At 50.7% G+C, this 71074-nt stretch overlaps 1 protein-coding gene and 1 long non-coding RNA gene across 2 annotated transcripts; both read left to right on the top strand.

Annotated features, from left to right (window-relative positions):
- Window positions 1–51314: 51314 nt before the first annotated feature.
- Window positions 51315–51989, top strand: LOC139828676 (glutamine-rich protein 2-like). The gene is made up of 3 exons (XM_071812821.1): window positions 51315–51485; window positions 51770–51929; window positions 51985–51989. Exons 1-3 carry the CDS (start codon window positions 51315–51317, stop codon window positions 51987–51989), a joined length of 336 nt encoding a protein of 111 aa, XP_071668922.1.
- A 133-nt stretch (window positions 51990–52122) lies between these two features.
- Window positions 52123–52748, top strand: LOC136104963 (uncharacterized). The gene is made up of 3 exons (XR_010651827.2): window positions 52123–52206; window positions 52529–52594; window positions 52686–52748. It is a non-coding gene; the product is annotated as an uncharacterized lncRNA (long non-coding RNA).
- The last annotated feature ends 18326 nt before the right edge of the window (window positions 52749–71074 follow it).

Below are 71074 nucleotides of genomic sequence, written 5' to 3'. Positions count from 1 at the left end.
AAAACACCCACCTGATGACATCATTTCAAGAGCAACACCAGCGATTTGCAGAATACAGCTTCTTTGGGGAACTGAGAAATTGCTGAGCTGACACCAAGTCCTGCTGTGTCCCTGTCACCCGCAGAGTGCCCGCAGCCTCACCACGGTAGCGGGCATTGTGACAAAGGTTCTATGTCAGCTGGGTGTAGCAGCCGAGCGCCCCCTAGGGGAGGAAGAGCTTGTCAGCCCCGGGCCTGTCACTGCCTGCTGTCCCCCCTGTCAGCAGCGAGGCCTCTGAAAAGTTTCCAAAACATCCCCAGACTTGGGTCCAGCGTGGCCAAAAGTCTCCAAGAGACAAGTCGGAAAGAAGGATATGGAACAAAGGGAGAAAGCGAAGGGAGCAAGCCAAAGGGAGGGAAGAGGAAAATCTAGTGCTGGGTTGCAGGACTGAAATGGAGGAATGGAAAGACAAAAGCCAGGAAGCAGGAGAGTTTGAGAAAAGGAGAGAGGAAAGAAGAGACATGCAGCCAGACGAGGGCTTAGTGAGAGAGGCTGGGACAGAGAACAGGATGAGAAGGAAATAAGGCAAGGCAAGGCTAGGCCAAAGGACGTTTCCTTGCTTTATATTTTCTACCACATTCATCTGGAGACGAGGAGGAAAGCCATCAGACCTGATGGATTAGGCCCAATCAAAAACCCCGGCTACCTGAGACACTTAGACTAAGCCTAAAAGGCAAAGATCTCTCCAAAAGGATGGTTTTTATACTCTACTTCCACAATCTGCTGGCAGTAAAAAAGAATAAGATGCAGATCTACTTAGGCTGAGTCACGGTGCTTTGTTCCTAAGACCATGCATATCACAGGAATATTTCAGCATTTCTGCTCTGGTTTTCAGTGTATTACACCAAAACACCCACCTGATGACATCATTTCAAGAGCAACACCAGCGATTTGCAGAATTCAGCTTCTTTGGGGAACTGAGAAATTGCTGAGCTGACACCAAGTCCTGCTGTGTCCCTGTCACCCGCAGAGTGCCCCCATCCTCACCACGGTAGCGGGCATTGTGACAAAGGTTCTATGTCAGCTGGGTGTGGCAGCTGAGCACCCCCTAGGGGAGGGGGAGCCTGTCAGCCCCGGGCCTGTCACTGCCTGCTGTCCCCCCTGTCAGCAGCGAGGCCTCTGAAAAGTTTCCAAAACGTCCCCAGACTTGGGTCCAGCGTGGCCAAAAGTCTCCAAGAGACAAGTCGGAAAGAAGGATATGGAACAAAGGGAGAAAGCGAAGGGAGCAAGCCAAAGGTAGAGAAGAGGAAAATCTAGTGCCGGGCTGCAGGACTGAAATGGAGGAATGGAAAGACAAAAGCCAGGAAGCAGGAGAGTTTGAAAAAAGGAGAGAGGAAAGAAGAGACATGCAGCCAGACGAGGGCTTAGTGAGAGAGGCTGGGACAGAGAACAGGATGAGAAGGAAATAAGGCAAGGCAAGGCTAGGCCAAAGGACGTTTCCTTGCTTTATATTTTCTACCACATTCATCTGGAGACGAGGAGGAAAGCCATCAGACCTGATGGATTAGGCCCAATCAAAAACCCCGGCTACCTGAGACACTTAGACTAAGCCTAAAAGGCAAAGATCTCTCCAAAAGGATGGTTTTTATACTCTACTTCCACAATCTGCTGGCAGTAAAAAAGAATAAGATGCAGATCTACTTAGGCTGAGTCACGGTGCTTTGCTCCTAAGACCATGCATATCACGGGAATATTTCAGCATTTCTGCTCTGGTTTTCAGTGTATTACACCAAAACACCCACCTGATGACATCATTTCAAGAGCAACACCAGCGATTTGCAGAATTCAGCTTCTTTGGGGAACTGAGAAATTGCTGAGCTGACACCAAGTCCTGCTGTGTCCCTGTCACCCGCAGAGTGCCCCCATCCTCACCACGGTAGCGGGCATTGTGACAAAGGTTCTATGTCAGCTGGGTGTGGCAGCTGAGCACCCCCTAGGGGAGGGGGAGCCTGTCAGCCCCGGGCCTGTCACTGCCTGCTGTCCCCCCTGTCAGCAGCGAGGCCTCTGAAAAGTTTCCAAAACGTCCCCAGACTTGGGTCCAGCGTGGCCAAAAGTCTCCAAGAGACAAGTCGGAAAGAAGGATATGGAACAAAGGGAGAAAGCGAAGGGAGCAAGCCAAAGGTAGAGAAGAGGAAAATCTAGTGCCGGGCTGCAGGACTGAAATGGAGGAATGGAAAGACAAAAGCCAGGAAGCAGGAGAGTTTGAAAAAAGGAGAGAGGAAAGAAGAGACATGCAGCCAGACGAGGGCTTAGTGAGAGAGGCTGGCACAGAGAACAGGATGAGAAGGAAATAAGGCAAGGCAAGGCTAGGCCAAAGGACGTTTCCTTCCTTTATATTTTCTACCACATTCATCTGGAGACGAGGAGGAACGCCATCAGACCTGATGGATTAGGCCCAATCAAAAACCCCGGCTACTTGAGACACTTAGACTAAGCCTAAAAGGCAAAGATCTCTCCATAAGGATGGTTTTGATACTCTACTTCCACAATCTGCTGGCAGTACAAAAGAATAAGCGGCAGATCTACTTAGGCTGAGTCACGGTGCTTTCCTCCTAAGACCATGCATAGCACGGGAATATTTCAGCATTTCTGCTCTGGTTTTCAGTGTATTACACCAAAACACCCACCTGATGACATCATTTCAAGAGCAACAGCAGCAATTTGCAGAATTCAGCTTCTTTGGGGAACTGAGAAATTGCTGAGCTGACACCAAGTCCTGCTGTGTCCCTGTCACCCGCAGAGTGCCCGCATCCTCACCACGGTATCGGGCATTGTGACAAAGGTTCTATGTCAGCTGGGTGTGGCAGCCGAGGGCCCCCTAGGAAAGGGGGAGTCTGTCAGCCCCGGGCCTGTCACTACCTGCTGTCCCCCCTGTCAGCAGCGAGGCCTCTGAAAAGTTTCCAAAACATCCCCAGACTTGGGTCGAGCGTGGCCAAAAGTCTCCAAGAGACAAGTCGGAAAGAAGGATATGGAACAAAGGGAGAAAGCGAAGGGAGCAAGCCAAAGGGAGGGAAGAGGAAAATCTAGTGCCGGGTTGCAGGACTGACATGGAGGAATGGAAAGACAAAAGCCAGGAAGCAGGAGAGTTTGAGAAAAGGAGAGAGGAAAGAAGAGACATGCAGCCAGACGAGGGGTTAGTGAGAGAGGCTGGGACAGAGAACAGGATGAGAAGGAAATAAGGCAAGGCAAGGCTAGGCCAAAGGACGTTTCCTTGCTTTATATTTTCTACCACATTCATCTGGAGACGAGGAGGAACGCCATCAGACCTGATGGATTAGGCCCAATCAAAAACCCCGGCTACTTGAGACACTTAGACTAATCCTAAAATGCAAAGATCTCTCCATCAGGACGGTTTTTATACTCTACTTCCACAATCTGCTGGCAGTACAAAACAATAAGATGCAGATCTACTTAGGCTGAGTCACGGTGCTTTGCTCCTAAGACCATGCATATCACGGGAATATTTCAGCATTTCTGCTCTGGTTTTCAGTGTATTACACCAAAACACCCACCTGATGATATCATTGCAACAGCAACAGCAGCAATTTGCAGAATTCAGCTTCTTTGGGGAACTGAGAAATTGCTGAGCTGACACCAAGTCCTGCAGTGTCCCTGTCACCCGCAGAGTGCCCGCATCCTCACCACGGTAGCAGGCATTGTGACAGAGGTTCTATGTCAGCTGGGTGTGGCAGCCGAGCGCCCCCTAGGGGAGGGGGAGCCTGTCAGCCCCAGGCCTGTCTCTGCCTGCTGTCCACACTGTCAGCAGCGAGGCCTCTGAAAAGTTTCCAAAACGTCCCCAGACTTGGGTCCAGCGTGGCCAAAAGTCTCCAAGAGACAAGTTGGAAAGAAGGATATGGAACAAAGGGAGAAAGCGACGGGAGCAAGCCAAAGGGAGGGAAGAGGAAAATCTAGTGCCGGGTTGCAGGACTGACATGGAGGAATGGAAAGACAAAAGCCAGGAAGCAGGAGAGTTTGAGAAAAGGAGAGAGGAATAAAGAGACATGCAGCCAGACGAGGGCTTAGTGAGAGAGGCTGGGACAGAGAACAGGATGAGAAGGAAATAAGGCAAGGCAAGGCTAGGCCAAAGGACGTTTCCTTGCTTTATATTTTCTACCACATTCATCTGGAGACGAGGAGGAACGCCATCAGACCTGATGGATTAGGCCCAATCAAAAACCCCGGCTACTTGAGACACTTAGACTAAGCCTAAAATGCAAAGATCTCTCCATCAGGACGGTTTTTATACTCTACTTCCACAATCTGCTGGCAGTACAAAAGAATAAGCGGCAGATCTACTTAGGCTGAGTCACGGTGCTTTGCTCCTAAGACCATGCATACCATGGGAATATTTCAGCATTTCTGCTCTGGTTTTCAGTGTATTACACGAAAACACCCACCTGATGACATCATTTCAAGAGCAACAGCAGCAATTTGCAGAATTCAGCTTCTCTGGGAAACTGAGAACTTGCTGAGCTGACACCAAGTCCTGCTGTGTCTCTGTCACCCGCAGAGTGCCCGCATCCTCACCACGGTAGCGGGCATTGTGAACAAAAGTTCTATGTCAGCTGGGTGTGGCAGCCGAGCGCCCCCTAGGGGAGGGGGAGCCTGTCAGGCCCGGGGCTGTCACTGCCTGCTGTCCCCTCTGTCAGCAGCGAGGCCTCTGAAAAGTTTCCAATACATCCCCAGACTTGGGTCCAGAGTGGCCAAAAGTCTCCAAGAGACAAGTCGGAAATAAGGATATGGAACAAAGGGAGCAAGCCAAAGGGAGGGAAGAGGAAAATCTAGTGCCGGGCTGCAGGACTGAAATGGAGGAATGGAAAGACAAAAGCCAGGAAGCAGGAGAGTTTGAGAAAAGGAGAGAGGAAAGAAGAGACATGCAGCCAGACGAGGGCTTAGTGAGAGAGACTGGGACAGAGAACAGGATGAGAAGGAAATAAGGCAAGGCAAGGCTAGGCCAAAGGACGTTTCCTTCCTTTATATTTTCTACCACATTCATCTGGAGAAGAGGAGGAAAGCCATCAGACCTGATGGATTAGGCCCAAGCAAAAACCCCGGCTACTTGACACACTTAGACTAAGCCTAAAAGGCAAATATCTCTCCATAAGGATGGTTTTGATACTCTACTTCCACAATCTGCTGGCAGTACAAAAGAATAAGCGGCAGATCTACTTAGGCTGAGTCACGGTGCTTTGCTCCTAAGACCATGCATACCATGGGAATATTTCAGCATTTCTGCTCTGGTTTTCAGTGTATTACACCTGAACACCCACCTGATGACATCATTTCAAGAGCAACAGCAGCAATTTGCAGAATTCAGCTTCTTTGGGGAACTGAGAACTTGCTGAGCTGACACCAAGTCCTGCTGTGTCTCTGTCACCCGCAGAGTGCCCGCATCCTCACCACGGTAGCGGGCATTGTGACAAAAGTTCTATGTCAGCTGGGTGTGGCAGCCGAGCGCCCCCTAGGGGAGGAAGAGCCTGTCAGGCCCGGGGCTGTCACTGCCTGCTGTCCCCCCTGTCAGCAGCGAGGCCTCTGAAAAGTTTCCAAAACGTCCCCAGACTTGGGTCCAGCGTGGCCAAAAGTCTCCAAGAGACAAGTCGGAAAGAAGCATATGGAACAAAGGGAGAAAGCGAAGGGAGCAAGCCAAAGGGAGGGAAAAGGAAAATCTAGTGCCGGGCTGCAGGACTGAAATGGAGGAATGGAAAGACAAAAGCCAGGAAGCAGGAGAGTTTGAGAAAAGGAGAGAGGAAAGAAGAGACATGCAGCCAGACGAGGGCTTAGTGAGAGAGGCTGGGACAGAGAACAGGATGAGAAGGAAAATTAGGCAAGGCAAGGCTAGGCCAAAGGACGTTTCCTTGCTTTATATTTTCTACCACATTCATCTGGAGAAGAGGAGGAAAGCCATCAGACCGGATGGATTAGGCCCAAGCAAAAACCCCGGCTACTTGAGACACTTAGACTAAGCCTAAAAGGCAAAGATCTCTCCATAAGGATGGTTTTTATACTCTACTTCCACAATCTGCTGGCAGTACAAAAGAATAAGCGGCAGATCTACTTAGGCTGAGTCACGGTGCTTTGCTCCTAAGACCATGCATACCATGGGAATATTTCAGCATTTCTGCTCTTGTTTTCAGTATATTACACTAAAACACACAGTATCACAGTATCACAGTATCGCAGTATGTTTGGGATTGGAAAGGACCTCAAAAGATCATCTAGTCCAATCCCCCTGCTGGATCAGGAACGCCTAGGTGAGGTCGCACAGGAATGTGTCCAGGCGGGCTTTGAATGTCTCCAGGGAAGAAGACTCCACAACCTCCCTGGGTAGCCTGTTCCAGTGCTGTGTTACCCTCACTGAGAAGAAGTTCTTTGTCAAATTTAAGTGGAACCTCTTGTGTTCCAGCTTGATCCCATTGCCCCTTGTCCTATCATTGTTTGCCACTGAGAGGAGCCTGACTCCGTCCTCGTGGCACTCACCCTTTATATATTTATAAACATTAATAAGGTCACCCCTCAGTCTCCTCTTCTCCAAACTAAAGACCCCCAGCTCCCTCAGCCTTTCTTCATAAGGGAGATGCTCCACTCCCTTAATCATCTTTGTTGCCCTACGCTGGACCCTCTCCAGCAGTTCCCTGTCCTTCTTGAACTGAGGGGCCCAGAACTGGACACAATATTCCAGATGGGGTCTCACCAGGGCGGAGTAGAGGGGAAGGAGGACCTCTCTCGATCTACTGACCACCCCCCTTGTAATACCCCCAAGGATGCCATTGGCCTTCCTGGCCACAAGGGCACAGTGCTGGCTCATGGTCATCCTGTTGTCCACCAGGACCCCCAGGTCTCTTTCCCCTACACTGCTCTCTAATAGGTCATGCCCCAACCTATACTGGAAATTGGGATTGTTCCTGCCCAGATGCAGGACTCTACACTTTCCCTTGTTAAATTCCATCAGGTTATCCCCCGCCCAACTCTCCAGCCTGTCCAGGTCCCGCTGGATGGCGGCACAGCCTTCTGGCGTGTCAGCCACTCCTCCCAGCTTAGTGTCATCAGCAAACTTGCCAATAGTACACTCAATTCCCTCGTCTAAATCATTAATGAATATATTGAATAATGTTGGCCCCAGTACTGACCCCTGAGGCACTCCACTAGATACTGGCCTCCAACTGGACTCCGCACCATTGACCACCACTCTCTGGCTTCTCTCTTTAAGCCAGTTTGCAACCCACCTCACTACTCTATTGTCGAGACCACACCTCCTCAATTTAGCTGTGAGGATGCTGTGAGGGACTGTGTCAAAGGCTTTACTGAAGTCAAGGTAGACCACATCCACCGCTCTGCCATCATCCATCCACCTTGTTACATTCTCATAAAAGGCTATGAGGTTGGTCAAGCATGACTTACCCTTGGTAAAGCCATGCTGACTGCCCCTAATGACCCTCTTATCCCTGATGTGCCTTGAGATGGCACCAAGGATAAGCTGTTCCATTACTTTCCCAGGGACAGAGGTGAGGCTGACCGGTCTATAATTACCCGGGTCCTCCTTCTTGCCCTTTTTAAAGACTGGAGTGACATTTGCTTTCTTCCAATCCTCGGGCACCTCTCCCGTTTCCCAAGACTTGGCAAAAATGATGGATAGCGGTCTAGCAATGACTTCAGCCAGCTCCCTCAGCACCCGCGGATGCATTCCATCTGGACCCATGGATTTATGGACGTCCAGACTACTTAATTGTTCCCTAACCCAGTCCTCATCGACTAAAGCAAACTCCTCCATTAACCTGGCTTCATCCGGGGTCTCAGGGGTACAGGGTTCCCCAGGACAGCCTCCAGCGGAGTAGACAGAGACAAAGGCGGCATTCAGCAATTCTGCCTTCTCTGTGTCTTCTGCCACCAGGGCACCCACCTCATTCATCAGTGGGCCTACATTGCCTCTGGTATTAGTTTTATCTGCTATGTATTTGAAAAAGTTCTTCTTGCTGTCCTTGACCCCTCTCACCAGCTGTAATTCTAAGGAGGCCTTGGCTACCCTAGCTGCCTTCTTGCATCCTCTAACAGCAGCCTTATATTCCTCCCAAGTGGCCAGTCCCTGCTTCCATGACCTGTAAACTCGCCTCTTCTGCTTGAGCTTACCCAACAGATCCCTATTCAACCACGCAGGCCTTCTGGCTCCCTTCCTTGACTTCCTGCGTGTGGGGATGCTCTGATCCTGAGCATGGAAGAAGCAATCTCTGAATGCAATCCAGCTCTCTTGGGCCCCTTTTCCTTCAAGCAGTCTTGCCCATGGGATTTCCCCCAGCAATTGCTTGAAAAGGCCGAAATTAGCCCTGCCAAAGTCCAGGGTTGCAATTCTACTTGCTATTCTGTTCCTGCCACACGAGATGCTGAACTCCACCATCTCGTGGTCACTGCAACCCAGGCAGCCCTCGACCTTTACTGCTTCGACCAGACCCTCTTTGTTAGTGAGGATGAGATCCAGCAGTGTACCTCTCCTGGTGGGCTCCTCCACCATCTGCATGAGGAAGTTATCATCAATGCACTGGAGGAACCTCCTGGACTGTGGCTGACTGGCTGAATGGTCCTTCCAGCAAACATCAGGGAAGTTAAAATCACCCACAACAACCAGGGCCTGTGACTGTGAGGCCACTCTCAGCTGCGCATAGAAGGCCTCATCAACTTCCTCAGTCTGATCTGGTGGCCTGTAATAGACACCTACAACAGTATCACCCCTGCCAGCCTGTCCCTTGATCCTGACCCATACACTCTCAACTCGTTCCTCATCCGCTCCTGGGCAGAATTTAGTACATTGCAGTTGCTCTCTCACATAGAGAACAACTCCACCACCACGCCTGGCTGGCCTGTCTTTCCTGAAAAGGGCGTAGCCATCCATGACCACATTCCAGTCATGTGAACTGTCCCACCATGTTTCTGTAATTGCCACCAGATCATAATCTCCCGACCGAACATAGGATTCTAACTCCTCCTGCTTATTCCCCATGCTGCGCGCATTGGTGTACAGGAATTTCAGGGAGGGAGCAGAGCACACCAATTTCTCCCTAGGGGCACAGGAGGCCACAAGGTCCTCATCTGTTTTAGAATGCTGCCCCACTGGGGCAAGCCCAACTACAACCCCATCTCCCTTCGAGCCAAGTTTAAAGCTCTCCAAATGAGCCCAGCTAATTCCTGCCCCAGCATCCTTTTGCCTCTGCGAGATAAGCCTTTCCCGCGTAACACTGTCCGGACTGGAGTCTTATAAAACCACCCACCTGATGACATAATTTCAAGAGCAACAGCAGCAATTTGCAGAATTCAGCTTCTTTGGGGAACTGAGAAATTGCTGAGCTGACACCAAGTCCTGCTGGGTCCCTGTCACCCGCAGAGTGCCCGCATCCTCACCACGGTAGCGGGCATTGTGACAAAGGTTCTATGTCAGCTGGGTGTGGCAGCCGAGCGCCCCCTAGGGGAGGGGGAGCCTGTCAGCCCCGGGCCTGTCACTGCCTGCTGTCCCCCCTGTCAGCAGCGAGGCCTCTGAAAAGTTTCCAAAACATCCCCAGACTTGGGTCCAGCGTGGCCAAAAGTCTCCAAGAGACAAGTCGGAAAGAAGGATATGGAACAAAGGGAGAAAGCGAAGGGAGCAAGCCAAAGGGAGGGAATAGGAAAATCTAGTGCCGGGCTGCAGGACTGAAATGGAGGAATGGAAAGACAAAAGCCAGGAAGCAGGAGAGCTTGAGAAAAGGAGAGAGGAAAGAAGAGACATGCAGCCAGACGAGGGCTTAGTGAGAGAGGCTGGGACAGAGAACAGGATGAGAAGGAAATAAGGCAAGGCAAGGCTAGGCCAAAGGACATTTCCTTGCTTTATATTTTCTACCACATTCATCTGGAGACGAGGAGGAACGCCATCAGACCTGATGGATTAGGCCCAATCAAAAACCCCGGCTACTTGAGACACTTAGACTAAGCCTAAAATGCAAAGATCTCTCCATAAGGATGGTTTTTATACTCTACTTCCACAATCTGCTGGCAGTACAAAAGAATAAGCGGCAGATCTACTGAGGCCGAGTCACGGTGCTTTGCTCCTAAGACCATGCATATCACGGGAATATTTCAGCATTTCTGCTCTGTTTTTCAGTGTATTACACCAAAACACCCACCTGATGACATCATTTCAAGAGCAACACCAGCGATTTGCAGAATACAGCTTCTTTGGGGAACTGAGAAATTGCTGAGCTGACACCAAGTCCTGCTGTGTCCCTGTCACCCGCAGAGTGCCCGCAGCCTCACCACGGTAGCGGGCATTGTGACAAAGGTTCTATGTCAGCTGGGTGTGGCAGCCGAGCGCCCCCTAGGGGAGGAAGAGCCTGTCAGGCCCGGGCCTGTCACTGCCTGCTGTCCCCCCTGTCAGCAGCGAGGCCTCTGAAAAGTTTCCAAAACATCTCCAGACTTGGGTCCAGTGTGGCCAAAAGTCTCCAAGAGACAAGTCGGAAAGAAGGATATGGAACAAAGGGAGAAAGCGAAGGGAGCAAGCCAAAGGGAGGGAAGAGGAAAATCTAGTGCCGGGCTGCAGGACTGAAATGGAGGAACGGAAAGACAAAAGCCAGGAAGCAGGAGAGCTTGAGAAAAGGAGAGAGGAAAGAAGAGACATGCAGCCAGACGAGGGCTTAGTGAGAGAGGCTGGGAGAGAGAACAGGATGAGAAGGAAATAAGGCAAGGCAAGGCTAGGCCAAAGGACATTTCCTTGCTTTATATTTTCTACCACATTCATCTGGAGACGAGGAGGAACGCCATCAGACCTGATGGATTAGGCCCAATCAAAAACCCCGGCTACTTGAGACACTTAGACTAAGCCTAAAAGGCAAAGATCTCTCCATAAGGATGGTTTTTATACTCTACTTCCACAATCTGCTGGCAGTACAAAAGAATAAGCGGCAGATCTACTTAGGCTGAGTCACGGTGCTTTGCTCCTAAGACCATGCATATCACGGGAATATTTCAGCATTTCTGCTCTGGTTTTCAGTGTATTACACCAAAACACCCACCTGATGACATCATTTCAAGAGCAACACCAGCGATTTGCAGAATTCAGCTTCTTTGGGGAACTGAGAAATTGCTGAGCTGACACCAAGTCCTGCTGTGTCCCTGTCACCCGCAGAGTGCCCGCATCCTCACCACGGTAGCGGGCATTGTGACAAAGGTTCTATGTCAGCTGGGTGTGGCAGCCGAGCGCCCCCCAAGAAAGGGGGAGCCTGTCAGCCCCGGGCCTGTCACTGCCTGCTGTCCCCCCTGTCAGCAGCGAGGCCTCTGAAAAGTTTCCAAAACATCCCCAGACTTGGGTCCAGCGTGGCCAAAAGTCTCCAAGAGACAAGTCGGAAAGAAGGATATGGAACAAAGGGAGAAAGCGAAGGGAGCAAGCCAAAGGGAGGGAAGAGGAAAATCTAGTGCCGGGCTGCAGGACTGAAATGGAGGAACGGAAAGACAAAAGCCAGGAAGCAGGAGAGCTTGAGAAAAGGAGAGAGGAAAGAAGAGACATGCAGCCAGACGAGGGCTTAGTGAGAGAGGCTGGGACAGAGAACAGGATGAGAAGGAAATAAGGCAAGGCAAGGCTAGGCCAAAGGACATTTCCTTGCTTTATATTTTCTACCACATTCATCTGGAGACGAGGAGGAACGCCATCAGACCTGATGGATTAGGCCCAATCAAAAACCCCGGCTACTTGAGACACTTAGACTAAGCCTAAAAGGCAAAGATCTCTCCATAAGGATGGTTTTTATACTCTACTTCCACAATCTGCTGGCAGTACAAAAGAATAAGCGGCAGATCTACTTAGGCTGAGTCACGGTGCTTTGCTCCTAAGACCATGCATACCATGGGAATATTTCAGCATTTCTGCTCTGGTTTTCAGTGTATTACACCAAAACACCCACCTGATGACATCATTTCAAGAGCAACACCAGCGATTTGCAGAATTCAGCTTCTTTGGGGAACTGAGAAATTGCTGAGCTGACACCAAGTCCTGCTGTGTCCCTGTCACCCGCAGAGTGCCCGCATCCTCACCACGGTAGCGGGCATTGTGACAAAGGTTCTATGTCAGCTGGGTGTGGCAGCCGAGCGCCCCCTAGGGGAGGGGGAGCCTGTCAGCCCCGGGCCTGTCACTGCCTGCTGTCCCCCCTGTCAGCAGCGAGGCCTCTGAAAAGTTTCCAAAACATCCCCAGACTTGGGTCCAGCGTGGCCAAAAGTCTCCAAGAGACAAGTCGGAAAGAAGGATATGGAACAAAGGGAGAAAGCGAAGGGAGCAAGCCAAAGGGAGGGAAGAGGAAAATCTAGTGCCGGGCTGCAGGACTGAAATGGAGGAATGGAAAGACAAAAGCCAGGAAGCAGGAGAGCTTGAGAAAAGGAGAGAGGAAAGAAGAGACATGCAGCCAGACGAGGGCTTAGTGAGAGAGGCTGGGACAGAGAACAGGATGAGAAGGAAATAAGGCAAGGCAAGGCTAGGCCAAAGGACATTTCCTTGCTTTATATTTTCTACCACATTCATCTGGAGACGAGGAGGAACGCCATCACACCTGATGGATTAGGCCCAATCAAAAACCCCGGCTACTTGAGACACTTAGACTAAGCCTAAAATGCAAAGATCTCTCCATAAGGATGGTTTTTATACTCTACTTCCACAATCTGCTGGCAGTACAAAAGAATAAGCGGCAGATCTACTGAGGCCGAGTCACGGTGCTTTGCTCCTAAGACCATGCATATCACGGGAATATTTCAGCATTTCTGCTCTGGTTTTCAGTGTATTACACCAAAACACCCACCTGATGACATCATTTCAAGAGCAACACCAGCGATTTGCAGAATTCAGCTTCTTTGGGGAACTGAGAAATTGCTGAGCTGACACCAAGTCCTGCTGTGTCCCTGTCACCCGCAGAGTGCCCGCATCCTCACCACGGTAGCGGGCATTGTGACAAAGGTTCTATGTCAGCTGGGTGTGGCAGCCGAGCGCCCCCTAGGGGAGGGGGAGCCTGTCAGCCCCGGGCCTGTCACTGCCTGCTGTCCCCCCTGTCAGCAGCGAGGCCTCTGAAAAGTTTCCAAAACATCCCCAGACTTGGGTCCAGCGTGGCCAAAAGTCTCCAAGAGACAAGTCGGAAAGAAGGATATGGAACAAAGGGAGAAAGCGAAGGGAGCAAGCCAAAGGGAGGGAAGAGGAAAATCTAGTGCCGGGCTGCAGGACTGAAATGGAGGAATGGAAAGACAAAAGCCAGGAAGCAGGAGAGCTTGAGAAAAGGAGAGAGGAAAGAAGAGACATGCAGCCAGACGAGGGCTTAGTGAGAGAGGCTGGGACAGAGAACAGGATGAGAAGGAAATAAGGCAAGGCAAGGCTAGGCCAAAGGACATTTCCTTGCTTTATATTTTCTACCACATTCATCTGGAGACGAGGAGGAACGCCATCAGACCTGATGGATTAGGCCCAATCAAAAACCCCGGCTACTTGAGACACTTAGACTAAGCCTAAAATGCAAAGATCTCTCCATAAGGATGGTTTTTATACTCTACTTCCACAATCTGCTGGCAGTACAAAAGAATAAGCGGCAGATCTACTGAGGCCGAGTCACGGTGCTTTGCTCCTAAGACCATGCATATCACGGGAATATTTCAGCATTTCTGCTCTGGTTTTCAGTGTATTACACCAAAACACCCACCCGATGACATCATTTCAAGAGCAACACCAGCGATTTGCAGAATACAGCTTCTTTGGGGAACTGAGAAATTGCTGAGCTGACACCAAGTCCTGCTGTGTCCCTGTCACCCGCAGAGTGCCCGCAGCCTCACCACGGTAGCGGGCATTGTGACAAAGGTTCTATGTCAGCTGGGTGTGGCAGCCGAGCGCCCCCTAGGGGAGGGGGAGCCTGTCAGCCCCGGGCCTGTCACTGCCTGCTGTCCCCCCTGTCAGCAGCGAGGCCTCTGAAAAGTTTCCAAAACATCCCCAGACTTGGGTCCAGCGTGGCCAAAAGTCTCCAAGAGACAAGTCGGAAAGAAGGATATGGAACAAAGGGAGAAAGCGAAGGGAGCAAGCCAAAGGGAGGGAAGAGGAAAATCTAGTGCCGGGCTGCAGGACTGAAATGGAGGAACGGAAAGACAAAAGCCAGGAAGCAGGAGAGCTTGAGAAAAGGAGAGAGGAAAGAAGAGACATGCAGCCAGACGAGGGGTTAGTGAGAGAGGCTGGGAGAGAGAACAGGATGAGAAGGAAATAAGGCAAGGCAAGGCTAGGCCAAAGGACATTTCCTTGCTTTATATTTTCTACCACATTCATCTGGAGACGAGGAGGAACGCCATCAGACCTGATGGATTAGGCCCAATCAAAAACGCCGGCTAATTGAGACACTTAGACTAAGCCTAAAAGGCAAAGATCTCTCCATAAGGATGGGTTTTATACTCTACTTCCACAATCTGCTGGCAGTACAAAAGAATAAGCGGCAGATCTACTTAGGCTGAGTCACGGTGCTTTGCTCCTAAGACCATGCATACCATGGGAATATTTCAGCATTTCTGCTCTGGTTTTCAGTGTATTACACCAAAACACCCACCTGATGACATCATTTCAAGAGCAACACCAGCGATTTGCAGAATTCAGCTTCTTTGGGGAACTGAGAAATTGCTGAGCTGACACCAAGTCCTGCTGTGTCCCTGTCACCCGCAGAGTGCCCGCATCCTCACCACGGTAGCGGGCATTGTGACAAAGGTTCTATGTCAGCTGGGTGTGGCAGCCGAGCGCCCCCTAGGGGAGGGGGAGCCTGTCAGCCCCGGGCCTGTCACTGCCTGCTGTCCCCCCTGTCAGCAGCGAGGCCTCTGAAAAGTTTCCAAAACATCCCCAGACTTGGGTCCAGCGTGGCCAAAAGTCTCCAAGAGACAAGTCGGAAAGAAGGATATGGAACAAAGGGAGAAAGCGAAGGGAGCAAGCCAAAGGGAGGGAAGAGGAAAATCTAGTGCCGGGCTGCAGGACTGAAATGGAGGAACGGAAAGACAAAAGCCAGGAAGCAGGAGAGCTTGAGAAAAGGAGAGAGGAAAGAAGAGACATGCAGCCAGACGAGGGCTTAGTGAGAGAGGCTGGGACAGAGAACAGGATGAGAAGGAAATAAGGCAAGGCAAGGCTAGGCCAAAGGACATTTCCTTGCTTTATATTTTCTACCACATTCATCTGGAGACGAGGAGGAACGCCATCAGACCTGATGGATTAGGCCCAATGAAAAACGCCGGCTAATTGAGACACTTAGACTAAGCCTAAAAGGCAAAGATCTCTCCATAAGGATGGGTTTTATACTCTACTTCCACAATCTGCTGGCAGTACAAAAGAATAAGCGGCAGATCTACTTAGGCTGAGTCACGGTGCTTTGCTCCTAAGACCATGCATACCATGGGAATATTTCAGCATTTCTGCTCTGGTTTTCAGTGTATTACACCAAAACACCCACCTGATGACATCATTTCAAGAGCAACACCAGCGATTTGCAGAATACAGCTTCTTTGGGGAACTGAGAAATTGCTGAGCTGACACCAAGTCCTGCTGTGTCCCTGTCACCCGCAGAGTGCCCGCAGCCTCACCACGGTAGCGGGCATTGTGACAAAGGTTCTATGTCAGCTGGGTGTGGCAGCCGAGCGCCCCCTAGGGGAGGAAGAGCCTGTCAGCCCCGGGCCTGTCACTGCCTGCTGTCCCCCCTGTCAGCAGCGAGGCTTCTGAAAAGTTTCCAAAACATCCCCAGACTTGGGTCCAGCGTGGCCAAAAGTCTCCAAGAGACAAGTCGGAAAGAAGGATATGGAACAAAGGGAGAAAGCGAAGGGAGCAAGCCAAAGGGAGGGAAGAGGAAAATCTAGTGCCGGGCTGCAGGACTGAAATGGAGGAACGGAAAGACAAAAGCCAGGAAGCAGGAGAGCTTGAGAAAAGGAGAGAGGAAAGAAGAGACATGCAGCCAGACGAGGGGTTAGTGAGAGAGGCTGGGACAGAGAACAGGATGAGAAGGAAATAAGGCAAGGCAAGGCTAGGCCAAAGGACATTTCCTTGCTTTATATTTTCTACCACATTCATCTGGAGACGAGGAGGAACGCCATCAGACCTGATGGATTAGGCCCAATCAAAAACCCCGGCTACTTGAGACACTTAGACTAAGCCTAAAAGGCAAAGATCTCTCCATAAGGATGGTTTTTATACTCTACTTCCACAATCTGCTGGCAGTACAAAAGAATAAGCGGCAGATCTACTTAGGCTGAGTCACGGTGCTTTGCTCCTAAGACCATGCATACCATGGGAATATTTCAGCATTTCTGCTCTGGTTTTCAGTGTATTACACCAAAACACCCACCTGATGACATCATTTCAAGAGCAACAGCAGCGATTTGCAGAATTCAGCTTCTTTGGGGAACTGAGAAATTGCTGAGCTGACACCAAGTCCTGCTGTGTCCCTGTCACCCGCAGAGTGCCCGCATCCTCACCACGGTAGCGGGCATTGTGACAAAGGTTCTATGTCAGCTGGGTGTGGCAGCCGAGCGCCCCCTAGGGGAGGGGGAGCCTGTCAGCCCTGGGCCTGTCACTGCCTGCTGTCCCCCCTGTCAGCAGCGAGGCCTCTGAAAAGTTTCCAAAACATCCCCAGACTTGGGTCCAGCGTGGCCAAAAGTCTCCAAGAGACAAGTCGGAAAGAAGGATATGGAACAAAGGGAGAAAGCGAAGGGAGCAAGCCAAAGGGAGGGAAGAGGAAAATCTAGTGCCGGGCTGCAGGACTGAAATGGAGGAACGGAAAGACAAAAGCCAGGAAGCAGGAGAGCTTGAGAAAAGGAGAGAGGAAAGAAGAGACATGCAGCCAGACGAGGGGTTAGTGAGAGAGGCTGGCACAGAGAACAGGATGAGAAGGAAATAAGGCAAGGCAAGGCTAGGCCAAAGGACATTTCCTTGCTTTATATTTTCTACCACATTCATCTGGAGACGAGGAGGAACGCCATCAGACCTGATGGATTAGGCCCAATCAAAAACCCCGGCTACTTGAGACACTTAGACTAAGCCTAAAAGGCAAAGATCTCTCCATAAGGATGGTTTTTATACTCTACTTCCACAATCTGCTGGCAGTACAAAAGAATAAGCGGCAGATCTACTTAGGCTGAGTCACGGTACTTTGCTCCTAAGACCATGCATACCATGGGAATATTTCAGCATTTCTGCTCTGGTTTTCAGTGTATTACACCAAAACACCCACCTGATGACATCATTTCAAGAGCAACACCAGCGATTTGCAGAATTCAGCTTCTTTGGGGAACTGAGAAATTGCTGAGCTGACACCAAGTCCTGCTGTGTCCCTGTCACCCGCAGAGTGCCCGCATCCTCACCACGGTAGCGGGCATTGTGACAAAGGTTCTATGTCAGCTGGGTGTGGCAGCCGAGCGCCCCCTAGGGGAGGGGGAGCCTGTCAGCCCCGGGCCTGTCACTGCCTGCTGTCCCCCCTGTCAGCAGCGAGGCCTCTGAAAAGTTTCCAAAACATCCCCAGACTTGGGTCCAGCGTGGCCAAAAGTCTCCAAGAGACAAGTCGGAAAGAAGGATATGGAACAAAGGGAGAAAGCGAAGGGAGCAAGCCAAAGGGAGGGAAGAGGAAAATCTAGTGCCGGGCTGCAGGACTGAAATGGAGGAACGGAAAGACAAAAGCCAGAAAGCAGGAGAGCTTGAGAAAAGGAGAGAGGAAAGAAGAGACATGCAGCCAGACGAGGGGTTAGTGAGAGAGGCTGGGACAGAGAACAGGATGAGAAGGAAATAAGGCAAGGCAAGGCTAGGCCAAAGGACATTTCCTTGCTTTATATTTTCTACCACATTCATCTGGAGACGAGGAGGAACGCCATCAGACCTGATGGATTAGGCCCAATCAAAAACCCCGGCTACTTGAGACACTTAGACTAAGCCTAAAAGGCAAAGATCTCTCCATAAGGATGGTTTTTATACTCTACTTCCACAATCTGCTGGCAGTACAAAAGAATAAGCGGCAGATCTACTTAGGCTGAGTCACGGTGCTTTGCTCCTAAGACCATGCATACCATGGGAATATTTCAGCATTTCTGCTCTGGTTTTCAGTGTATTACACCAAAACACCCACCTGATGACATCATTTCAAGAGCAACACCAGCGATTTGCAGAATTCAGCTTCTTTGGGGAACTGAGAAATTGCTGAGCTGACACCAAGTCCTGCTGTGTCCCTGTCACCCGCAGAGTGCCCGCCGCCTCACCACGGTAGCGGGCATTGTGACAAAGGTTCTATGTCAGCTGGGTGTGGCAGCCGAGCGCCCCCTAGAGGAGGGGGAGCCTGTCAGACCCGGGCCTGTCGCTGCCTGCTGTCCCCCTGTCAGCAGCGAGGCCTCTGAAAAGTTTCCAAAACATCCCCAGACTTGGGTCCAGCGTGGCCAAAAGTCTCCAAGAGACAAGTCGGAAAGAAGGATATGGAACAAAGGGAGAAAGCGAAGGGAGCAAGCCAAAGGGAGGGAAGAGGAAAATCTAGTGCCGGGCTGCAGGAGTGAAATGGAGGAATGGAAAGACAAAAGCCAGGAAGCAGGAGAGCTTGAGAAAAGGAGAGAGGAAAGAAGAGACATGCAGCCAGACGAGGGGTTAGTGAGAGAGGCTGGGACAGAGAACAGGATGAGAAGGAAATAAGGCAAGGCAAGGCTAGGCCAAAGGACATTTCCTTGCTTTATATTTTCTACCACATTCATCTGCAGACGAGGAGGAACGCCATCAGACCTGATGGATTAGGCCCAATCAAAAACCCCGGCTACTTGAGACACTTAGACTAAGCCTAAAATGCAAAGATCTCTCCATAAGCATGGTTTTTATACTCTACTTCCACAATCTGCTGGCAGTACAAAAGAATAAGCGGCAGATCTACTTAGGCTGAGTCACGGTGCTTTGCTCCTAAGACCATGCATACCATGGGAATATTTCAGCATTTCTGCTCTGGTTTTCAGTGTATTACACCAAAACACCCAGCTGATGACATCATTTCAAGAGCAACACCAGCGATTTGCAGAATTCAGCTTCTTTGGGGAACTGAGAAATTGCTGAGCTGACACCAAGTCCTGCTGTGTCCCTGTCACCCGCAGAGTGCCCGCAGCCTCACCACGGTAGCGGGCATTGTGACAAAGGTTCTATGTCAGCTGGGTGTGGCAGCCGAGCGCCCCCTAGGGGAGGGGGAGCCTGTCAGCCCCGGGCCTGTCACTGCCTGCTGTCCCCCCTGTCAGCAGCGAGGCCTCTGAAAAGTTTCCAAAACATCCCCAGACTTGGGTCCAGCGTGGCCAAAAGTCTCCAAGAGACAATTCGGAAAGAAGGATATGGAACAAAGGGAGAAAGCGAAGGGAGCAAGCCAAAGGGAGGGAAGAGGAAAATCTAGTGCCGGGCTGCAGGACTGAAATGGAGAATGGAAAGACAAAAGCCAGGAAGCAGGAGAGTTTGAGAAAAGGAGAGAGGAAAGAAGAGACATGCAGCCAGACGAGGGGTTAGTGAGAGAGGCTGGGAGAGAGAACAGGATGAGAAGGAAATAAGGCAAGGCAAGGCTAGGCCAAAGGACATTTCCTTGCTTTATATTTTCTACCACATTCATCTGCAGACGAGGAGGAACGCCATCAGACCTGATGGATTAGGCCCAATCAAAAACGCCGGCTAATTGAGACACTTAGACTAAGCCTAAAAGGCAAAGATCTCTCCATAAGGATGGGTTTTATACTCTACTTCCACAATCTGCTGGCAGTACAAAAGAATAAGCGGCAGATCTACTTAGGCTGAGTCACGGTGCTTTGCTCCTAAGACCATGCATACCATGGGAATATTTCAGCATTTCTGCTCTGGTTTTCAGTGTATTACACCAAAACACCCACCTGATGACATCATTTCAAGAGCAACACCAGCGATTTGCAGAATTCAGCTTCTTTGGGGAACTGAGAAATTGCTGAGCTGACACCAAGTCCTGCTGTGTCCCTGTCACCCGCAGAGTGCCCGCATCCTCACCACGGTAGCGGGCATTGTGACAAAGGTTCTATGTCAGCTGGGTGTGGCAGCCGAGCGCCCCCTAGGGGAGGGGGAGCCTGTCAGCCCCGGGCCTGTCACTGCCTGCTGTCCCCCCTGTCAGCAGCGAGGCCTCTGAAAAGTTTCCAAAACATCCCCAGACTTGGGTCCAGCGTGGCCAAAAGTCTCCAAGAGACAAGTCGGAAAGAAGGATATGGAACAAAGGGAGAAAGCGAAGGGAGCAAGCCAAAGGGAGGGAAGAGGAAAATCTAGTGCCGGGCTGCAGGACTGAAATGGAGGAACGGAAAGACAAAAGCCAGGAAGCAGGAGAGCTTGAGAAAAGGAGAGAGGAAAGAAGAGACATGCAGCCAGACGAGGGCTTAGTGAGAGAGGCTGGGACAGAGAACAGGATGAGAAGGAAATAAGGCAAGGCAAGGCTAGGCCAAAGGACATTTCCTTGCTTTATATTTTCTACCACATTCATCTGGAGACGAGGAGGAACGCCATCAGACCTGATGGATTAGGCCCAATGAAAAACGCCGGCTAATTGAGACACTTAGACTAAGCCTAAAAGGCAAAGATCTCTCCATAAGGATGGGTTTTATACTCTACTTCCACAATCTGCTGGCAGTACAAAAGAATAAGCGGCAGATCTACTTAGGCTGAGTCACGGTGCTTTGCTCCTAAGACCATGCATACCATGGGAATATTTCAGCATTTCTGCTCTGGTTTTCAGTGTATTACACCAAAACACCCACCTGATGACATCATTTCAAGAGCAACACCAGCGATTTGCAGAATTCAGCTTCTTTGGGGAACTGAGAAATTGCTGAGCTGACACCAAGACCTGCTGTGTCCCTGTCACCCGCAGAGTGCCCGCATCCTCACCACGGTAGCGGGCATTGTGACAAAGGTTCTATGTCAGCTGGGTGTGGCAGCCGAGCGCCCCCTAGGGGAGGGGGAGCCTGTCAGCCCCGGGCCTGTCACTGCCTGCTGTCCCCCCTGTCAGCAGCGAAGCCTCTGAAAAGTTTCCAAAACATCCCCAGACTTGGGTCCAGCGTGGCCAAAAGTCTCCAAGAGACAAGTCGGAAAGAAGGATATGGAACAAAGGGAGAAAGCGAAGGGAGCAAGCCAAAGGGAGGGAAGAGGAAAATCTAGTGCCGGGCTGCAGGACTGAAATGGAGGAATGGAAAGACAAAAGCCAGGAAGCAGGAGAGCTTGAGAAAAGGAGAGAGGAAAGAAGAGACATGCAGCCAGACGAGGGGTTAGTGAGAGAGGCTGGGACAGAGAACAGGATGAGAAGGAAATAAGGCAAGGCAAGGCTAGGCCAAAGGACATTTCCTTGCTTTATATTTTCTACCACATTCATCTGGAGACGAGGAGGAACGCCATCAGACCTGATGGATTAGGCCCAATGAAAAACGCCGGCTACTTGAGACACTTAGACTAAGCCTAAAATGCAAAGATCTCTCCATAAGGATGGTTTTTATACTCTACTTCCACAATCTGCTGGCAGTACAAAAGAATAAGCGGCAGATCTACTGAGGCCGAGTCACGGTGCTTTGCTCCTAAGACCATGCATATCATGGGAATATTTCAGCATTTCTGCTCTGGTTTTCAGTGTATTACACCAAAACACCCACCTGATGACATCATTTCAAGAGCAACACCAGCGATTTGCAGAATACAGCTTCTTTGGGGAACTGAGAAATTGCTGAGCTGACACCAAGTCCTGCTGTGTCCCTGTCACCCGCAGAGTGCCCGCAGCCTCACCACGGTAGCGGGCATTGTGACAAAGGTTCTATGTCAGCTGGGTGTGGCAGCCGAGCGCCCCCTAGGGGAGGAAGAGCCTGTCAGCCCCGGGCCTGTCACTGCCTGCTGTCCCCCCTGTCAGCAGCGAGGCTTCTGAAAAGTTTCCAAAACATCCCCAGACTTGGGTCCAGCGTGGCCAAAAGTCTCCAAGAGACAAGTCGGAAAGAAGGATATGGAACAAAGGGAGAAAGCGAAGGGAGCAAGCCAAAGGGAGGGAAGAGGAAAATCTAGTGCCGGGCTGCAGGACTGAAATGGAGGAACGGAAAGACAAAAGCCAGGAAGCAGGAGAGCTTGAGAAAAGGAGAGAGGAAAGAAGAGACATGCAGCCAGACGAGGGGTTAGTGAGAGAGGCTGGCACAGAGAACAGGATGAGAAGGAAATAAGGCAAGGCAAGGCTAGGCCAAAGGACATTTCCTTGCTTTATATTTTCTACCACATTCATCTGGAGACGAGGAGGAAAGCCATCAGACCTGATGGATTAGGCCCAATCAAAAACCCCGGCTACTTGAGACACTTAGACTAAGCCTAAAAGGCAAAGATCTCTCCATAAGGATGGTTTTTATACTCTACTTCCACAATCTGCTGGCAATACAAAAGAATAAGCGGCAGATCTACTTAGGCTGAGTCACGGTGCTTTGCTCCTAAGACCATGCATACCATGGGAATATTTCAGCATTTCTGCTCTGGTTTTCAGTGTATTACACCAAAACACCCACCTGATGACATCATTTCAAGAGCAACAGCAGCAATTTGCAGAATTCAGCTTCTTTGGGGAACTGAGAAATTGCTGAGCTGACACCAAGTCCTGCTGTGTCCCTGTCACCCGCAGAGTGCCCGCATCCTCACCACGGTAGCGGGCATTGTGACAAAGGTTCTATGTCAGCTGGGTGTGGCAGCCGAGCGCCCCCTAGGGGAGGAAGAGCCTGTCAGCCCCGGGCCTGTCACTGCCTGCTGTCCCCCCTGTCAGCAGCGAGGCCTCTGAAAAGTTTCCAAAACATCCCCAGACTTGGGTCCAGCGTGGCCAAAAGTCTCCAAGAGACAAGTCGGAAAGAAGGATATGGAACAAAGGGAGAAAGCGAAGGGAGCAAGCCAAAGGGAGGGAAGAGGAAAATCTAGTGCCGGGCTGCAGGACTGAAATGGAGGAAAGGAAAGACAAAAGCCAGGAAGCAGGAGAGCTTGAGAAAAGGAGAGAGGAAAGAAGAGACATGCAGCCAGACGAGGGGTTAGTGAGAGAGGCTGGGACAGAGAACAGGATGAGAAGGAAATAAGGCAAGGCAAGGCTAGGCCAAAGGACATTTCCTTGCTTTATATTTTCTACCACATTCATCTGGAGACGAGGAGGAACGCCATCAGACCTGATGGATTAGGCCCAATCAAAAACCCCGGCTACTTGAGACACTTAGACTAAGCCTAAAAGGCAAAGATCTCTCCATAAGGATGGTTTTTATACTCTACTTCCACAATCTGCTGGCAGTACAAAAGAATAAGCGGCAGATCTACTTAGGCTGAGTCACGGTGCTTTGCTCCTAAGACCATGCATACCATGGGAATATTTCAGCATTTCTGCTCTGGTTTTCAGTGTATTACACCAAAACACCCACCTGATGACATCATTTCAAGAGCAACAGCAGCGATTTGCAGAATTCAGCTTCTTTGGGGAACTGAGAAATTGCTGAGCTGACACCAAGTCCTGCTGTGTCCCTGTCACCCGCAGAGTGCCCGCATCCTCACCACGGTAGCGGGCATTGTGACAAAGGTTCTATGTCAGCTGGGTGTGGCAGCCGAGCGCCCCCTAGGGGAGGGGGAGCCTGTCAGCCCTGGGCCTGTCACTGCCTGCTGTCCCCCCTGTCAGCAGCGAGGCCTCTGAAAAGTTTCCAAAACATCCCCAGACTTGGGTCCAGCGTGGCCAAAAGTCTCCAAGAGACAAGTCGGAAAGAAGGATATGGAACAAAGGGAGAAAGCGAAGGGAGCAAGCCAAAGGGAGGGAAGAGGAAAATCTAGTGCCGGGCTGCAGGACTGAAATGGAGGAACGGAAAGACAAAAGCCAGGAAGCAGGAGAGCTTGAGAAAAGGAGAGAGGAAAGAAGAGACATGCAGCCAGACGAGGGGTTAGTGAGAGAGGCTGGCACAGAGAACAGGATGAGAAGGAAATAAGGCAAGGCAAGGCTAGGCCAAAGGACATTTCCTTGCTTTATATTTTCTACCACATTCATCTGGAGACGAGGAGGAACGCCATCAGACCTGATGGATTAGGCCCAATCAAAAACCCCGGCTACTTGAGACACTTAGACTAAGCCTAAAAGGCAAAGATCTCTCCATAAGGATGGTTTTTATACTCTACTTCCACAATCTGCTGGCAGTACAAAAGAATAAGCGGCAGATCTACTTAGGCTGAGTCACGGTACTTTGCTCCTAAGACCATGCATACCATGGGAATATTTCAGCATTTCTGCTCTGGTTTTCAGTGTATTACACCAAAACACCCACCTGATGACATCATTTCAAGAGCAACACCAGCGATTTGCAGAATTCAGCTTCTTTGGGGAACTGAGAAATTGCTGAGCTGACACCAAGTCCTGCTGTGTCCCTGTCACCCGCAGAGTGCCCGCATCCTCACCACGGTAGCGGGCATTGTGACAAAGGTTCTATGTCAGCTGGGTGTGGCAGCCGAGCGCCCCCTAGGGGAGGGGGAGCCTGTCAGCCCCGGGCCTGTCACTGCCTGCTGTCCCCCCTGTCAGCAGCGAGGCCTCTGAAAAGTTTCCAAAACATCCCCAGACTTGGGTCCAGCGTGGCCAAAAGTCTCCAAGAGACAAGTCGGAAAGAAGGATATGGAACAAAGGGAGAAAGCGAAGGGAGCAAGCCAAAGGGAGGGAAGAGGAAAATCTAGTGCCGGGCTGCAGGAGTGAAATGGAGGAATGGAAAGACAAAAGCCAGGAAGCAGGAGAGCTTGAGAAAAGGAGAGAGGAAAGAAGAGACATGCAGCCAGACGAGGGGTTAGTGAGAGAGGCTGGGACAGAGAACAGGATGAGAAGGAAATAAGGCAAGGCAAGGCTAGGCCAAAGGACATTTCCTTGCTTTATATTTTCTACCACATTCATCTGCAGACGAGGAGGAACGCCATCAGACCTGATGGATTAGGCCCAATCAAAAACCCCGGCTACTTGAGACACTTAGACTAAGCCTAAAATGCAAAGATCTCTCCATAAGCATGGTTTTTATACTCTACTTCCACAATCTGCTGGCAGTACAAAAGAATAAGCGGCAGATCTACTTAGGCTGAGTCACGGTGCTTTGCTCCTAAGACCATGCATACCATGGGAATATTTCAGCATTTCTGCTCTGGTTTTCAGTGTATTACACCAAAACACCCAGCTGATGACATCATTTCAAGAGCAACACCAGCGATTTGCAGAATTCAGCTTCTTTGGGGAACTGAGAAATTGCTGAGCTGACACCAAGTCCTGCTGTGTCCCTGTCACCCGCAGAGTGCCCGCAGCCTCACCACGGTAGCGGGCATTGTGACAAAGGTTCTATGTCAGCTGGGTGTGGCAGCCGAGCGCCCCCTAGGGGAGGGGGAGCCTGTCAGCCCCGGGCCTGTCACTGCCTGCTGTCCCCCCTGTCAGCAGCGAGGCCTCTGAAAAGTTTCCAAAACATCCCCAGACTTGGGTCCAGCGTGGCCAAAAGTCTCCAAGAGACAATTCGGAAAGAAGGATATGGAACAAAGGGAGAAAGCGAAGGGAGCAAGCCAAAGGGAGGGAAGAGGAAAATCTAGTGCCGGGCTGCAGGACTGAAATGGAGAATGGAAAGACAAAAGCCAGGAAGCAGGAGAGTTTGAGAAAAGGAGAGAGGAAAGAAGAGACATGCAGCCAGACGAGGGGTTAGTGAGAGAGGCTGGGACAGAGAACAGGATGAGAAGGAAATAAGGCAAGGCAAGGCTAGGCCAAAGGACATTTCCTTGCTTTATATTTTCTACCACATTCATCTGCAGACGAGGAGGAACGCCATCAGACCTGATGGATTAGGCCCAATCAAAAACCCCGGCTACTTGAGACACTTAGACTAAGCCTAAAATGCAAAGATCTCTCCATAAGGATGGTTTTTATACTCTACTTCCACAATCTGCTGGCAGTACAAAAGAATAAGCGGCAGATCTACTTAGGCTGAGTCACGGTGCTTTGCTCCTAAGACCATGCATACCATGGGAATATTTCAGCATTTCTGCTCTGGTTTTCAGTGTATTACACCAAAACACCCACCTGATGACATCATTTCAAGAGCAACAGCAGCAATTTGCAGAATTCAGCTTCTTTGGGGAACTGAGAAATTGCTGAGCTGACACCAAGTCCTGCTGTGTCCCTGTCACCCGCAGAGTGCCCGCATCCTCACCACGGTAGCGGGCATTGTGACAAAGGTTCTATGTCAGCTGGGTGTGGCAGCCGAGCGCCCCCTAGGGGAGGGGGAGCCTGTCAGCCCCGGGCTTGTCACTGCCTGCTGTCCCCCCTGTCAGGAGCGAAGCCTCTGAAAAGTTTCCAAAACATCCCCAGACTTGGGTCCAGCGTGGCCAAAAGTCTCCAAGAGACAAGTCGGAAAGAAGGATATGGAACAAAGGGAGAAAGCAAAGGGAGCAAGCCAAAGGGAGGGAAGAGGAAAATCTAGTGCCGGGCTGCAGGACTGAAATGGAGGAATGGAAAGACAAAAGCCAGGAAGCAGGAGAGCTTGAGAAAAGGAGAGAGGAAAGAAGAGACATGCAGCCAGACGAGGGCTTAGTGAGAGAGGCTGGGACAGAGAACAGGATGAGAAGGAAATAAGGCAAGGCAAGGCTAGGCCAAAGGACATTTCCTTGCTTTATATTTTCTACCACATTCATCTGGAGACGAGGAGGAACGCCATCAGACCTGATGGATTAGGCCCAATCAAAAACCCCGGCTACTTGAGACACTTAGACTAAGCCTAAAAGGCAAAGATCTCTCCATAAGGATGGTTTTTATACTCTACTTCCACAATCTGCTGGCAGTACAAAAGAATAAGCGGCAGATCTACTTAGGCTGAGTCACGGTGCTTTGCTCCTAAGACCATGCATACCATGGGAATATTTCAGCATTTCTGCTCTGGTTTTCAGTGTATTACACCAAAACACCCACCTGATGACATCATTTCAAGAGCAACAGCAGCGATTTGCAGAATTCAGCTTCTTTGGGGAACTGAGAAATTGCTGAGCTGACACCAAGTCCTGCTGTGTCCCTGTCACCCGCAGAGTGCCCGCAGCCTCACCACGGTAGCGGGCATTGTGACAAAGGTTCTATGTCAGCTGGGTGTGGCAGCCGAGCGCCCCCTAGGGGAGGGGGAGCCTGTCAGCCCCGGGCCTGTCACTGCCTGCTGTCCCCCCTGTCAGCAGCGAGGCCTCTGAAAAGTTTCCAAAACATCCCCAGACTTGGGTCCAGCGTGGCCAAAAGTCTCCAAGAGACAAGTCGGAAAGAAGGATATGGAACAAAGGGAGAAAGCAAAGGGAGCAAGCCAAAGGGAGGGAAGAGGAAAATCTAGTGCCGGGCTGCAGGACTGAAATGGAGGAATGGAAAGACAAAAGCCAGGGAGCAGGAGAGCTTGAGAAAAGGAGAGAGGAAAGAAGAGACATGCAGCCAGACGAGGGGTTAGTGAGAGAGGCTGGGAGAGAGAACAGGATGAGAAGGAAATAAGGCAAGGCAAGGCTAGGCCAAAGGACATTTCCTTGCTTTATATTTTCTACCACATTCATCTGGAGACGAGGAGGAACGCCATCAGACCTGATGGATTAGGCCCAATCAAAAACCCCAGCTACTTGAGACACTTAGACTAAGCCTAAAATGCAAAGATCTCTCCATAAGGATGGTTTTTACACTCTACTTCCACAATCTGCTGGCAGTACAAAAGAATAAGCGGCAGATCTACTTAGGCTGAGTCACGGTGCTTTGCTCCTAAGACCATGCATACCATGGGAATATTTCAGCATTTCTGCTCTGGTTTTCAGTGTATTACACCAAAACACCCACCTGATGACATCATTTCAAGAGCAACACCAGCGATTTGCAGAATTCATCTTCTTTGGGGAACTGAGAAATTGCTGAGCTGACACCAAGTCCTGCTGTGTCCCTGTCACCCGCAGAGTGACCGCATCCTCACCACGGTAGCGGGCATTGTGACAAAGGTCCTATGTCAGCTGGGTGTGGCAGCCGAGCGCCCCCTAGGGGAGGGGGAGCCTGTCAGCCCCGGGCCTGTCACTGCCTGCTGTCCCCCCTGTCAGCAGCGAGGCCTCTGAAAAGTTTCGAAAACATCCTTAGACTTGGGTCCAGCGTGGCCAAAAGTGTCCAAGAGACAAGTTGGAAAGAAGGATATGGAACAAAGGGAGAAAGCGAAGGGAGCAAGCCAAAGGGAGGGAAGAGGAAAATCTAGTGCCGGGCTGCAGGACTGAAATGGAGGAATGGAAAGACAAAAGCCAGGAAGCAGGAGAGCTTGAGAAAAGGAGAGAGGAAAGAAGAGACATGCAGCCAGACAAGGGCTTAGTGAGAGAGGCTGGGACAGAGAACAGGATGAGAAGGAAATAAGGCAAGGCAAGGCTAGGCCAAAGGACATTTCCTTGCTTTATATTTTCTACCACATTCATCTGGAGACGAGGAGGAACGCCATCAGACCTGATGGATTAGGCCCAATCAAAAACCCCGGCTACTTGAGACACTTAGACTAAGCCTAAAAGGCAAAGATCTCTCCATAAGGATGGTTTTTATACTCTACTTCCACAATCTGCTGGCAGTACAAAAGAATAAGCGGCAGATCTACTTAGGCTGAGTCACGGTGCTTTGCTCCTAAGACCATGCATACCATGGGAATATTTCAGCATTTCTGCTCTTGTTTTCAGTATATTACACCAAAACACACAGTATCACAGTATCACAGTATCGCAGTATGTTTGGGATTGGAAAGGACCTCAAAAGATCATCTAGTCCAATCCCCCTGCTGGAGCAGGAACGCCTAGGTGAGGTCTCACAGGAATGTGTCCAGGCGGGCTTTGAATGTCTCCAGGGAAGAAGACTCCACAACCTCCCTGGGTAGCCTGTTCCAGTCCTCTGTTACCCTCACTGAGAAGAAGTTCTTTCTCAAATTTAAGTGGAACCTCTTGTGTTCCAGCTTGATCCCATTGCCCCTTGTCCTATCATTGTTTGCCACTGAGAAGAGCCTGACTCCGTCCTCGTGGCACTCACCCTTTATATATTTATAAACATTAATAAGGTCACCCCTCAGTCTCCTCTTCTCCAAACTAAAGAGCCCCAGCTCCCTCAGCCTTTCTTCATAAGGGAGATGCTCCACTCCCTTAATCATCTTTGTTGCCCTACGCTGGACCCTCTCCAGCAGTTCCCTGTCCTTCTTGAACTGAGGGGCCCAGAACTGGACACAATATTCCAGATGGGGTCTCACCAGGGCGGAGTAGAGGGGAAGGAGGACCTCTCTCGATCTACTGACCACCCCCCTTGTAATACACCCAAGGATGCCATTGGCCTTCCTGGCCACAAGGGCACAGTGCTGGCTCATGGTCATCCTGTTGTCCACCAGGACCCCCAGGTCCCTTTCCCCTACACTGCTCTCTAATAGGTCATGCCCCAACCTATACTGGAACTTGGGATTGTTCCTGCCCAGATGCAGGACTCTACACTTTCCCTTGTTAAATTCCATCAGGTTATCCCCCGCCCAACTCTCCAGCCTGTCCCGGTCCCGCTGGATGGCGGCACAGCCTTCTGGCGTGTCAGCCACTCCTCCCAGCTTAGTGTCATCAGCAAACTTGCCAATAGTACACTCAATTCCCTCGTCTAAATCATTAATGAATATATTGAATAATATTGGCCCCAGTACTGACCCCTGAGGCACTCCACTAGATACTGGCCTCCAACTGGACTCCGCACCATTGACCACCACTCTCTGGCTTCTCTCTTTAAGCCAGTTTGCAACCCACCTCACTACTCTATTGTCGAGACCACACCTCCTCAATTTAGCTGTGAGGATGCTGTGAGGGACTGTGTCAAAGGCTTTACTGAAGTCAAGGTAGACCACATCCACCGCTCTGCCATCATCCATCCACCTTGTTACATTCTCATAAAAGGCTATGAGGTTGGTCAAGCATGACTTACGCTTGGTAAAGCCATGCTGACTGCCCCTAATGACCCTCTTATCCCTGATGTGCCTTGAGATGGCACCAAGGATAAGCTGTTCCATTACTTTCCCAGGGACAGAGGTGAGGCTGACCGGTCTATAATTACCCGGGTCCTCCTTCTTGCCCTTTTTAAAGACTGGAGTGACATTTGCTTTCCTCCAATCCTCGGGCACCTCTCCTGTTTCCCAAGACTTGGCAAAAATGATGGATAGCGGTCTAGCAATGACTTCAGCCAGCTCCCTCAGCACCCGCGGATGCATTCCATCTGGACCCATGGATTTATGGACGTCCAGACTACTTAATTGTTCCCTAACCCAGTCCTCATCAACTAAAGCAAACTCCTCCATTAACCTGGCTTCATCCGGGGTCTCAGGGGTACAGGGTTCCCCAGGACAGCCTCCAGCGGAGTAGACAGAGACAAAGGCGGCATTCAGCAATTCTGCCTTCTCTGTGTCTTCTGCCACCAGGGCACCCACCTCATTCATCAGTGGGCCTACATTGCCTCTGGTATTAGTTTTATCTGCTATGTATTTGAAAAAGTTCTTCTTGCTGTCCTTGACCCCTCTCGCCAGCTGTAATTCTAAGGAGGCCTTGGCTACCCTAGCTGTCTTCTTGCATCCTCTAACAGCAGCCTTATATTCCTCCCAAGTGGCCAGTCCCTGCTTCCATGACCTGTAAACTCGCCTCTTCTGCTTGAGCTTACCCAACAGATCCCTATTCAACCACGCAGGCCTTCTGGCTCCCTTCCTTGACTTCCTGCGTGTGGGGATGCTCTGATCCTGAGCATGGAAGAAGCAATCTCTGAATGCAATCCAGCTCTCTTGGGCCCCTTTTCCTTCAAGCAGTCTTGCCCATGGGATTTCCCCCAGCAATTGCTTGAAAAGGCCGAAATTAGCCCTGCCAAAGTCCAGGGTTGCAATTCTACTTGCTATTCTGTTCCTGCCACACGAGATGCTGAACTCCACCATCTCGTGGTCACTGCAACCCAGGCAGCCCTCGACCTTTACTGCTTCGACCAGACCCTCTTTGTTAGTGAGGATGAGATCCAGCAGTGTACCTCTCCTGGTGGTCTCCTCCACCATCTGCATGAGGAAGTTATCATCAATGCACTGGAGGAACCTCCTGGACTGTGGCTGACTGGCTGAATGGTCCTTCCAGCAAACATCAGGGAAGTTAAAATCACCCACAACAACCAGGGCCTGTGACTGTGAGGCCACTCTCAGCTGCGCATAGAAGGCCTCATCAACTTCCTCAGTCTGATCTGGTGGCCTGTAATAGACACCTACAACAGTATCACCCCTGCCAGCCTGTCCCTTGATCCTGACCCATACACTCTCAACTCGTTCCTCATCCGCTCCTGGGCAGAATTTAGTACATTGCAGTTGCTCTCTCACATAGAGAACAACTCCACCACCACGCCTGGCTGGCCTGTCTTTCCTGAAAAGGGCGTAGCCATCCATGACCACATTCCAGTCATGTGAACTGTCCCACCGTGTTTCTGTAATTGCCAACAGATCATAATCTCCCGACCGAACATAGGATTCTAACTCCTCCTGCTTATTCCCCATGCTGCGCGCATTGGTGTACAGGCATTTCAGGGAGGGAGCAGAGCACACCAATTTCTCCCTAGGGGCACAGGAGGCCACAAGGTCCTCATCTGTTTTAGAATGCTGCCCCACTGGGGCAAGCCCAAGTACAACCCCATCCCCCTTCGAACCTAGTTTAAAGCTCTCCAAATGAGCCCAGCTAATTCCTGCCCCAGCATCCTTTTGCCTCTGCGAGATAAGCCTTTCCCGCGTAACACTGTCCGGACTGGAGTCTTATAAAACCAATCACCTGATGACATAATTTCGAGAGCAACAGCAGCAATTTGCAGAATTCAGCTTCTTTGGGGAACTGAGAAATTGCTGAGCTGACACCAAGTCCTGCTGGGTCCCTGTCACCTGCAGAGTGCCCGCATCCTCACCACGGTAGCGGGCATTGTGACAAAGGTTCTATGTCAGCTGGGTGTGGCAGCCGAGCGCCCCCTAGGGGAGGAGGAGCCTGTCAGCCCCGGGCCTGTCACTGCCTGCTGTCCCCCCTGTCAGCAGCGAGGCCTCTGAAAAGTTTCAAAAACATCCCCAGACTTGGGGCCAGTGTGGCCAAAAGTCTCCAAGAGACAAGTTGGAAAGAAGGATATGGAACAAAGGGAGAAAACAAAGGGAGCAAGCTAAAGGGAGGGAAGAGGAAAATCTAGTGCCGGGCTGCAGGACTGAAATGGAGGAATGGAAAGACAAAAGCCAGGAAGCAGGAGAGCTTGAGAAAAGGAGAGAGGAAATAAGAGACATGCAGCCAGACGAGGGCTTAGTGAGAGAGGCTGGGACAGAGAAAAGGATGAGAAGGAAATAAGGCAAGGCAAGGCTAGGCCAAAGGACATTTCCTTGCTTTATATTTTCTACCACATTTATCTGGAGACGAGGAGGAACGCCATTAGACCTGATGGATTAGGCCCAATCAAAAACCCCGGCTACTTGAGACACTTAGACTAAGCCTAAAATGCAAAGATCTCTCCATAAGGATGGTTTTTATACTCTACTTCCACAATCTGCTGGCAGTACAAAAGAATAAGCGGCAGATCTACTCACGCTGAGTCACGGTGCTTTGCTCCTAAGACCATGCATACCATGGGAATATTTCAGCATTTCTGCTCTGGTTTTCAGTGTATTACACCAAAACACCCACCTGATGACATCATTTCAAGAGCAACACCAGCGATTTGCAGAATTCAGCTTCTTTGGGGAACTGAGAAATTGCTGAGCTGACACCAAGTCCTGCTGTGTCCCTGTCACCCGCAGAGTGCCCGCATCCTCACCACGGTAGCGGGCATTGTGACAAAGGTCCTATGTCAGCTGGGTGTGGCAGCCGAGCGCCCCCTAGGGGAGGAAGAGCCTGTCAGCCCCGGGCCTGTCACTGCCTGCTGTCCCCCCTGTCAGCAGCGAGGCCTCTGAAAAGTTTCCAAAACATCCCCAGACTTGGGTCCAGCGTGGCCAAAAGTCTCCAAGAGACAAGTCGGAAAGAAGGATATGGAACAAAGGGAGAAAGCGAAGGGAGCAAGCCAAAGGGAGGGAAGAGGAAAATCTAGTGCCGGGCTGCAGGACTGAAATGGAGGAATGGAAAGACAAAAGCCAGGAAGCAGGAGAGCTTGAGAAAAGGAGAGAGGAAAGAAGAGACATGCAGCCAGACGAGGGCTTAGTGAGAGAGGCTGGGACAGAGAAAGGATGAGAAGGAAATAAGGCAAGGCAAGGCTAGGCCAAAGGACGTTTCCTTGCTTTATATTTTCTACCACATTCATCTGGAGACGAGGAGGAACGCCATCAGACCTGATGGATTAGGCCCAATCAAAAACCCCGGCTACTTGAGACACTTAGACTAAGCCTAAAATGCAAAGATCTCTCCATCAGGATGGTTTTTACACTCTACTTCCACAATCTGCTGGCAGTACAAAAGAATAAGCGGCAGATCTACTTAGGCTGAGTCACGGTGCTTTGCTCCTAAGACCATGCATACCATGGGAATATTTCAGCATTTCTGCTCTGGTTTTCAGTGTATTACACCAAAACACCCACCTGATGACATCATTTCAAGAGCAACACCAGCGATTTGCAGAATTCAGCTTCTTTGGGGAACTGAGAAATTGCTGAGCTGACACCAAGTCCTGCTGTGTCCCTGTCACCCGCAGAGTGCCCGCATCCTCACCACGGTAGCGGGCATTGTGACAGAGGTTCTATGTCAGCTGGGTGTGGCAGCCGAGCGCCCCCTAGGGGAGGGGGAGCCTGTCAGCCCCGGGCCTGTCACTGCCTGCTGTCCCCCCTGTCAGCAGCGAGGCCTCTGAAAAGTTTCCAAAACATCCCCAGACTTGGGTCCAGCGTGGCCAAAAGTCTCCAAGAGACAAGTCAGAAAGAAGGATATGGAACAAAGGGAGAAAGCGAAGGGAGCAAGCCAAAGGGAGGGAAGAGGAAAATCTAGTGCCGGGCTGCAGGACTGAAATGGAGGAATGGAAAGACAAAAGCCAGGGAGCAGGAGACTTTGAGAAAAGGAGAGAGGAAAGAAGAGACATGCAGCCAGACGAGGGGTTAGTGAGAGAGGCTGGCACAGAGAACAGGATGAGAAGGAAATAAGGCAAGGTAAGGCTAGGCCAAAGGACATTTCCTTGCTTTATATTTTCTACCACATTCATCTGGAGACCAGGAGGAACGCCATCAGACCTGATGGATTAGGCCCAATCAAAAACCCCGGCTACTTGAGACACTTAGACTAAGCCTAAAATGCAAAGATCTCTCAATAAGGATGGTTTTTACACTCTACTTCCACAATCTGCTGGCAGTACAAAAGAATAAGCGGCAGATCTACTTAGGCTGAGTCACGGTGCTTTGCTCCTAAGACCATGCATACCATGGGAATATTTCAGCATTTCTGCTCTGGTTTTCAGTGTATTACACCAAAACACCCACCTGATGACATCATTTCAAGAGCAACACCAGCGATTTGCAGAATTCAGCTTCTTTGGGGAACTGAGAAATTGCTGACCTGACACCAAGTCCTGCTGTGTCCCTGTCACCCGCAGAGTGCCCGCATCCTCACCACGGTAGCGGGCATTGTGACAAAGGTTCTATGTCAGCTGGGTGTGGCAGCCGAGCGCCCCCTAGGGGAGGGGGAGCCTGTCAGCCCCGGGCCTGTCACTGCCTGCTGTCCCCCCTGTCAGCAGCGAGGCCTCTGAAAAGTTTCCAAAACATCCCCAGACTTGGGTCCAGCGTGGCCAAAAGTCTCCAAGAGACAAGTCGGAAAGAAGGATATGGAACAAAGGGAGAAAGCGAAGGGAGCAAGCCAAAGGGAGGGAAGAGGAAAATCTAGTGCCGGGCTGCAGGACTGAAATGGAGGAATGGAAAGACAAAAGCCAGGAAGCAGGAGAGCTTGAGAAAAGGAGAGAGGAAAGAAGAGACATGCAGCCAGACGAGGGCTTAGTGAGAGAGGCTGGGACAGAGAACAGGATGAGAAGGAAATAAGGCAAGGCAAGGCTAGGCCAAAGGACATTTCCTTGCTTTATATTTTCTACCACATTCATCTGGAGACGAGGAGGAACGCCATCAGACCTGATGGATTAGGCCCAATCAAAAACCCCGGCTACTTGAGACACTTAGACTAAGCCTAAAATGCAAAGATCTCTCCATAAGGATGTTTTTTACACTCTACTTCGACAATCTGCTGGCAGTACAAAAGAATAAGCGGCAGATCTACTCACGCTGAGTCACGGTGCTTTGCTCCTAAGACCATGCATACCATGGGAATATTTCAGCATTTCTGCTCTGGTTTTCAGTGTATTACACCAAAACACCCACCTGATGACATCATTTCAAGAGCAACACCAGCGATTTGCAGAATTCAGCTTCTTTGGGGAACTGAGAAATTGCTGAGCTGACACCAAGTCCTGCTGTGTCCCTGTCACCCGCAGAGTGCCCGCAGCCTCACCACGGTAGCGGGCATTGTGACAGAGGTTCTATGTCAGCTGGGTGTGGCAGCCGAGCGCCCCCTAGGGGAGGGGGAGCCTGTCAGCCCCGGGCCTGTCACTGCCTGCTGTCCCCCCTGTCAGCAGCGAGGCCTCTGAAAAGTTTCCAAAACATCCCCAGACTTGGGTCCAGCGTGGCCAAAAGTCTCCAAGAGACAAGTCGGAAAGAAGGATATGGAACAAAGGGAGAAAGCGAAGGGAGCAAGCCAAAGGGAGGGAAGAGGAAAATCTAGTGCCGGGCTGCAGGACTGAAATGGAGGAATGGAAAGACAAAAGCCAGGAAGCAGGAGAGTTTGAGAAAAGGAGAGAGGAAAGAAGAGACATGCAGCCAGACGAGGGGTTAGTGAGAGAGGCTGGCACAGAGAACAGGATGAGAAGGAAATAAGGCAAGGCAAGGCTAGGCCAAAGGACATTTCCTTGCTTTATATTTTCTACCACATTCATCTGGAGACGAGGAGGAACGCCATCAGACCTGATGGATTAGGCCCAATCAAAAACCCCGGCTACTTGAGACACTTAGACTAAGCCTAAAATGCAAAGATCTCTCCATAAGGATGGTTTTTACACTCTACTTCCACAATCTGCTGGCAGTACAAAAGAATAAGCGGCAGATCTACTTAGGCTGAGTCACGGTGCTTTGCTCCTAAGACCATGCATACCATGGGAATATTTCAGCATTTCTGCTCTGGTTTTCAGTGTATTACACCAAAACACCCACCTGATGACATCATTTCAAGAGCAACACCAGCGATTTGCAGAATTCAGCTTCTTTGGGGAACTGAGAAATTGCTGAGCTGACACCAAGTCCTGCTGTGTCCCTGTCACCCGCAGAGTGCCCACATCCTCACCACGGTAGCGGGCATTGTGACAGAGGTTCTATGTCAGCTGGGTGTGGCAGCCGAGTGCCCCCTAGGGGAGGGGGAGCCTGTCAGCCCCGGGCCTGTCACTGCCTGCTGTCCCCCCTGTCAGCAGCGAGGCCTCTGAAAAGTTTCCAAAACATCCCCAGACTTGGGTCCAGCGTGGCCAAAAGTCTCCAAGAGACAAGTCGGAAAGAAGGATATGGAACAAAGGGAGAAAGCGAAGGGAGCAAGCCAAAGGGAGGGAAGAGGAAAATCTAGTGCCGGGCTGCAGGACTGAAATGGAGGAATGGAAAGACAAAAGCCAGGAAGCAGGAGAGCTTGAGAAAAGGAGAGAGGAAATAAGAGACATGCAGCCAGACGAGGGCTTAGTGAGAGAGGCTGGGACAGAGAACAGGATGAGAAGGAAATAAGGCAAGGCAAGGCTAGGCCAAAGGACATTTCCTTGCTTTATATTTTCTACCACATTCATCTGGAGACGAGGAGGAACGCCATCAGACCTGATGGATTAGGCCCATCAAAAACCCCGGCTACTTGAGACACTTAGACTAAGCCTAAAATGCAAAGATCTCTCCATAAAGATGGTTTTTACACTCTACTTCCACAATCTGCTGGCAGTACAAAAGAATAAGCGGCAGATCTACTTAGGCTGAGTCACGGTGCTTTGCTCCTAAGACCATGCATACCATGGGAATATTTCAGCATTTCTGCTCTGGTTTTCAGTGTATTACACCAAAACACTCACCTGATGACATCATTTCAAGAGCAACACCAGCGATTTGCAGAATTCAGCTTCTTTGGGGAACTGAGAAATTGCTGAGCTGACACCAAGTCCTGCTGTGTCCCTGTCACCCGCAGAGTGACCGCATCCTCACCACGGTAGCGGGCATTGTGACAAAGGTTCTATGTCAGCTGGGTGTGGCAGCCGAGCGCCCCCTAGGGGAGGGGGAGCCTGTCAGCCCCGGGCCTGTCACTGCCTGCTGTCCCCCCTGTCAGCAGCGAGGCCTCTGAAAAGTTTCGAAAACATCCTTAGACTTGGGTCCAGCGTGGCCAAAAGTCTCCAAGAGACAAGTCGGAAAGAAGGATATGGAACAAAGGGAGAAAGCGAAGGGAGCAAGCCAAAGGGAGGGAAGAGGAAAATCTAGTGACGGGCTGCAGGACTGAAATGGAGGAATGGAAAGACAAAAGCCAGGAAGCAGGAGAGCTTGAGAAAAGGAGAGAGGAAAGAAGAGACATGCAGCCAGACAAGGGCTTAGTGAGAGAGGCTGGGACAGAGAACAGGATGAGAAGGAAATAAGGCAAGGCAAGGCTAGGCCAAAGGACATTTCCTTGCTTTATATTTTCTACCACATTCATCTGGAGACGAGGAGGAACGCCATCAGACCTGATGGATTAGGCCCAATCAAAAACCCCGGCTACTTGAGACACTTAGACTAAGCCTAAAAGGCAAAGATCTCTCCGTAAGGATGGTTTTTGTACTCTACTTCCACAATCTGCTGGCAGTACAAAAGAATAAGCGGCAGATCTACTTAGGCTGAGTCACGGTGCTTTGCTCCTAAGACCATGCATACCATGGGAATATTTCAGCATTTCTGCTCTTGTTTTCAGTATATTACACCAAAACACACAGTATCACAGTATCACAGTATCGCAGTATGTTTGGGATTGGAAAGGACCTCAAAAGATCATCTAGTCCAATCCCCCTGCTGGAGCAGGAACGCCTAGGTGAGGTCTCACAGGAATGTGTCCAGGCGGGCTTTGAATGTCTCCAGGGAAGAAGACTCCACAACCTCCCCGGGTAGCCTGTTCCAGTCCTCTGTTACCCTCACTGAGAAGTTCTTTCTCAAATTTAAGTGGAACCTCTTGTGTTCCAGCTTGATCCCATTGCCCCTTGTCCTATCATTGTTTGCCACTGAGAAGAGCCTGACTCCGTCCTCGTGGCACTCACCCTTTATATATTTATAAACATTAATAAGGTCACCCCTCAGTCTCCTCTTCTGCAAACTAAAGACCCCCAGCTCCCTCAGCCTTTCTTCATAAGGGAGATGCTCCACTCCCTTAATCATCTTTGTTGCCCTACGCTGGACCCTCTCCAGCAGTTCCCTGTCCTTCTTGAACTGAGGGGCCCAGAACTGGACACAATATTCCAGATGGGGTCTCACCAGGGCGGAGTAGAGGGGAAGGAGGACCTCTCTCGATCTACTGACCACCCCCCTTGTAATACACCCAAGGATGCCATTGGCCTTCCTGGCCACAAGGGCACAGTGCTGGCTCATGGTCATCCTGTTGTCCACCAGGACCCCCAGGTCCCTTTCCCCTACACTGCTCTCTAATAGGTCATGCCCCAACCTATACTGGAACTTGGGATTGTTCCTGCCCAGATGCAGGACTCTACACTTTCCCTTGTTAAATTCCATCAGGTTATCCCCCGCCCAACTCTCCAGCCTGTCCAGGTCCCGCTGGATGGCGGCACAGCCTTCTGGCGTGTCAGCCACTCCTCCCAGCTTAGTGTCATCAGCAAACTTGCCAATAGTACACTCAATTCCCTCGTCTAAATCATTAATGAATATATTGAATAATATTGGCCCCAGTACTGACCCCTGAGGCACTCCACTAGATACTGGCCTCCAACTGGACTCCGCACCATTGACCACCACTCTCTGGCTTCTCTCTTTAAGCCAGTTTGCAACCCACCTCACTACTCTATTGTCGAGACCACACCTCCTCAATTTAGCTGTGAGGATGCTGTGAGGGACTGTGTCAAAGGCTTTACTGAAGTCAAGGTAGACCACATCCACCGCTCTGCCATCATCCATCCACCTTGTTACATTCTCATAAAAGGCTATGAGGTTGGTCAAGCATGACTTACGCTTGGTAAAGCCATGCTGACTGCCCCTAATGACCCTCTTATCCCTGATGTGCCTTGAGATGGCACCAAGGATAAGCTGTTCCATTACTTTCCCAGGGACAGAGGTGAGGCTGACCGGTCTATAATTACCCGGGTCCTCCTTCTTGCCCTTTTTAAAGACTGGAGTGACATTTGCTTTCCTCCAATCCTCGGGCACCTCTCCTGTTTCCCAAGACTTGGCAAAAATGATGGATAGCGGTCTAGCAATGACTTCAGCCAGCTCCCTCAGCACCCGCGGATGCATTCCATCTGGACCCATGGATTTATGGACGTCCAGACTACTTAATTGTTCCCTAACCCAGTCCTCATCAACTAAAGCAAACTCCTCCATTAATCTGGCTTCATCCGGGGTCTCAGGGGTACAGGGTTCCCCAGGACAGCCTCCAGCGGAGTAGACAGAGACAAAGGCGGCATTCAGCAATTCTGCCTTCTCTGTGTCTTCTGCCACCAGGTCACCCACCTCATTCATCAGTGGGCCTACATTGCCTCTGGTATTAGTTTTATCTGCTATGTATTTGAAAAAGTTCTTCTTGCTGTCCTTGACCCCTCTCGCCAGCTGTAATTCTAAGGAGGCCTTGGCTACCCTAGCTGCCTTCTTGCATCCTCTAACAGCAGCCTTATATTCCTCCCAAGTGGCCAGTCCCTGCTTCCATGACCTGTAAACTCGCCTCTTCTGCTTGAGCTTACCCAACAGATCCCTATTCAACCACGCAGGCCTTCTGGCTCCCTTCCTTGACTTCCTGCGTGTGGGGATGCTCTGATCCTGAGCATGGAAGAAGCAATCTCTGAATGCAATCCAGCTCTCTTGGGCCCCTTTTCCTTCAAGCAGTCCTGCCCATGGGATTTCCCCCAGCAATTGCTTGAAAAGGCCGAAATTAGCCCTGCCAAAGTCCAGGGTTGCAATTCTACTTGCTATTCTGTTCCTGCCACACGAGATGCTGAACTCCACCATCTCGTGGTCACTGCAACCCAGGCAGCCCTCGACCTTTACTGCTTCGACCAGACCCTCTTTGTTAGTGAGGATGAGATCCAGCAGTGTACCTCTCCCGGTGGGCTCCTCCACCATCTGCATGAGGAAGTTATCATCAATGCACTGGAGGAACCTCCTGGACTGTGGCTGACTGGCTGAATGGTCCTTCCAGCAAACATCAGGGAAGTTAAAATCACCCACAACAACCAGGGCCTGTGACTGTGAGGCCACTCTCAGCTGCGCATAGAAGGCCTCATCAACTTCCTCAGTCTGATCTGGTGGCCTGTAATAGACACCTACAACAGTATCACCCCTGCCAGCCTGTCCCTTGATCCTGACCCATACACTCTCAACTCGTTCCTCATCCGCTCCTGGGCAGAATTTAGTACATTGCAGTTGCTCTCTCACATAGAGAACAACTCCACCACCACGCCTGGCTGGCCTGTCTTTCCTGAAAAGGGCGTAGCCATCCATGACCACATTCCAGTCATGTGAACTGTCCCACCGTGTTTCTGTAATTGCCAACAGATCATAATCTCCCGACCGAACATAGGATTCTAACTCCTCCTGCTTATTCCCCATGCTGCGCGCATTGGTGTACAGGCATTTCAGGGAGGGAGCAGAGCACACCAATTTCTCCCTAGGGGCACAGGAGGCCACAAGGTCCTCATCTGTTTTAGAATGCTGCCCCACTGGGGCAAGCCCAAGTACAACCCCATCCCCCTTCGAACCTAGTTTAAAGCTCTCCAAATGAGCCCAGCTAATTCCTGCCCCAGCATCCTTTTGCCTCTGCGAGATAAGCCTTTCCCGCGTAACACTGTCCGGACTGGAGTCTTATAAAACCACCCACCTGATGACATAATTTCAAGAGCAACACCAGCGATTTGCAGAATTCAGCTTCTTTGGGGAACTGAGAAATTGCTGAGCTGACACCAAGTCCTGCTGGGTCCCTGTCACCCGCAGAGTGCCCGCAGCCTCACCACGGTAGCGGGCATTGTGACAAAGGTTCTATGTCAGCTGGGTGTGGCAGCCGAGCGCCCCCTAGGGGAGGGGGAGCCTGTCAGCCCCGGGCCTGTCACTGCCTGCTGTCTCCCCTGTCAGCAGCGAGGCCTCTGAAAAGTTTCCAAAACATCCCCAGACTTGGGTCCAGTGTGGCCAAAAGTCTCCAAGAGACAAGTCGGAAAGAAGGATATGGAACAAAGGGAGAAAGCGAAGGGAGCAAGCCAAAGGGAGGGAAGAGGAAAATCTAGTGCCGGGCTGCAGGACTGAAATGGAGGAATGGAAAGACAAAAGCCAGGAAGCAGGAGAGCTTGAGAAAAGGACAGAGGAAAGAAGAGACATGCAGCCAGACGAGGGCTTAGTGAGAGAGGCTGGGGCAGAGAACAGGATGAGAAGGAAATAAGGCAAGGCAAGGCTAGGCCAAAGGACATTTCCTTGCTTTATATTTTCTACCACATTCATCTGGAGACGAGGAGGAACGGCATCAGACCTGATGGATTAGGCCCAATCAAAAACCCCGGCTACTTGAGACACTTAGACTAAGCCTAAAATGCAAAGATCTCTCCATAAGGATGTTTTTTACACTCTACTTCCACAATCTGCTAGCAGTACAAAAGAATAAGCGGCAGATCTACTTAGGCTGAGTCACGGTGCTTTGCTCCTAAGACCATGCATACCATGGGAATATTTCAGCATTTCTGCTCTGGTTTTCAGTGTATTACACCAAAACACCCACCTGATGACATCATTTCAAGAGCAACAGCAGCAATTTGCAGAATTCAGCTTCTTTGGGGAACTGAGAAATTGCTGAGCTGACACCAAGTCCTGCTGTGTCCCTGTCACGCACACAGAGTGCCCACATTCTCACCACGGTAGCGGGCATTGTGACAAAGGTTCTATGTCAGCTGTTGCTCTTGCGACCGGTAAGAGAGCTACAACGAAGCATGCCGAACGGAGAAAATAGCAGCATCTCATCTGTTCACACCTTGTTTCTGCCATGTGGTTGAACGCCAATACGTTCGTGCTTCTGTGAGATGAAAGACGTCCTTCTTCATATGTGGTTGCTCACACCGGTCCACTTGTTAGTGCATCCATTCAGTGCTGGGTTGCGGGGCATTCAGAAGTGGCTCTGTGGAGACGTCTGCATAGAGGCAGCTGTCAGAACACGCACACTCGATTGTTCACCAAAACATATGCAGACGCGTCCTTACCCTGTAGATTTGGATGGACCTAGTTCCCTGTGTTCGCAAGAGACAAGGGAATCGCATCTGTACGCACAGAAGCAATAGCGGACCGTTTCCCTCGGAGTGAACACGAAAGAGCCGTCTATACACTCGCAGACATGGGAACGTGCCTCACTGCAGTCACAGAGGCAGCAGCTTTTGAACAGAGGCTCTGGTGATTCTGGCACACTCCTGAAAGTCGCGCACACTGCTGTTCACTTACTAAACGACCTCTTTGGAAACACGTCTCCGGTCCATGTACCGCTCAGATTTCTTCTCGTGTAACTGTGAACTGTGTCAGCGCGGGGATTCCGTCTCTGTTGAGCAGATGTCAATCCTGCCTCGCTTTTGCTTTGTTGCCTCTACCAAGATGATTTCCCGTTTCTCTCTTCACTGGAGCAGGCAGACACAGCCAATGCACAGCAAGTGTCAAGAGACACTCCATCCGCTGAGTTCAACGCTTGTGCAGATGCACGTGTGCGACGAAGTCAACACACGTGCTTGTGGAGAGAAAGAAAGGGACTCCCAGGCGTGTGGAGCGACGGGGAGAAAGAGCGGGCGCTAAGGAACACAGAGTTTCAGGCAGACTGTCTCCACACAAACAGGCACCTGTCTGCAGGTATCCTAGATCTTGATTCTTGAACTTGAGGAAACACGCGTCTGAGCAAAACTCCCAAACGCTTCCAGGAAAGACACAGGCTCTCCCACAAGCACACAAGTGTTTGCCCTCAGCTATAGATCAGCGACAAGCTTGTGAAGAGATGCCCTGCTATTCTTTCGCCTTATGGCATCATGTGTTTCGTTTCTCTTGGAGATCGATTGCTAAGCGTCTTTCCTCGGGCGACTGTGAAGCATTTGCACCGGAGGAGAAGTAGCATGGAGCAGCATGCAGTACTCTCTACGTCACGGCCCCTTATAAGACAGCGGCACTGGCGCACACACGCACAGAGGAGACGGCGGCACTGGCGCACACACACACAGAGGAGACGGCGGCACTGGCGCGCACACACACAGAGGAGACGGTGGCACTGGCGCACACACACACAGAGGAGACGGCGGCACTGGCGTACACACACACAGAGGAGACGGCGGCACTGGCGCACACACACACAGAGGAGACGGCAGCACTGGCGCACACACACACAGAGGAGACGGTGGCGCTACTTAAAAACTTCAAGATGCTGGGAAGAAGTGCCAGTCCCTTAGACTGGAGGGGTAGAGAGCACAGCTGCCGATGCAGCCCAGAACTACACCATAAAACACAACTGCGCAGAAACATCCAAAATGCAAAAACCATCCACGCTTTCAGTTGCTGATACAAGAAAACCAGGACCCGATTGGCGCTACGCCAACTGGCACCGGCGTTCCGGATCCCGGCATGGCGCCTGGGATGCTTGTCGGGTCCCTCAAGCGCGACGAGACCCCGGGACCGTCTGACAGGCACAATGCAAGCCTCCCGACCTGCAATACAACGCTGACACTAGGCTGGAGCTGCCCTGCCCGGGACACGCTGGCATCGCACTGTGAAGTTCCCTGGACCCTTCGCCTGCCCAAAAGGGACTGTTCCTGGATCACCCTTGCCCCAAAGAGAACCCCGCTCCCTGCAGTTCCCAACCCCTTCCCAGCCCCCCAGCCTCCACTTATCTTTCAGAGGGCCAAGAGACTGAATCCATCTTCAACAGAGGAAAACACCACATGTGCTGATAGAGATCGTCCTGCATCACCAAGTTCCTCCTTGTCCTGGTTTTGTTAAAAAACAAGTTTCTCTTTTAGTGAATTTTTGCTTGTCAGCTAAAGCCTTCATATTAGCTGCATTTTCCTGGAGAACCCAACACATGTTTTGGTTAAACCTAGCAATGGAATGCAAACTTATTGATAAGCACAGATGGACATCTCGCGAGAGGGGCAACGAGAAACTGATGATCGAGAGACTGACCAATGGTGTATAACATTCCATTCACGTGAATACTTCATATAAAAGTGGGAGATCACGAGGATCTCGGCCCCTTTTTTCCCTTTTTGCCCTTTTTCCCTTTTTCCTCATGGCTGACATTAGGAGAGGACCTTGCTGGTCGTCCCTGCGAACTGAGGCCTAGTGAGAGACTGAATCCAGCTCCGGTTGGCTACAGAGTCTAATCCAGGACTTTGGGTGCTGGCTCTGCAGTTGCTGAGACTTACAAGATTGGTTTTGTATATTTTGTATTATTTTCTCTATTCTTATTAGTAGCATTAGTAAAACATCTTTAACTTTTCCAACTCTCTTCTCTCTGTCCTTCTTTCCCTCCCGATCACCTGTCCTGAGTAGGAAGGGGGGAGAGGGAGGGGAAAAAGGGGGAAGTGGGGGGGAGAGGAGGTTAACAATACATCTGCCAGGGTTTGATTGTCACCCCGCAATCCTAACCCTCGACAGATAATTGGCACCCAACGTGGGGCAAGAGAAAGGGGTAAATTTGGAGATTTTTGGCTTTTCTACTGCTCTGACGTACCTTTCAATTTTCTTGGCACAGTGACAACTCATAGAGTTGTGATACTCACGCGTCTGTTTGCTTTGGATATTATTTAGTGGTATTAAGGCAAAGTGAATTACATCGATTTAAAGATGTTATGGCAAAAGTTGCATCAGTTATTTTCTACATTGTGCTCGCTGATCCCATATCTGTGTTGGTGTTTCTTTCTGAATCGAAGTATTCATTATATAACAACAAGAAACTGGACAGCGTTCATGATGATACTGTGTGGTATGGCACTGGTTTATTTCATTATACTGCAGCCGCTAACGAATTTCTACTCGCTTCTGCTTTACCTTGAAAAACCTCCAGGAGAGATTAAAGAGCAGAATGGCTCTATATTTGCTAATTGGTCAAGCGAATCTTTAGAAAGGCTGACTAACAATACTTTTGTGTTTTCGCTAGGACAGTTTGCAAATGTTTTAGAGAACTTTGAATATCCTTGGAGCTTTGTAGAACTGTGATGGTGTTATCTGGTTTGCTGAATGTGTGTCAGTTTGTGTTACTGTTAAGAGAAATGAGGTTCAATAGGAGGTTTGCGTCTCTTTTTAGTCCTGAGATTTGCAGTGCGTCTTCGGAAGCTTTCGCAAAAAGCACTCCTAGCCGCTCAAGAAAAGGCAAAACAGCCAAAGCTGCTGCTGCAGCCACTGCCCCCCCAACCGCGGCTTCACAGGCTGAAGCTACAGCTCCTCCGCAGAGCTCCTCTGCCAAGGTCGCTGCAGATAACGTTACTTCTCCAGCCTCAAAGGCTAACAAGGCAGAGCCCCCGCCTTCACACACTGGGCACTGTTGCTGCTGTAACCACAGCAATCACTGTGACAGTCATTCAGACTCTGAAAATGAATCAAATGATGGTGAACCCATATCAGCATCAGTTGCTGGTTGTAAGAAAGTCACTAGAAAGACTACCCGTGCAGCAGGTGATGGCACAGGGCCAACATCAACCCAAGAGGCATCATCAGGACAGGGTGGAGATGAAGTGACCACCACTCGGTCCTTTTCTCCAGGTGAGCTGAGAGATCTGCGAAAAGACTTCAGTCGTCATGAAGGCGAGAATATTTTAACCTGGCTGCTGCGATGCTGGGACAATGGGGCAGAAACAATTGAATTAGAAGGTGATGAAGCCAGGCAACTGGGATCTCTGTCAAAAGATTCCACCATTGATAGGGCAATTTCAAGAGAGTCTAATGCCGCTACTCTCTGGACCCGACTCCTGGCAGCTATGAAAGTCAGATTTCCCTACAAGGAAGATTGTATATCCAAGTTAGGGAAATGGAATACTATGGAGAGAGGTATCCAATTCCTGAGAGAATTAGCTGTGCGAGAGATCATCTATCTAGGACCAAACAGCCAAGAGGGGACAGACCCAGATAGAATCAATTGTACAAAATCTATGTGGTGCAGATTTGTACAAAGTGCACCACCTGCATATGCTAAGTCATTGGCAGGAATGGTCTGCTCAGCTAGAGGTATACAAGAAATTAATGAAGTGATTGAGCAGCTCCGGTACTTTGAGGACAGCCTTGCTGGTTCTCTACGGGCTTGTGTCTCCACTGTGGAGAAACTGTGTGAAAAATCTGATGACCGGTTTGAAAAGCTGTTGCAAGAAATCAAAGAGCTCAGAGAAGACTCGTACCGTTCACGACCTGCACAAACCTATGTTTCAGCTGTTAGGAGAAGGCGTTTCCAATCTCGAGAGAGAGGGCAGAGGCAGCCCACAAGAAGAGGTTCACTGTGGTTCTTCCTACATGAGCAGGGAGAAAACATGAATAAGTGGCATGGAAGGCCTACCTCAGAACTTCAAGAACGAGTACGTGAGATAAAAGGAAAAACTCCTAGGAAGGTGGTTGCTCCAGTTTACAAAAGGAGCAGAAGAGATTCTGATGCTCTTGAAGGAACCTCTAATTCACACCCAGAGACTGTGCAAAACAGGAATTAGAGGTGCCCTGCCTCCAACCAGGTGGAGGAAAGGGATAACAGAGTTTATTGGACTGTACAAATACAATGGCCTGGTACAACACAACCCCAGGAGTACAAAGCTTTAGTGGACACTGGTGCTCAGTGCACAATAATTCCTTCTAATTATAAAGGAACGCAATCCATCAATATTGTTGGAGTGACTGGGGGATCCCAGGAACTGACTGTTGCAGAGGCTGAAATGAGCCTAACTGGAAAAGACTGGCAAAAGCATCCCATTGTGACTGGTCCAGATGCTCCGTGCATCCTTGGTATAGACCACCTCAGGAGAGGGTATTTTAAGGACCCAAAAGGGTATAGGTGGGCATTTGGTATAGCAGCTGTGGACACTGAGAAAATTGAACAGCTGTCTGATTTGCCTGGTCTTTCAGATGACCCTTCTGTTGTAGGACTGCTGATGGTTGATGATCAGCAGGTGCCAATTGCTACCACGACGGTGCATCGCCAGCAATATCACACCAATCGAGACTCTTGGATTCCTATCCAGAAGCTGATTCGTCAATTGGAAAGCCAGGGTGTGATCAGTAAGACTCGCTCACGTTTTAACAGCCCAATCTGGCCAGTGCGTAAGTCTAATGACGAGTGGAGACTAACTGTAGGCTATCGTGGCCTGAATGAAGTTACACCACCACTGAGTGCTGCTGTGCCTGACATGCTAGAACTGCAATTTGAACTGGAGTCAAAGGCAGTGAAGTGCGATGCTACAACTGACATTGCTCATGCATTTTTCTCTATTCCTGTAGCAGCAGAGTGCAGGCCACAGTTTGCTTTCACCTGGAGGGGCATCCAGTATACATGGAATCACTTGCCCCAGGGGTGGAAACACAGCCCTACCATCTGCCATGGACTGATCCAGACCACGCTGGAGCAAGGTGAAGCTCCAGAACACTTGCAATATATTGGTGACATCATCGTATGGGGCGACACAGCGAAAGAAGTCTTCGAGAAAGGTGAGAGAATAATTCATATTCTTTTGGATGCTGGTTTTGCCATAAAACGGAGCAAGGTCAAGGGACCTTCACGAGAGATCCAGTTTTTAGGAATAAAATGGCAAGATGGCCGTCGTCAGATCCCGATGGATGTGATCAACAAAATTGCAGCAATGTCTCCACCTACTAATAAAAAGGAGACACAGACTTTCTTAGGCGTTGTAGGTTTTTGGAGAATGCACATTCCTGACTACAGCCACATTGTGAGCCCTCTCTATCGAGTGACTCGTAAAAGGAACCAATTTGAGTGGGGCCCTGAACAACGACAAGCCTTTGAACAAATTAAGCGTGAGATAATTCATGCGGAGGCCCTTGGACCAGTCCGAACTGGACTAGGTGTTAAAAATGTGCTCTACAACGCAGCCGATAATAATGGACTTACCTGGAGCCTCTGGCAGAAAGCACCAGGAGAAACCCGAGGTCGACCCTTAGGTTTTTGGAGTCGAGGATACAAAGGATCTGAGACCAACTATACTCCAACTGAAAAGGAGATACTAGCAGCATATGAAGGAGTTCGAGCTGCTTCAGAAGTGATCGGCACTGAAGCACAGCTCCTCCTGCACCTCGACTGCTGGTGCTGAGCAACTGGCAGCGCAGAGGTAAACCCATTTGGGCTGCCACACTGTGGCAAGACATTGCTGCGCGGCTAGAGAGCCTGCCTGTGAAAGTTCGTCATGTAGATGCTCATGTGCCTAAAAGTCGAGCCACCGAGGAACATCTAAACAACCAACAAGCGGATCAAGCTGCTAAGATTAAAGCAGCTGAGGTGGACTTGGACTGGCAACATAAAGGTGAACTTTTCCTAGCTCGGTGGGCCCATGACGCTTCAGGGCATCAAGGTAGAGATGCAACATACAAACGGGCTCGTGATCGAGGGGTGGATTTAACTATGGACACTATTTCACAGGTTATTCATGAATGTGAAACTTGCGCCGAAATCAAACAAGCAAAACGGTTAAAGCCTGTATGGTATGGGGGGCGATGGTTAAAGTGTAAGTATGGAGAAGCTTGGCAGATTGATTATATCACACTTCCACAGACACGTCAAGGTAAGCGTTATGTACTTACAATGGTGGAAGCAACCACTGGATGGTTGGAAACATCTGCCGTACCTCATGCTACAGCCCGAAATACCATCTTGGGCCTTGAGAAGCAAGTCCTTTGGCGGCACGGTACGCCAGAAAGAATTGAATCAGACTATGGTACTCATTTCAAAACCAGTATTATAGACAATTGGGCCAAAGAACATGGTATTGAGTGGGTGTATCATATTCCATATCATGCACCAGCCTCTGGGAAAATTGAAAGGTGCAATGGTTTGTTAAAAACTACACTAAAGGCACTGGGTGGTGGAACCTTTAAAAACTGGGATTCACATTTAGCAAAAGCCACTTGGTTGGGCAACACCAGGGGATCAACCAATCGAGCCGGGCCTGCCCAATCAGAAATTCTATGGACTGTGGAAGGAGATAAAGTCCCTGTAGTACACATGAAAAATATGTTAGGGAAGGCAGTCTGGGTTCCTCCTGCCTCAGGCAAAGGCAAACCTATTCGCGGGATTGTTTTTGCCCAGGGACCTGGCAGCACCTGGTGGGTGATGCTTAAGGATGGAGAAGTTCGGTGTGTACCTCAAGGGGATTTGATTTTAGGTGAAAATATGCAATGCTGAACTGTACGATGTGAATTGCCGCACTAACAATGTTTAATAAGTGTCTTTCAGATCAAGACAATGGTGATGAAACCAGCGCTGGCTTCTTCGAGTGGCGCCCGACACCTTCTTGGAAGTTGGTGTCCTTAACCCACCAACAGGGGTCATGAGATGCACTTGGACCATTTTTCCTGCCCTGGGAGACTGTGGTGACAAAATGAACTTAATGAACTTTTCAAAGGATGGTCCACTGATTAATTACTCCTGTGTATATATGTACATATGTATATATATATATATATATATATATAGTAGTGATTAATTAGATTGTATTGATAGATTGTATTGATAAGGTTTAAGTATTCAGTGAATGTCATATTATAAGGGGTGGAATGTCCTGGTTTTGTTAAAAACAAGTTTCTCTTTTAGTGAATTTGCCTGTCAGCTAAAGCCTTCATGTCAGCTGCATTTTCCTGGAGAACCGGACACATGTTTTGGTTAAACCTAGCAAGGGAATGCAAACTTATTGATAAGCACGGATGGACATCTCGCGAGAGGGGCAATGAGAAAACTGATGACCGAGAGACTGACCAATGGTGAATAACATTCCATTCACGTGAATACTTCATATAAAAGTGGGAGATCACGAGGATCTCGCCCCTTTTCCTTTTTTTTCCTCATGGCCGACATTAGGAGAGGACCTTGCTGGTCGTCCCTGCGAACTGAGGCCAGTGAGAGACTGAATCCAGCTCCGGTTGGCTACAGAGTCTAATCCAGGACTTTGGGTGCTGGCTCTGCAGTTGCTGAGACTTACAAGATTGGTTTTGTATATTTTGTATTATTTTCTCTATTCTTATTAGTAGCATTAGTAAAACATCTTTAACTTTTCCAACTCTCTTCTCTCTGTCCTTCTTTCCCTCTTGATCGCCTGCCCGGAGTGGGAAGGGGGGAGAGGGAGGGGCAAAAGGGGGAAGTGGGGGGGAGAGGAGGTTAACAATGCATCTGCCAGGGTTTGATTGTCACCCCACAATCTTAACCCTCGACAGTATGTGACTAACTTGTATAATAAGGTATGGTCTGAATCAGCTGTTTGAAGCCAGCTTTGGGTGCGAACCCCTGGTTTCCCAGCGCTGAAATAAAGCACCGCATATAACTACGTCAGTGGTTATGTGTCCTGATTGCTAACATCAGGTTCCGTGTCTCGCATGGAAAAAGCAACATTTCTGCTTTGCTGTAACGTGGGGGAGCCCCTCGCTGCCCCCCTAATTGGCTCGTCGGAGTCAGCAGCGTGGAAGGGAGTTAAAGCCTTGGAGGAAATGTCCTGCTTGCACTGAGAGCCCGCGGCCACCAGCCAAAATACCCTGGGTCTGTCCCCGCGGGGCAGCCACCCCCTGGCTCAGCACCTCCTTGTCCTCTTAGTCCCTGCAGCAGGACGAGCAGCTCAAGTGCCTCCAGGCCAGCATCATGCAGCTCCAAAAGGACTATGAGAAGTTCAGCTCGGCCCTTGCAAACCTCCAGCAGGATGGCCAGCAGGAGCAGAAGGACATCAAGGTGGGTGGCTGTAACCCGCAGGCAGAGCTGAGGCTGGGACCCCAAGGGGTCTGTCCCCCTGCCACCCTGCTCGCAGCCCTGCACAGCTTCCCGATGCCTTTCCTGGAGGTTTCTGATGGGGGGGGGAGGGGAGGCTGGGGGTGCTCGGCTGGCCGGGGGGCAGCTCCGACCCTGCCGTGGCGTCACGGGCTGCTGTCTGCCTTGGGAGGCTCTGTCCCAGGCCCTGGAGAGGCTCAAGAAGCAGAAAGCAGACAAGGAGCAGCTGCTGGTGCTGGGAATCGATGAGGTAGGGGCTCGAGGGGCCCTGGTGCCAGCCAAGGGTGTCCCGGGCAGGGTGACAAACGCCCCTTGTCCCTTGGGTGCCGGCTGGCAGAACCAGCCAGGGGGAGGGAGGATTTCCAGCCCGGCTGTGGGTCCCTTGCCAGGTCCCTCTGTGACCCCGAGTGCCTTTGGCTGGTGGGAGCAACCCCACGGGGGTGATGGGGTGAACAGGGCCACGTAGCCACTTCTCCCTCTCGCGTTGTCCCTGCATCCTGTCCCCACCGCTCTCACGCCTTTCCCCGCTGCTAGAAAGCAGACAAAGCCGCCCTGGCTGACAAAGTCAGTCGCAGCCAGTTTGAGGCGTGCGAGGAGCGGCTGAACAAGGCGATGGAGGAGGTGACGAGCCGGGTGACGGGCCAGGAGGAGGGCTGGCACCGGTTCCAGAAAGAGCTGCAGAGACAGATGGACTGCAAGGTGAGGGCTCGTCCCCTCCACGCAGAACTGGCACCTTGGGGGCCTGGCAGCCTGAGGCAGCATCCTTGCGAGGGTGCCCCCTCCGGGCTGTCCCCCTGGGGACCGCCATGTCCCATCCTGGGGTAGATGGCTGAGGGTGTCACCCGTCCACAGCTGGACTGCCGGGAGCTGGGGGCATTCCGGGAGCAGCAGGAGGAGCGGTGGAAGAGCCTCAGCGGGCAGCTCCAGAAGGCGCTGCAGCCAGAGCGTGACGATGCCGCTGGGATTAGGAAGTGAGTGCGATGGGGACAGCGGTGCCTTTGGCAGTGCCGGCCCTGTTCCTGCTGGCTGTCCCAGCTCGTGCCGCTGTGGTACCCTGGCGTGGGAGCCGTGTGGGCAGCGCCCCTGGGGATGCTGAGCAAGTGGCTGTGCCTTGTGCTCCTGCCAGCTGCAGCTTCCCAGTGATGGAAGGGGCACAATGAGGGGGCACGTGTGGGAGGAGCCCTCCCGAACCAATCTTGGGGGGTGGGTGCAGAGGCTTTTTGTGGCAGGGGACGGTGTGCAGGTGGGGCTGTGCCCCCCAGGAGCTCCCCAGCCCTTTTCTCCCCTCTCCAGGCAGCTGCTGCCTGGTTTCCATTGCCTGTCCTGCGACCGGCCCCTCCACACGCTGGCGCCTGGACCGTGAGTAACTGCCCCCGACCCCTCCCTGGCGTCGAGTGACACATGGGGTGCCACCTGCCGGGCACTGAGCACCCCGTGTCCTGTCCCACAGGGAGCGGACGGGCGAGTGCAGGTACCCCACTGTTCCGCGGAGCTGCGGGGGCCCACACACCCTCACGCCCTCGCGCTTCCAGCCCCAATTGCCCAGCACCCCACGGCCGTCCCCATCCGGCGCCCGCAGCCCCAACAAGGTAGGGATGACGGAGGTGGGGAGGGGAATGCTGAGCCTGCGGGGGGATCCATCCGTGCCTCAGTTTCTTCAGGGAGAGCTGGCTGGGGGAGGGTTGCTGGGGGATGCGGAACGGGGCCCCGTGTTTGGGTCACATGCTCTCCCCTTCCCAGAAGGACGCGATGCAGCTTTCGGGCCAGGACGGCACTGATGGGAACCGGCAGGACGAGCAGCTCTCCATGATGGGGGGCTCTCAGCTGCCCACAACACCAAGGGCCACCCCAGACACCACGACCTCGAGGAGCCGGCCAGGTATGGCCCTGTCAGGGCACCGGGGGGCAGAGGACACCCTGCTGTCTGTGGGGACGGGTCTGTGCCCGCAGCTGGGCAGGGCGGGACGGGGGTCTGGGGTCTGGGCTGGGATGTGGGGGCAGCACGGGCTGGTGGGGCAGCCGCTCCTCGTGGTGTAGCTGGAGGGAGCTGAGGGGACATGGGGGGTGGTGCTGGCAGTGTGGGACAACAGCCTGCGTTCTTCAGGGTGGGGAAAGGACCCTGTTTGTGGGTGTCTGTGGCTGACCCTGCCCCTCGCCCCCAGGCACCCCCTCCTCGCTGCTCTCGGCCATGCTGCTGCACCAACCAGTCCCGTCTCCCAGGCGCTTCACCCTGGCACCGAGTCTGCTGCCGCCCATCCAGCCCCCCCGCAGTGAATCACTCCCTGACAACCGGGCAGGACAGGGGTCCCGGCCCCGGTCCCACCACCCCGGGCGCTGAGCAGGCAGCGGCTGCAATAAATGGCGATGGGCAACCAAGCGCCGGTGCGGTCTGAGTGGGGGTCCCTGGGGCAGGATGGCAGAAAGCCCCGCTGTGTTTGCTTTTCAGGAGAAAAATAAGCGCTAAAAAGGCACTTTGGGGGTGCCCAGGTGGATCCGGTGGTACCCAGGGCTCCCCCAGAGGGAGCACTGGCAGCAAACCGGTGGGCACCAGGGCAGAGCCAGCAGAGGCCCACCCTGCACCCCGGGTGGGGCTGAGGTGTCCATGGGCTTCAGAAACACACCCTGGGACTAACTGGGGGGACGGGGTGAGGGGGTAACCAGGGGGCTGTGCAAGAAGCCGGGCTGACTGTCGGCAGCCGAAGCAGGGGAGCGCTTTGCTCTGGGTCGGGGGAGCCAGAACTGAGGGGACGCAGCAGCTCCGCGCCCCGCCCCGGGGGGCCCACAGCCCCATGTCGCAGCACTTTGCAGCTGCAGGAAAGCGCCCGGCACTTCCAGTTGATGGGCGCTCTGGTCACGCCCACAGCCCTCGGCTGACAGACGGGGCCCTCGTTTAGTGAAACGCCTGGGAGCAGAGAAGCTTCTGGAGCACTGACCGTATACGGGCCCAGCTCGGATTCCCTTGGGCTTGACAAGGAGGCTGTGGGACCTTCCGGCGGTTTCGGTGCAGGGCTGTGGGCGGAGCGTTGTCCTCAGACTGCGGACCCTGCGGGAGGTCCCTGGGCAGAGCCCCCCCCGCCCCGCCGGCGGTGGTTGTGTCTGCTGGGGACCCTGCGGAGCCGCCAGCTTTCGTGAGTGGGGATGTGCCTTTGGAATTGTCATTCAAAGGGTAGATGAGCACAGCTCGGCTTCAGCCAGGACGCCTCTGTGCCTTTAGTTTTTGTTTTTCCCTCACCTTCCCTTTCCTGCGGAGCGGCCCAGCCCGGGACGGGGGGGTGTGGGTGTGTGTGCTGAGGGAACACCTCGTACCCAGCAGCCTGCTCCGTGCCGCTGCTCCTTGTCTCTGCATTTATATACGATACACAAATGTAAAGCAAACGGGGGGGATGCGTGGGAGCAGGAGCGGCTGGGGGCTCCTGGGCCGGGCCTGACGCCTGCAGCGCCTCATGCTTTCCCACTTCCATCGCGCCGCCATCTTCAGCGCGGGCAGTGAAGCCGCCGCACTGAGGCCGTGCCCCGTGCCGCCGGGGAGGAGGGGAGCTGGTCGCTCTGGGAGCCGCTCTTGGGAAGCGGGCGGCGCACCCCGCCGAGGAGGGGGAGTTAACGTCCTGCGAGTCCTCCTCCTCGGGTACCGGCGCCGTTCGGGCGGTGGCTGATGAGGTGTCTGTGGCGGGGCGGGGAGAGTGCGGCCTCTGTGCCCTCACTAGAGATGGCGGCGGGGCGGTCTCTCGCGCGGACAGGACGGCGGCCGCGGGGAGCGGCGCTGCAGCCCCTGGCGGAGCTCGCGTGGCTGGGTGAGGGGACGGGACCCCCCCTGCAGCCTCGCAGCCTGCCAGGGAACCGCCTTCCCGTTTTCCAAACCTCCCGTTCCCCCTCAGCTCAACCCTCCCTTTCCCAGCCAGAGGGAACCCGTTCTCTGCCCGGCCACCCCCATCGTGGGGTCACTTGTCCCCTGGTTCCTGAGGTTCCGCCGGGTGGGCGTGGGGCGGGTTTGGGTCGGGCTGAGCCAAGGCCCGGCTCCCGGGGGGATGCTCTGCAGGGAACACCCCCCGCCCCAGGAGCGCTGCTGCTCCGGTTTATTTTCATATTTCCCGCCCCTAGCACTGTGCCCCAGCAGTGAACCAGCAGACTGCAGGTACCAAAGGGATCTCCTCCTCCTCCCCACCCCTTAAGGGGCGGTAATCACTGCAGGAGTAAGAAAAGGATACTGCAGGAGTAAGAAAAGGATGCTGCAGGAGCTGGGGTTGCCTTTTACATCTGTTGTTTCTCGCTTCAGAGCTGCGCCGGGGCTGCAGGACTCTCTGGCCGTGATGGTGAGCGGAAACATCTTTACAACCTGTAAAGTCATAAAACTTCCCAACTCACAAGGTTATAAAGCAGGTATGTTCATTTCGACGTCGGGCGGAAGGGGGATCGTTCCACCGTTCATGCGCAACTTGTAACAATATGAGGTGTGTTTAAATACAGTAAGGTGTTACGTATTCATAATGACCCCAGGAACGCCTCTACATATTCATAACCTTTCCCGCTTCTTCTTAAAATGAGTCGCAGGTGATCATTTCCATAGTCTGCTCCTTGACCCCTCCCTGTTGCACCTGCGCAGTGCCATCTGGTGGTCTTGAGGAGGGGTCTTTGGATGAAGGCTCCTTCAGCCTCGTCACAGTGACCTCTTTACCTTTGGCTCATTATGTTGAGTGGACTGGAACCCAAGCTGCCAAGTCGATTGAAATCAGACTGGTTCCCCCCTTTTGCTGTAAATCTTCGTTATCTCGTCTTCTCAAGTTTACATCTAGGTGCTGTAAAACCTCTTACCTTGGCATTCAACGAGGTTCTGTTTTTTCTTAACATAATGGGTTAGTTAGTTAGTTAGTTCCCTCTGTCAGTTCCCCCCTTTTCGGGAAGGTTAGTAAATTTTTGTACTAACGTGAATGATTCCCTATTTAACCTTTTCTCGGACCACAAGTAAGAAGGCTGCTTCGACAGGAGAAGACTTATCTTTCTCCCTCAAAGAACAAACAAATTCTCATGTTGAACAAAACATTCGTGTTGCTCTTCTGGGGCAGCTGATGACCGGGTGGCTGGTGCCCCGGCAGCAATGGCATCTGTTGGGCTGCAGCGGGAGCTCGCGCTCTTTGGCGTGGTGACCCCGCTCACTGCAGTTCCTAGCACTTTCCTTTTGGGTTTCTTCTTCCCAGTGCGATCGCCAGGTCCAGTTTGGTGTTATCTTTTAAAATCATTTATAATCATTCTGCAAGTTTTCTACGATTCATTTGTTATCAACTAATTCTCTCTCTGCTTGCTGAAGTTTACTCCATTGTGCTTGTAAATCTGTGTAAGGTGATTTAATGACCTCTTGCTCAGTTTGCTTGTTGTTTGTGGCAGCTATCAATGCTGCTTCCAAAACAGCAGAGATCTCAAATCTGCTTTCTTTTGCCAAGTCCCTTATTTGCTCAGTTACAATATCTGGAGCCGACCAATGTCCAGAAGCCCTCCTAAGACCCTCAGGAGTCCGGCAAGCCTTATAATCTTTCAGTAAACTCAACATCAGGGAGCAGTCCAGGCCTGGCTTGACCCGGGATGCCATGACCCACTGCCGGAGAACGCGGCACAGACCGATCAGTCCTCCTTTAGAGCCTCTGGCTCCTATCCCGCCCGAACCGCTTCTCACAGAATATCCCACTTCTGACACCCAATAAACTGTCCCATCCCAGCAGGTGGGATGAGGGATGAGTTAACTCTTGGTTTCTCCTTAGCTCTTTGAGTTTTTCTAGTTTCTTTCTTATATCTCCCCAGGACTTTGTTACAAACTGGGGGGTCCACTCCAGGAGCCTGTTTATCCTTTGCTTTTTCCTTGGGTGAACTTCTCTTCATCCCAGAATTGTAGCATGATCCTCCCCAAGAGACTGTTGGGGGGTCCAAAATTCTCACGTGACCCCCTCACCAAGGGACTGTCAGGGGGTACCTCTGGCAGGTCACTCCCCTTCGACCTCTTGTGAGGATCAAACCCACAAAACCTGGCTCATCACGTGGGGCTCAAACCCACGACACAGAGTTCTTCACTCACTTTGTCCCTTCAGTGGCCAAGGCCCTCGCGGGGTGTTGGAAGCGCACTTAGAAGGACTCCACGCTCCCTTCGCAACCAGGTTGCGTCTCAGCCAACACCAGTCACACAGTCAAACTGCCCGACCCGGCGGTACTTACAGTCCACTTTTCCTGTCGGGACCGTCGTGCACTCTGGATTATGGGTAAACTGCAGTATTCAGGGGGAGTGAGCTTCTTTCTTTTGCTTTTGCTTTAATTTTGAATAACGTTGGTAGCTCTCCGCACACCCGAGTGCAAGGGCCACTGTTAATGTGGGGCGCCTCTCTTGAACCTGAGGTAACACAGAGCCATCCACGGTTGTCACGTCGGGGTCACCAATTGAAATAAATAGCTTACACTTTTTCTATGGATAAACAACGTTTAATCCAATTCCTTAGTTGTATTCCTTAAATACGTGTTCATTAGAGCATAAGCAAAACAGCGCTGGGTGCGCAGGGGATTCGCTCTGCCCAACACATACATCTTTTAACAATGGGAAGTGTGCTTAAATATAGTAAGGTGTTACATATTCATAATGACCCCAGAAACCCCTCTACATATTCATAACCTTTCCCTGCTTCTTATTAAAATGAGTCTCAGATAACCATTTCCATAGTCTCCTCGTTGACCCTCCCCAGTTACACCTGCGCAGTGCCATGAAGATTGGAGAGCCGCGGGTCAAAGATGAGTCCTCATGGAGGGATGATTAATGCTCGTTTTATTACAATTCTGATTCTATTCTATAGGGTTAATCCAAGGTTCACGTGGTATATGACACAAGGTAATTAGTTACAACGTAATGTTCACCCGTTACAGCAATAGCACGTCTTTGTTCTACAAAATAGCACGTCTTTGTTCTACAAGACAGCATACCTTTGTTCTACATCCTCTTTTCGTGTTTTACTTCTTAATAAGTTTCTTTCTATTGATTACCCAAGGACAAATCCTTGCTGTCCGACACGTACGCTGGGTTGTGCAAGTGGGACTGGAAAAGTACCAAGTGCCCTGTTTCTTCAAGCATATTCTCTACAGTGTCACTTGGTGATTTTGAGGAGGGGTCTTTGGATGAAGGCTCCTTCAGCTTCGTCACAGTGAACTTCTTACCCGTGGCTCATTATGATGAATTGGCTGGAACTTAAGCTGCCAAGTCGACCGAAACCAGACTGGCGCCCCCTTTTGCTGTAAATCTCGGCTGTCTTGTCTCCTGAAGGTTACAGCTGGGGCTGTAAAACTTCTTATCTAGGCATTCGATGAGGTTCTGTTTTTTTTTTTTTTAACACAATTGGTTACATACAGCTCTAAACTGTAAAATTCATTATGTGGCTTAAAGTGTTAGTTTGTTAGTAGGCCCTTATAATGGGGTTGGGTAACCCTTAAAATGTTAGTTCCCTCTATCAATATAACTTCATAAACAAGTTTCATACCTTGTTACATAGAACTTAACCAGCTTTTCCTTTTTCCAGGTTCAGAGCCTGTGCCTCATTTGGTTATATCTGTAAACACTGAACATCTCCTCAGCAGGAATCACAACCGCATTTCTCACAGATCCAACTTTCTGCTATGCCCAAATTCACCACTTTATCCTACCTGGCCTCTCTCAGCTCCCAGTCGTACTCTAAATGCTCGTGAGGAGTGTTTGCAATACGAAGTGATGCAATTAACTCTTTGAGATACTTCCCACTGCTTTACTGAGAGGATGTAATTCACTAGGGGGGCCTTAAGAACAATCCTGCCAACGCTTTGCTAAGCTGGAGCAGAATGGAGACGCTGCTGCTGTGATACATTATCAGGTCTTGTCGGTCTCCCAACTCTCCTGAAATACGAAGCATGACACTAATGGGATGGTATAGTCTTGTTAATCAATCCAGCTGTCAGTCAAGTTCTGCCCCTTCCATGCCCCCCTTCCTTGGTGCCTTCCAAATAATGAGCGTGCTAGCTGTGATAAAGAAAGGTTTCTAACTGCAGGAAAGAAATAAACTCGTTTTCAGCCAGAGCTGTACAGCCACAGCAGACAAGGACACACAGGGCTCCACAGCTCTGCTTGTGTGGAAAAGCATCCCACTGCTGCTTCGCAGACAGACTTGGCTGAGCTGACACCAAGTCCTGCTGTGTCCCTGTCACCCGCAGAGTGCCCGCATCCTCACCACGGGAGCGGGCATTGTGACAAAGGTTCTATGTCAGCTGGGTGTGGCAGCCGAGCGCCCCCTAGAGGAGGGGGAGCCTGTCAGCCCCGGGCCTGTCACTGCCTGCTGTCCCCCCTGTCAGCAGCGAGGCCTCTGAAAAGTTTCCAAAACTTCCCCAGACTTGGGTCCAGCGTGGCCAAAAGTCTCCAAGAGACAAGTCGGAAAGAAGGATATGGAACAAAGGGAGAAAGCGAAGGGAGCAAGCCAAAGGGAGGGAAGAGGAAAATCTAGTGCCGGGCTGCAGGACTGAAATGGAGGAATGGAAAGACAAAAGCCAGGAAGCAGGAGAGTTGGAGAAAAGGAGAGAGGAAAGAAGAGACATGCAGCCAGATGAGGGCTTAGTGCGAGAGGCTGGGACAGAGAACAGGATGAGAAGGAAATAAGGCAAGGCAAGGCTAGGCCAAAGGACGTTTCCTTGCTTTATATTTTCTACCACATTCATCTGGAGACGAGGAGGAAAGCCATCAGACCTGATGGATTAGGCCCAAGCAAAAACCCCGGCTACTTGAGACACTTAGACTAAGCCTAAAATGCAAAGATCTCTCCATAAGGATGGTTTTTATACTCTACTTCCACAATCTGCTGGCAGTACAAAAGAATAAGTGGCAGATCTCCTTAGGCTGAGTCATGGTGCTTTGCTCCTAAGACCATGCATACCATGGGAACATTTCAGCATTTCTGCTCTGGTTTTCAGTGTATTACACCAAAACACCCACCTGATGACATCATTTCAAGAGCAACAGCAGCAATTTGCAGAATTCAGCTTCTTTGGGTGTAGTGGCAGAGCCCCGCCCCGCCCCAGGGGGATGGGTTTGTCACCAGCCTGGCTGAGAGGTGAAGCCAGAGTCAAAAGAAACTAAAGGAGCACCATTAGAAGGTTATAACGAGTGAGCAATCGCCGGACACATGTGTGCAGAGCGCGTGGACAGCACATGCAGCCTATCATGTTATTGTATAGCACGAGTTACAACCAATCACGTTGTTTTAAGGCGCGTGGACAGGGCAGCTTTGCTATAAAGCTAGCCCGGACCGACAATAAAGCGAACTCTGTGAACATCATATTGGTGTGTCAGGTTCCGTGGCTCGCATGGATAAAGCAACACTTTGGTGACCCCGACGTGATACTTCGTATCGAAGCAAGATCGCCGGAAGTGAAGACGCGAGGACGCCACCTGGGGGCGACACCAGCCCAGCGCTCAATCATAGCGGAAAGTAGGCCTACGAAGAAGCAGGTGGCATGGGAAACACGGCATCCGTGGAAGAAAAAATAATAGTGAGAAGTATTCTGCAGCTGGCTGCAAGAACAGGAAGAATTTTGGAAAAAGACGCGGTGGAGCCTCTTTTACTATTCGCCCAGCGTAAGGGCTGTGTTCGTTCGACGGACGAATTTTTTTCTCCCGGTACATGGGAGGACATAGGGACCGAACTATGGGAAGCGGCTACAAGGGGGAACCGCGAGGCTTGCGATCTCGCCGGACCCTGGCGGGAGGTCAGGCAGCTAATGCAGGAAGTCTCAGAGGAGCCGGAGCTGTGTGCCGTCCCCTCGGAGCCGCCCGCTGCGAGCTGCCCACCCTCCGAGAACTCCAAGGAATCAACACCGCTGGTATGTCCCGTATCAGATCTGGAGTTCTGGGGCGGAGAGCAAATTATACCCTCTGCGCCCGTTGAGCCATTGCCTGGCTCCGACGACGAATGGCAGCAACCGGCAAGTTTCAACAAGCCAGGACAAGTTAATCCAGCCGACATGCCTTTGCCGGAGGACCCGATGGAACACCAGGACGGAGCATCGCAGAATCGCCCTGACTTCCAGGAGGAGAGCCACGTGCAGAGCCTGAAGGACTTACTGAGACGGCAGGAGAGCCAGATGCAAGAAGTTCTAGAAGCTATGAAACGACTAGATGGCGGTAACAGTAAAACTTCGCGGTTAATAGCATATAAAAAGGCGTCAGATGCAATTAAGGACAGGCTGGAGGCAATTGGCAGGGAATGTGAAAAACGGGGAAAACAGGAAAGGAGGGGGCGAAATTAGACCTCACTCCGGAGGAGCTCCGTATCAAAAGGGAGCGAATACAAAAATGGGCTAGACAATGTGTTGAAGATGGGATGTGGTCTGTAAGAGAAGCAGATGAATATTTGAGAGCACGATATGGAAAAGGGCTGGAGACTGGGTTAGCAGATCGGTTTGCAAATATGCGTCGACTTACTGATCCACAGGGAAACACAAGGGAATTGTATAGCAGTGATAATAATGATAATTTGGGTGCTGCCCCTGTGCATCAGGGTAGAGATATTCCTCGAGATCATTCTTATAATGCAGGGCAACGTTGGCAAGGGGTAATCAGAGATGCAACTATTGAAGGGATCATGTTACCTGGTAGTATTACAGCAATGCCAGTGCACATAGGTAATAGAGGACAAAGGCAGTGGTCGCCTTTTGATTGGAAAACGGTTAAGCAATTGCAAAGTGCAGTTATGCAACATGGTATGGATAATAAGCATGTGATGCAGCTAATCAATTCATTTTTCAAGGGGCAAGTACTAACTTAAAGAGATATTAGGGCATTGATGGAGTTATTGCTTCCTCCAACGGGGTATTTGCTGTTCTTGGACAAGTGGCAGGGGAAAGTGGAACTGGCAGTATTAGAAAATGTTCGTTTACCAGCTGATGATCCGTTGCGGTTAGCTAGCATGGACCAGTTACTGGGTCGTGGGCAATATGCGGATGGTGCTACTCAGGCAGCACTCCATCCAAGGATTTTGCAGCAAACGCAAGGGCTTGCCTTGGTGGCAGTGAAAGAATTGCCAAATAGTGGTAACCCTGTGCCACCCTATTCTACAATAGAGTGGGATCCTGGGGAACCATATATGACATTTGTGGATCATTTAAAAGAAGTGATAGATGCCTCTCCTAACGTGACTCCAGAGGTAAAAGCTACTGTGGGGAAAGATTTGGCTATGATGAATGCAAACACCCAATGCCAACAGATATTAGCCGGTTTGGGAAAAACTGCTTCTTTAGCAGAGATGGTGGAAGCTTGCACACAGGTACCAATTATGCAGCAGGAGGTAGAAAAAGCAAAAATACATGCTCAAGCCCACGCTGCGGCCTTGGCTGCAGCACGTAAGCCTGCAATGAAAGGTGGAAGCCCTTCTTGTGGCCTAGCATGTTTTACTTGCAAACAGACAGGACATATTAAAAGAAACTGCCCTCAATATGCTTAGCAGCATTGCAAAAATGGCATAACTCTCCAGTTAATCTGGTAACAGATTCTCTTTATGTTGTGGGAATTGTACAAAGAATACATAGAGCGCTTTTGCAGCGAGTTTCCAATTCCTTGTTGTTTGAAGCATTGTTAGATTTGTGGAACGTATTAGATTATAGGACAGCACCAGTATTTATCATGCATATAAAAAGCCATACTAACGTACCAGGTGGTCTAGTAGAGGGAAACAGCATCATAGACAAACTTGTGGCAGTAGCAGATATATCCCCTTTTGAACAAGTCAGACAAGCTCACAAATTCTTTCATCAATCCTCAGCAGCACTCCGAAAGCAGTTTACAATTACAAAGGAACAAGCTCGAGCCATTATTGCAGCTTGTCCTGATTGTGCCCGCATAGTACCTCTCCAACAAAAGGGAGTAAATCCTCGGGGCTTGCAGCCAGGTCAGTTATGGCAAACTGATATTACTGAATTTGCACCATTTGGCAGACAAAAGTACATTCATGTCTCCATAGATACCTGTTCAGGACTGCTGTGGGCTACAGCCTTGACCTCAGCAAATACAAAGGCAGTAAAACATCATTTACTACAAGCTTTTGCTGTCATGGGTGTCCCTACACAAATCAAAACAGATAATGGTCCTGCATACCACTCTGACAGACTTGCAGCCTTCCTCACCCAGTGGAAGGTACAACACCTGTTTGGAATCCCTTATAATTCTACTGGCCAAGCAATTATTGAGCGTGCACACCGTGCATTAAAAAATCTTTTGTCTGTTTTGAAAAAACAAGGGGGAATTGGTGTGAGTCCAGAAGAGGTATTGATGAAGGCATTGTATGTGCTGAACTGGCTTAATCCTAAAAGTGAAACTGAAATGGAACCGGTTGTTATGCACCATATCAAAAATGTCAAAGATTTTTCCGAAAATGTGCCTAAGGTTAGTGTGTTTAATCCGACAACACAACAGTGGGAAGGTCCTATGTCACTAATAACCTGGGGAAGGGGATATGCTTGTGTTTCTACAGGTAACCACAAAAATTCATGGATCCCAGCAAAGTGGGTGATACCTTGGCTAGCTAACAGAGAAGAAACCGATTGCAGTGATGACAACCCTTAACCTCAGACATGTTATCGCTTTAAGCAACGAATGTAGCCAATGTTGAGAATACCACTTTGTAAAACAGAGCAGCAATTAATTTTTTCTTATTGGACATGTTCACAGTTATGAAGACTTCGATTGCATGTGTTGTTTGAACTTAAAAAGATAGAAGATTTGCAGAACAAGAAAATAACAGAAGATACTGGGTTTTTTGGGGTGAATGCCTTGTTTGGTTAAAAGGAATATTGAAAACAGGTTTGTTCTTGTTAATTGTAATTGTATTAGCCTTAATGTTCTTACCCTGTATTTCACACTGTATTTAAAGCAAGATATGGCGTATTGATAATATTAAATAAAAGAGGGGGAGATGTAGTGGCAGAGCCCCCCCCCCGCCCCAGGGGGATGGGGTTGTCGCCAGCCTGGCTGAGAGGTGAAGCCAGAGACAAAAGAAACTAAAGGAGCACCATTAGAAGGTAATAATGAGTGAGCAATCGCTGGACACATGCGTGCAGAGCGCGTGGACAGCACATGCAGCCTATCGTGTTATTGTATAACACGAGTTACAACCAATCACGTTGTTGAAAGGCGCGTGGACAGGGCAGCTTTGCTATAAAGCTAGCCCGGTCCGACAATAAAGCGAACTCTGTGAATATCATATTGGTGTGTCAGGTTCCGTGGCTCGCATGGATAAAGCAACAATGGAACAAAGGGAGAAAGCAAAGGGAGCAAGCCAAAGGGAGGGAAGAGAAAAATCTAGTGCCGGCCTGCAGGACTGAAATGGAGGAATGGAAAGACAAAAGCCAGGAAGCAGGAGAGTTTGAGAAAAGGAGAGAGGAAAGAAGAGACATGCAGCCAGACGAGGGCTTAGTGAGAGAGGCTGGGACAGAGAACAGGATGAGAAGGAAATAAGGCAAGGCAAGGCTAGGCCAAAGGACGTTTCCTTGCTTTATATTTTCTACCACATTCATCTGGAGACGAGCAGTAAAGCCATCAGACCTGATGGATTAAGACCAAGCAAAAACCCCGGCTACTTGAGACACTTAGACTAAGCCTAAAATGCGAAGATCTCTCCATAAGGATGGTTTTTATACTCTACTTCCACAATCTGTTGGCAGTACAAAAGAATAAGCGGCAGATCTACTTAGGCTGAGTCACGGTGCTTTGCTCCCAAGACCATGAATACCATGGGAATATTTCAGCATTTCTGCCCTGGTTTTCAGTGTATTACACCAAAACACCCACCTGATGACATCATTTCAAGAACAACAGCAGCAATTTGCAGAATTCAGCTTCTTTGGGGAACTGAGAACTTGCTGAGCTGACACCAAGTCCTGCTGTGTCCCTGTCACCCGCAGAGTGCCCGCATCCTCACCACGGTAGCGGGCATTGTGACAAAGGTTCTATGTCAGCTGGGTGTGGCAGCCGAGCGCCCCCTAGAGGAGGGGGAGCCTGTCAGCCCCGGGCCTGTCACTGCCTGCTGTGCCCCCTGTCAGCAGCGAGGCCTCTGAAAAGTTTCCAAAACATGCCCAGACTTGGGTACAGCATGGCTAAAAGTGTCCAAGAGACAAGTCGGAAAGAAGGATATGGAACAAAGGGAGAAAGCGAAGGGAGCAAGCCAAAGGGAGGGAAGAGGAAAATCTAGTGCCGAGCTGCAGGACTGAAATAGAGGAATGGAAAGACAAAAGCCAGGAAGCAGGAGAGTTTGAGAAAAGGAGAGAGGAAAGAAGAGACATGCAGCCAGACGAGGGGTTAGTGAGAGAGGCTGGCACAGAGAACAGGATGAGAAGGAAATAAGGCAAGGCAAGGCTAGGCCAAAGGACGTTTCCTTGCTTTATATTTTCTACCACATTCATCTTGAGATGAGAGGAAAGCCATCAGACCTGATGGATTAGGCCCAAGCAAAAACCCCGGCTACTTGAGACACTTAGACTAAGCCTAAAATGCAAAGATCTCTCCATAAGGATGGTTTTTATACTCTACTTCCAAAATCTGCTGGCAGTACAAAAGAATAAACGGCAGATCTCCTTAGGCTGAGTCACGGTGCTTTGCTCCTAAGACCATGCATACCATGGGAATATTTCAGCATTTCTGCTCTGGTTTGCAGTGTATTACACCAAAACACCCACCTGATGACATCATTTCAAGAGCAACAGCAGCAATTTGCAGAATTTAGCTTCTTTGGGGAACTGAGAACTTGCTGAGCTGACACCAAGTCCTGCTGTGTCCCTGTCACCCGCAGAGTGCCCGCATCCTCACCACGGTAGCGGGCATTGTGACAAAGGTTCTATGTCAGCTGGGTGTGGCAGCCGAGCGCCCCCTAGAGGAGGGGGAGCCTGTCAGCCCCGGGCCTGTCACTGCCTGCTGTCCCCCCTGTCAGCAGCGAGGCCTCTGAAAAGTTTCCAAAACATGCCCAGACTTGGGTCCAGCGTGGCCAAAAGTGTCCAAGACAGAAGTCGGAAAGAAGGATATAAAACAAAGGGAGAAAGCGAAGGGAGCAAGCCAAAGGGAGGGAAGAGGAAAATCTAGTGCCGAGCTGCAGGACTGAAATGGAGGAATGGAAAGACAAAAGCCAGGAAGCAGGAGAGTTGGAGAAAAGGAGAGAGGAAAGAAGAGACATGCAGCCAGACGAGGGCTTAGTGAGAGAGGCTGGCACAGAGAACAGGATGAGAAGGAAATAAGGCAAGGCAAGGCTAGGCCAAAGGACGTTTCCTTGCTTTATATTTTCTACCACATTCATCTGGAGACGAGGAAGAAAGCCATCAGACCTGATGGATTAGGCCCAAGCAAAAACCCCGGCTACTTGAGACACTTAGACTAAGCCTAAAATGCAAAGATCTCTCCATCAGGATAGTTTTTATACTCTACTTCCACAATCTGTTGGCAGCACAAAAGAATAAGCGGCAGATCTACTTAGGCTGAGTCACCGTGCTTTGCTCCTAAGACCATGCATACCATGGGAATATTTCAGCATTTCTGCTCTGGTTTTCAGTGTATTACACCAAAACACCCACCTGATGACGTCATTTCAAGAGCAAAAGCAGCAATTTGCAGAATTCAGCTTCTTTGGGGAACTGAGCAATTGCTGAGCTGACACCAAGTCCTGCTGGGTCCCTGTCACCCGCAGAGTGCTCGCATCCTCACCACGGTAGCGGGCATTGTGACAAAGGTTCTATGTCAGCTGTTGCTCTTCCGACCGGCAAGGGAGCTACAACGAAGCATGGCGAACGGAGAATATAGCAGCAGCTCATCTGTTCACACCTTGTTTCTGCCTTGTGCTTGAATGCCAATACGTTCGTGCTTCTGTGAGATGAAAGACGTCCTTCTTCATATGTGGTTGCTCACACCGGTCCACTTGTTAGTGTATCCATTCAGTGCTGGGTTGCGGGGCATTCAGAAGTGGCTCTGTGGAGACGTCTGCATAGAGGCAGCTGTCAGAACACGCACACTCGATTGTTCACCAAAACATATGCAGACGCGTCCTTACCCTGTAGATTTGGATGGACCTAGTTCCCTGTGTTCGCAAGAGACAAGGGAATCGCATCTGTATGCACAGAAGCAATAGCGGACCGTTTCCCTTGGAGTGAACACGAAAGAGCCGTCTATACACTCGCAGACACGGGAACGTGCCTCAATGCGGTCACAGAGGCAGCAGCTTTTGAACAGAGGCTCTGGTGATTCTGGCACACTCCTGAAAGTCGCGCACACTGCTGTTCACTCGCTAAACAACCTCTTCGGAAACACGTCTCCGGTCCATGTACCGCTCAGATTTCTTCTCGTGTAACTGTGAACTGTGTCAGCGCGGGGATTCCGTCTCTGTTGAGCAGATGTCAATCCTGCCTCGCTTTTGCTTTGTTGCCTCTACCAAGATGATTTCCCATTTCTCTCTTCACTGGAGCAGGCAGACACAGCCAACGCACAGCAAGTGTCAAGAGACACACTCCATCCGCTGAGCTCAACGCTTGTGCAGATGCACGTGTGCGACGAAGTCAACACACATGCTTGTGGAGAGAAAGAAAGGGACTCCCAGGCGTGTGGAGCGACGGATAGAAAGAGCGGGCGCTAAGGAACACAGAGTTTCAGGCAGACTGCCGTCCACACAAACAGGCACCTGTCTGCAGGTATCCTAGATCTTGATTCTTGAAATTGAGGAAACACGCGTCTGAGCAAAACTCCCAAACGCTTCCAGGAAAGACACAGGCTCTCCCACAAGCACACAAGTGTTCGCCCTCAGCTATAGATCAGCGACAAGCTTGTGAAGAGATGCCCTGCCATTCTTTCGCCTTATGGCATCATGTGTTTCGTTTCTCTTGGAGATCGATTGCTAAGCGTCTTTCCTCGGGCGACTGTGAAGCATTTGCCACCGGAGAAGAAGTAGCACGGAGCAGCATTCAGTACTCTCTACGTCACGTCCCCTTATAAGACGGCGGCACTGGCGCACACACACACAGAGGAGACGGCGGCACTGGCGCACACACGCACAGAGGAGACGGCAGCACTGGCGCACACACACACAGAGGAGACGGCAGCACTGGCGCACACACACACAGAGGAGACGGCAGCACTGGCGCACACACACACAGAGGAGACGGCAGCACAACTTAAAAACTTCAAGATGCTGGGAAGAAGTGCCAGTCCCTTAGACTGGAGGGGTACAGAGCACAGCTGCCGATGCAGCCCAGAACTACACCATAAAACACAACTGCGCAGAAACATCCAAAATGCAAAAACCATCCACGCTTTCAGCTGCTGATACAAGAAAACCAGGACCCGATTGGCGCTACGCCAACTGGCACCGGCATTCCGGATCCCGGGATGGCGCCCGGGATGCCTGTCGGGTCCCTCAAGCGCGACGAGACCCCGGGACCATCTGACAGGCACAATGCAAGCCTCCCGACCTGCAATACAACGCTGACACTAGGCTGGAGCTGCCCTGCCCGGGACACGCTGGCATCGCACTGTGAAGTTCCCTGGACCCTTCGCCTGCCCAAAAGGGACTGTTCCTGGATCACCCTTGCCCCAAAGAGAACTTCACCCCCCTCCCTGCAGTTCCCAACCCCTTCCCAGCCCCCCAGCCTCCACTTATCTTTCAGAGGGCCAAGAGACTGAATCCATCTTCAACAGAGGAAAACACCACATGTGCTGATAGAGATCGTCCTGCATCACCAAGTTCCTCCTTGTCCTGGTTTTTTTAAAAAAATGTTTCTCTTTTAGTGATTTTTTGCCTGTCAGCTAAAGCCTTCGTATTAGCTGCATTTTCCTGGAGAACCCAACACATGTTTTGGTTAAACCTAGCAATGGAATGCAAACTTATTGATAAGCATGGATGGACATCTCGCGAGAGGGGCAACGAGAAACTGATGATCGAGAGACTGACCAACGGTGTATAACATTCCATTCACATGAATACTTCATATAAAAGTGGGAGATCACGAGGATCTCGGCCCCTTTTTTCCTTTTTTGCCCTTTTTCCCTTTTTCCTCATGGCTGACATTAGGAGAGGACCTTGCTGGTCGTCCCTGCGAACTGAGGCCTAGTGAGAGACTGAATCCAGCTCCAGTTGGTTACAGAGTCTAATCTAGGACTTTGGGTGCTGGCTCTGCAGTTGCTGAGACTTACAAGATTGGTTTTGTATATTTTGTATTATTTTCTCTATTCTTATTAGTAGCATTAGTAAAACATCTTTAACTTTTCCAACTCTCTTCTCTCTGTCCTTCTTTCCCTCCCGATCGCCTGTCCTGAGTGAGAAGGGGGGAGAGGGAGGGGCAAAAGGGGGAAGTAGGGGGGAGAGGAAGTTAGCAATACATCTGCCAGGGTTTGATTGTCACCCCGAAATATTAACCCTCGACAGATAATTGGCACCCAACGTGGGGCAAGAGAAAGGGGTAAATTTGGAGATTTTTGGCTTTGCTACTGCTCTGACGTACCTTTCAATTTTCTTGGCACGGTGCCAACTCATAGAGTTGTGATACTCACGCGTCTGTTTGCTTTGGATATTATTTAGTGGTATTAAGGTAAAGTGAATTACATTGATTTAAAGATGTTATGGCAAAAGTTGTATCAGTTATTTTCTACATTGTGCTCGCTGATCCCATATCTGTGTTAGTGTTTCTTTCTGAATCAAAGTATTCATTATATAACAACAAGAAACTGGACAGCGTTCATGATGATTCTGTGTGGTATGGCACTGGTTTATTTCATTATATTGCAGATGCTAATGAATTTCTACTTGCTTCTGCTTTACCTTGAAAAACCTCCAGGAGAGATTAAAGAGCAGAATGGCTCTATATTTGCTAATTGGTCAAGCGAATCTTTAGAAAGGCTGACTAACAATACTTTTGTGTTTTCGCTAGGACAGTTTGCAAATGTTTTAGAGAACTTTGAATATCCTTGGAGCTTTGTAGAACTGTGATGGTGTTATCTGGTTTGCTGAATGTGTGTCAGTTTGTGTTACTGTTAAGAGAAATGAGGTTCAATAGGAGGTTTGCGTCTCTTTTTAGTCCTGAGATTTGCAGTGCGTCTTCGGAAGCTTTCGCAAAAAGCACTCCTAGCCGCTCAAGAAAAGGCAAAACAGCCAAAGCTGCTGCTGCAGCCACTGCCCCCCCAACCGCGGCTTCACAGGCTGAAGCTACAGCTCCTCCGCAGAGCTCCTCTGCCAAGGTCGCTGCAGATAACGTTACTTCTCCAGCCTCAAAGGCTAACAAGGCAGCCCCCCCGTCTTCACACACTGGGCACTGTTGCTGCTGTAACCACAGCAATCACTGTGACAGTCATTCAGACTCTGAAAATGAATCAAATGATGGTGAACCCATATCAGCATCAGTTGCTGGTTGTAAGAAAGTCACTACAAAGACTACCCATGCAGCAGGTGATGGCACAGGGCCAACATCAACCCAAAAGGCATCATCATCAGGACAGGGTGGAGATGAAGTGACCACCACTCGGTCCTTTTCTCCAGGTGAGCTGAGAGATCTGCGAAAAGACTTCAGTCATCGTGAAGGCGAGAATATTTTAACCTGGCTGCTGCGATGCTGGGACAATGGGGCAGAAACAATTGAATTAGAAGGTGGTGAAGCCAGGCAGCTGGGATCTCTGTCAAAAGATTCCACCATTGATAGGGCAATTTCAAGAGAGTCTAATGCCGCTACTCTCTGGACTCGACTCCTGGCAGCTATGAAAGTCAGATTTCCCTACAAAGAAGATTGTATATCCAAGTTAGGGAAATGGAATACTATGGAGAGAGGTATCCAATTCCTGAG

This window comes from Patagioenas fasciata, chromosome 9 (assembly GCF_037038585.1).
Source record: "Patagioenas fasciata isolate bPatFas1 chromosome 9, bPatFas1.hap1, whole genome shotgun sequence".
In the NCBI taxonomy this organism is placed as follows: domain Eukaryota; kingdom Metazoa; phylum Chordata; class Aves; order Columbiformes; family Columbidae; genus Patagioenas; species Patagioenas fasciata.
This window is presented reverse-complemented; position numbering and strand designations above follow the sequence as displayed.

Excerpts from the sequence above, each read along its gene's own strand:
- LOC139828676 (XM_071812821.1), top strand. The coding sequence starts at position 51,315 with ATGGGGGGGGGAGGGGAGGCTGGGGGTGCTCGGCTGGCCGGGGGGCAG. Across the intron at positions 51,486-51,769 it reads TGGTGCTGGGAATCGATGAG|AAAGCAGACAAAGCCGCCCT; the intron begins GTAGGGGCTCGA and ends CCCCGCTGCTAG.